The sequence below is a fragment of the Meles meles genome, chromosome 3 (assembly GCF_922984935.1).
Source record: "Meles meles chromosome 3, mMelMel3.1 paternal haplotype, whole genome shotgun sequence".
Classification (NCBI taxonomy): domain Eukaryota; kingdom Metazoa; phylum Chordata; class Mammalia; order Carnivora; family Mustelidae; genus Meles; species Meles meles.
The window spans coordinates 32,400,024-32,472,112 of NC_060068.1; the positions used below are offsets into that span (position 1 = coordinate 32,400,024).

Genomic DNA, 72,089 nt, shown 5'->3' on the forward strand with positions numbered 1-72,089 from the left:
GCAATATAGACCTATGTCAAGAACCACAACAACAACAAATCTCACGAAAGCAAGCTAATCCTACATCGAAAGGAGCTAGAAACACAAGAAACAAAACACAGCACTAGACAGGGAAGGGCATAATGAAGACTACGAATGGAATAAACACAATTGAAACCAATAAATAAATCCTCCAACAATCGAAAAGATCAATGAAACAAGGAGCTAGTTCTCTGAAAATATCAACAAGAATGATAAATGTTTAGCCAAGCTCATCAGAGAGAGAGAGAGAGAGAGAGAGACATAGACACAAGAGGATTTAAATAATCAAAATCAGAAGATAAGGAAAAGTAACTACTGACACCACAGAAAGTTAAAGGACTATAAGAGAACACATTGGACAGCCTAGGAAAAGAAGGCTAAATTGTTAGAAACATACACCCTTCCAAACCTCATGCAAGAAGGAATAGAAAATGTGAACGGATTGTTACCTAGCAATGAAATGGGATTATAATTCAAAACACTCCAAGCAAAGTCCAGGACTGCATAGCTTCAAAGATGAATTCTATTAAACAGTTAAGAAGAGTTAATAACCTATTCCTCTGAAACAACTCCAAAAAACAGAAGAGGAAGGAAAACTTCCAAATTCATTCTGAGAGGCCAGCATTACCCTGAGAACAAAAATAGATAAAGACATTATAAAACAAGGAAACAACAGGGCACTAGCTCTGATGAATACAGATGCAAAATGCTCAAAAAGCTTAAATAAACTTAACCAAGGAGGCAAAAGACCTGTACTCGGAAAACTATAACACACTGATGAAGGACATCGGAGATGACACAGACATATGGAAATATATACCACACTCATGGACTGGAAAACTCAATAAATGTTAATGTCTATAGTATGCAACACAATGTGCAGATTCAATGCAAGCCCTATCAAAATACAAATAAACAGACCTAAAAAAAAAAACCCTTAAAAGAGTCCTCAAATCCTAAAATTGGAATCACAAAATATTTTGAATATTCAAAGCAAACTTGAAAAAAAAAAGAACAAAGCTGGAGATATCATAATTCCAGATTTCAAGATATACTACAAAGTGTCATAATCAAAACAACATGGTATGGGTATAGAAATAGACACAATATCACTGGAACAGAATAGAGGACCCAGAAATAAACTCACAATTATATGCTCTATGAATCTATGCAATGGGAAAAAATCATTCTCTTCAACAAATGGAGTTGGGAAAACTGGAAAACTACATGCAAAACAATGAAACTGGACCAGTTTCTGACATCATATGTAAAAGTAAACTCAAATGCATTGAAGACCTAAATGTGAGACCTAAAACCATAAAAATCCTAGGAGAGAACACAAGAAGTGTCCAACTTTAGTTATAGCAACATTCTTCTAGGCAGGGGAAACAAAACTGAAAATAAACTATTGGGACCACATTAAAAAAAAAAAAGGTTTGTACAGTGAAGGAAACCATCAACTAATCAAAAAGACAATCTACTGAATAGACGATATTTGGTAATGATCTATCCAATGAGGGGTTAATATTCTAACTGATGAAACTCAACACCAAAAAACCCCAAATAATCCAATTTCAAAAATAAGCAGAAGAAATGAACAGCCGTTTCTCCAAAGAAGATGTACAGATGGCCAACAGACACATGAAAAGATGCTCAACACCACTGACCATCAGGAAATGCAAACTAAAGCCCAATGAGATATCACCTCACACTTTTCAGAGGGACTGAAATACACACACACACACACGAAACAGGTGCTGCTGAGGATGTGGAGGAAAGGAACCCTCCCACGTTGTTGATGGGAATGCAAACTGGTGCAGCCAATCTGGAAAACGGTATGGAGGTTCCTCAAAACATTAAACACAGAGTAGCCCTGGGATCCAGCAATTGCACTACTAGGTAATTACACAGAGGATACAAATATACAGTTTTGAAGGGGTACCTGCACTCTGATGTTTACAGGAGCATTATCTACAATAGCCAAGTTATGGAAAGAGCCCAAATGTCCATCCACGGATGAATGGATAAGGAAGTATGTGATCTATACCAGAATATTACTCAGCCATGAAAAAGAATGAAAGCTTGCCATTTGCCATGGAACTAGAGAGCATTGTGCTAAGCAAAATTAGTGAGTCAGAGTAAGAAAAACGCCATAGAATCTCACTCATATGTGGAACTTAAGAAACCAAACAAATGATCCTAGGGGGATAAAAAAAGGGAGACAAGCCAAGAAATAGACTGTTAACTACAGAGAAGAAACTGATGGTTCCCAGAGCGGAGGTAGGTGGGAGGCTATGTGAAATAGATGTTGGGGAATGAGTGCACTCCTCATGATGAGCACTGAGTCATGGTTAGACCTGTTGAATCACTGTTTGTACCCTTAAACTAATATAACACTGCATGTTAACTATACTGCAATTTTAAAAATTAAAAATAAATAAGTGCAAATAAATAAATAGAATCTTGAAATAATTTTTATTTTGTTAAGCCAATAATAACCTCAATTTGTTTTATGCTCTGTATTTCTATAAATGTTGGGTCTTTTTGTTTAATTACACAGTTATCTAGCTTTTTAAAACTGTGGTGTGTTCCAACGTAAAACAAGTTTCACTGAGTAAAATCCAGCCCTTATACTGTCTCTGCACATGGTACCACTAATTCCTCTATAAGGGAATTTTATTACTGAAGTTGTCTTTTGTTAAATTGAAGAACACAGCAAATATTTATTAATATTTTGCACTGTCTTAGATCATCACTAACATAATATATGGACTTACTTTTTGCACTGAACAGTATATCCTGGAGATGAGAGCATAGCCGTGTACAGGGTGTTACTCCTTTGTACAGTTGTCCAGTCATCTATTTTGTGGCTGTAATATTTCCTGCTAAAGAACGTTGGATTTTTGTGTTTTACCATTTCAGTGCTGCGATTAATAGTTTTAAGCAGACATATTTTGTATTTTTTTCCAGTTGTTTTGTTCCTTTCCCCACGTTTATTTAGGTAAAACTGACAAACAAAATCATATATATTTTAAATGTACAAGGTGATGATTTGATATATGATTACTGCAATGAAGTTAATTAACACATCCATTAACTGACATATGTACCAAATTAATTAGTACATCCATCACCTCACATGTTTATCCTTTGTGTGTGTGTGGTGAGCAGGTGGAGGAACTACTCTCTTGCAAATTTCACGTATTATTGTTGCACTATTGCACAGTGTTACTAAGTATAGTCACCATGCCACACATTCACCTTGTAACTGAAAGAGGTGCTCTTTCAGCAGCACTACGTAACTCCCCCACTTTCCAACCCCCTGCCAGCCATTAATCTACTCTCAATTTCTATGGCCCAGGTTCTTCAATGTGAGATTACACTTTAGACTGGGGCAAAGTGTAAATGAGTGTGTAACTTTTATGGAGATGGCCTAATTCACCACATTACAGGCAGATCATTTTGTGCAAACACCAGCATTGCATGACAACAACTATTTCTCTACCGTTTCACCCACAGAATGTCAAACTATGCAATCTCCTCCAGTGTAATGATATGATAAACGATATGTTAGTGATACGACGTTTCTAATTTGCATTCCTCTTATTAGATGAGAGATCAGATATGATTAAGAAAAACTTTTGTCATTTTAAAAAATTTCCACTTAGATTTGCCACAATCCTCTTGTCTCTTATTCCCTAACCTCTCAAGTTCAGACACAAAATACGCTGAGAGAAATCAAGGGCTGTTGATTGCAATATGCAAACTTGGACTATGTCCCCGTCTTATGCACTTGTCCCTCTCACAACGTACGTACCCCAGATAACGGTTTTCCTTAGCTGATGTTTCTCTTTCATTTCTGGTGACACATGTCCAGCTCACAATCTGTTATGTTCTTAAATAAAATGATAAGTCTAGAGAGGACAAGGAGGATATCAGTCACCTTAATTGAGAATCTATTAATGAACAGAATGTATGCATTCACAACATAATGTCAGGAACACCAAAGATGCACTATGTATGCATTCATTTAAAAATCACTTTTGAGGACCTACTGTGTGCACAGCCATTTTTTACTAGATGTCAGTAGAAAGACCAGTGCTGGCTATGGAGTAACCATCATACAAGGACTAAGATCATCTCAAGGAAGGATTCTTTAGAGCTGATTGCTCTCACTATCAAATAATAGTCACTAAGTGGGTAGTTCGTTCAAGAGTATATTACGGAAATGTTTGTGATACACCTTAACGGCAGTGGGACAGGACTGCTTCAAGGGAGCCCGAAGTCAACGTTTCAGGCACCAGGCACCATGACAACACTGAGAAGAATCAGAAGCTGGGTGCCTCACTTTTCCCATTATCATTCCTGACATGCTGAAGTAGAGAATTTGGTCCAGAGCCCACAGCATCCTTAAAATTCTCTTTTCTAAGAAGAACTTTAGCATCCTTTGCCACACACTCAAGGAAATAATTTTGCAAACAGAAAATCATCTCAACGTAAAAAACAGTGGCACTAACAGGGAAGAATTTTTCCACATATCTCAACAGTTTTTCATCTAATGACTCATCATCCTTCTCAACTGATAGCAAATGGGGAGACATGAGGTTTGCCTTGAGTTTCTGTACTGACACGTTAAAGTGCTTGGCTATGGTTTCCAGGGATGCATCATCCAGATTAAAATGAGACCTGTATAAGGATAAACTCTCCTCCAGTTTCTCTATATCATTATCACTGAACAAACCCATGAAAAGGCTGGTGGCCAAAGTTCCAGCTTTCAGGGCCTCCAACCAGACCTTCTTTCTCAGGGAATCCCTCCTCTCATCAATGGAAACCTCAGCAACAGTTGACAGGTATTGCATGAAGATGTGGTGCTTTTGGTGCTTGTGGATTGGGAGCTCCCTCAGAAGCGTGGTCTCTAGGCGTTGGAAATCATAGTCAGACAATTCAAGGCTGGAGACTAAGAAGATCTTAGTGTCACCCATATTGGCTTTCTCCAACTGAGTCACATAGTAATTGCGGATCCTTTGCAGGACTTCATCCTTATTGAATGTGCTGGGTTTAAACGTTCTTAGATTATTTAAATCAAGGTCCACTTTAGTTCGGACAAAATAGAAATGCTTCTTCATTTTCCTAATTGCCATAGTCAGATACAAATCATTCTCTTTGAAGCGTGTAGCAGAGATGACAATAAAGAAATCATATTCCCCAAATTTCATTTTCTGCAGATACTCATATAGTGGAAGTTGAGTGGTTCCCAGGCTAGGCAGGTCCCATAACATCACATTGGGAAATTTTTTGTATTCGTATTTCATTCTCTCCAAGTTTATCTCCACTGGCCCAGTGTGGGCATCGTTTTCTTTGTCTTGCCCGACTCCCAGCAGAGCATTGATGAAGCTGGACTTCCCTGCCCCAGACTCCCCGATCACAGCAATGTTCAGAGGGGCATTATCAATGTCTCTCAGTGTATCACTAATCGCAGAAATTGCTCTCTGAAGGTCCCCCTTCTCCAGGTGTGATTGAATTAATGTGATGGCTTCCGGAGAGACCATTTCACTTTCCAGTTTGAAGTCCTTCAAAAGCTTGTCAAGGTTGGAGACCAAATCACCACCCTCTGCAGGAGAGGGTGTGGAAGAGGAAGAGGAGGACTGACTCATGGCTGGAGGAGTAGAAGGCTCTATGGGGAGGATCCAAGAGGGAAGGAAAAAGAGTTAGTACAACAAGTGGTGGCTTGGGCTGTGGTGTTAAGGACAGGTATAACATCAGTCCTGGATACAACATTGTATCCAGAAGCCTTCTTTTTCTGTCTAGGCATTGTGTGGACTTCTGACCTGGATGTAAAATTTGCCCTTGCTCAGGCTCTTCCCTTATCTTGGAAAGCTCTTTTTCTTTAAGATACTCTTCAGTCTTGCAGACTAATGTTTCTATCCAAACTTTGTTGTCCACATTATCCTTTATTTATCTTGCTTCACTTGTCTTTATACGTAATGTTATGAAAATAGTAATTCTTCATGTTGCAAATCTGAGAAGACAACACCAGCACTTACCTTCCCACCCCCTCCCTTCTCACCGGTGGTGCGAGACCCTCCAGAAAGTCCACTTCTGATCACCTCCTACTTCATGTCATAGACTTTGGTTCTCATATGGGGCAGCTAAATAAGGATGAGTGGCTCCTTTCTTTCTCAGAAAAGATACTGTATATCTTCATTAGGAGATAGAAATTTTAATAGTTGCAAATGTGGTTTCTTTTATCTAGACAGTATGTTGGCTCATGGAACTAGGTGTTGAAAGGACTCTGTGTTTTTCCTGGAGCAGAAACAGCAGGTGGTATGGATTCTCATGTTCTAAAAAGTCATGCTGGACTATCCACGTGGGACTTGTTATGGACCAGCCCAGCTGTCCCTAGATCCCACCCATCCCTTGCTTCCTGCTGTGTATTAAAGGGGACAGAACAGAAGTCAGGTAGATAATTCAACTAGTGGACTCCATAAATATAGAAAGTGGCCTGAATAAAGAGCTGTATAACATGTCACTGATGTAACAAATGATGTAATAAAGACTGAAACTGATTGGAATGTAAGGCCGCCATGATAAGGAGTCTCTCTGTCCCCTTCTCTGAGGTCAATGAAACTGAACTTGTTCTGGAATTTTGGAACTATCTGATCACTGGAGGCTTATATCTTGAGAGGAGGGACCAGAAAAAAATCATACACCCAGCACTAAAAGTAATGTGAAAGATTTGTATACTGTTCCCTATAGCAATTGAGAATAGAGTATTAATTTATTTTAAATTTTTAAATTTTTAAAATTTCATTTTTTCAGGTTCCAAGAAAGAACAGAGTTTTTAGACTAGGAAGCAAGTCACTTCACGTCACCACTGATGTCTGGGCAGGATGCAGGTTGGAGAGGTGTCTTTGTCTAAAAGTGGGGGATCAGACACATTTTCCAGGGGCTTCCTGGCAGCCAGAACTGCAGCCCAGAAGAGAGGATGGTGAAAGCAAATTGGAGAAGAAGTTTTTCAGACCAAGTGTACATTGTTTGGAGTTTCACACATAGGAATGGGGTATGCGAACATTCTCCTTAGAAGAGTAAATTGTGGATATTTAGCTCATTATGGGTGAAAGGGGCACTAAAATTTGTACTGATGGATCCTATTCTCTCCCCTTAGGAGGACAACCTTGCCTACAACCATGGATCCTTTGCCAATCATTGTTTTTCTGCTTTCTCTCTTCACTTAAAAACCTTTCTACTTCTACTTCTACAGCTCACTGGAGCTCCTTTCTGTTCCCAAGATGGGACACTACCCAAATCAAAAACTATTTAATAATACCAATTAGGTCTTTAGAATTTACGTGGTTGAATTTGCTTTCTAGATTTGTTGGTAATGTTTAGATCCAAAGCAAACTTCTGACAATATTTGGGGACAACAAGAAAACAGGTGTGGTTTCCCACAAATCCTTTGGAGTTCATGTTCTCTCTCAACATTTCCATGGGCCATTGAAAGGCCATCTTGTTTTGAGCTCTGCTCTGTTTTGCCTGAGAGCTTCTCATTGAATTGCCAGTCCTGGGTTAATGAATCACTCTGTCACAGACACAGAAGGCAGTGACAGTGCACTAGGCATTAGCCCATGTTTGAGTCCAGAAGTCCACATTGGAATCCCTTCCCCAGTTCCAGTCCACAGACTATATTTACTGCTTTTGCTGGCTTAGGCTGTTCCCTGTTTCTTGTCTGCAGCCTTTATTAATGGAACCTGCTGGCTTGGCTCATGATGGACATTGGTCGTGATATGTAGAAGGCACTCTATGGAACAGTCCAGAGTAACTTCTAAACCTAGCCCCTGGCTATGAACTCAGATTCCAAGTTGGCAACTGTTGGTGGCAGCTACAGTTCTCTGTGTGTGTGGAATCAGGTGGCGGTCCCTATTCTCCCTATTCTTGGAGGTGTGCTGGTTAAGTCCTTGCCCTGGTCCCTAGTTCTTTCGTTACTGCTGTGCCCATAGTTCCACTACCTAAGTACTTTGGATTCTCTTAATAGTCCATGAGATAAAGGCTTAGCTTAAAGATAAACAATAGATAAACAAGTGAATAAATAACCAAGTGAAACAGAAATGGGAAACTTAAAAATCCAAAGAGGTATGTGCTCCACCCTGGGCACATTGTTTATTTTACACCTAAGAATGAAGGTTCTGACTCTTACCGTGTTGGTGAGAGTGCCAACTGGGGCAGCCACTCTGGAAAACAGTGTGGAGTTTCCTCAAAAAGTTACAAATAGGACTGCGCTATGACCCAGTAATTGCACTAGCAGGTATTCACTAAATGTTACAAAATTACTGATCCAAGGGTTATATACACCATGAAGATTATAGCAGTCTTAGCTACAGTACCCAAATTATGGAAAGAGCTCAAATGTCCAATAACTGATGAATGGATAAAGAAGATGGGGCACACATATATACTACATACACATCCACAATGGAATATTATTCAGCCATAAGAAATATTGAAATCTTGCCTTTTGCAATGCCATGTACAGAAGTAGAGTGTATTTTACTAAGTAAAAAAGTCAGTGATGAAAGAAAAAATATCACATTATTTCACTCATATGTGGAATTTAAGAAAAAAAATGATCATAGTGGGCAAAAAAGTGAGGTGAACCAAGAAAGAGACTCTTAACTATAGAGAAGAAAGTGCTGGTTACCAGAGTAGGGGGTTGGGTGAAATATGTGATAGATATAAAGAGGGCATGTATTGTGATGAGCACCAGATGTTGCAAGTAAGTGTGGAATCACTACATTATTCACCTGAACCTGATATTACACTTTATGTTAATTATCCTGAATTTAAGCAAAAACTTAAAAAACAACAACAACAAAAAAGAACTATGGTACTGGAAGCCATATAGGTCTACAAGCCTGTTTTGTGTCCCAAATAACTTGCCTTGGTACCCTTCAGGTTGGGAGCCACAAAATAAGGCCAGACAAACATGTATCAGTTGCCCCTCTTTGCTATTGGATATAGGTGGACAGAAATGTATTAACCTCCATTTAAGGCTAGCTTCCTAACAAACTGCTGTCAGCGCTCAGAGCTAGTACAATGGTCATTATGAGGACTGTAAAGCACAGAGGAAAGAAAATCAAAACAACACAAAGAAGTGGAAAGACTTTTCATGTTCATGGGTTGGAAGAATAGATGTTAAAATGTCTCTACAACCCACAAAGTCTACAGATTCCATGTAAAGTCTACAAATATACCAAGAGCATTTTTCACAGAGATGGGATGAATACTCCTAAAATTGGTAAGGAACCACAAAAGACCCCACAACGCCAAATCACCTTGAGAAGGAACACAAAACTGGAGGGATCACAACTCCAGACTTCAGGTTATTTACAACCCCACAGCAATCAACACAGTACGGTACTGGCCTAAAAATAGACACAGAGATCTGTGAGACACAGTCTCACAGAGTAAGACACCCAGGAATAGCCCCACAATTATATATTCAATTACTCTTTGACAACACAGGAAAGAATATACAATGGGCAACAGAGAGATGCTGTTGGGAAATCTGGACAGCTAGCTACATGCCAAAGAATGAATCTGGACCCCTGCCTTATCCCACCTACAAACACAAACTCAAAATGGATTAAAGATGTAAAGTGAGACCTGAAACCACAGAAGAGTGCACATGCAGTGTTGTCTCAGACAGAAGCCACTGTAACAGTTTATAGGTAGGTCTTCTAAGGCGAGGGAAACTAAAGCAGAAATAAACGATGAGGACCACATCAAAATAAAAAGCTTGTGCACGATGAAGTAAATTCTCAGCAAAATTAAAAGACAACCTACTGAATGGAAACAGATATTTGTAAATGACATAGGCTATGAAGAGTTAGTTTCCAAAATATATAAGGAACTAATGCAAGAAAAACCATAAAAAAAATCCAATTACTAAAATGGGCAGAGGACCTAAATAGCAATTTCTCCAAAGCAGATATCCAGACGGCTGACAGATAGAAAAAAGATGCTCAACAACACTTATCCTGAGGGAAATACAGATCAAAAACCACAGTGAGACATCACCTCATGCCTGTGAAAGGCTAACATTAAAAACACAAGGAACAAAAGTGTTAGTGAGGATATGGAGGAAAATGAATCCTTTTGCACTATTGGTAGGAAAGCACATGAGTACAGTGAATGTGGAAAATAGCTTTGAAGTTTCTCAATAAGTGAAAAATAGAACTACCATAGAGTCCAGTAATCATGCTACTACTTATTTACCCAAAACACAAAAACACCAGTTCAAGGGGATGCACTATCTCTTATGTTTACTGCAGCATTACTTCCAAAAGCCAAATTAGAGAAGCTGCCCAATTGTGCATCAATGGATAAAGAAGATGCAGTATATATACTCAAAGGAATATTACTCAGCCATTAAAAAGAATGAAATCTTGCCTTCTGCAAAGTCATGAGTGGGGCTACAGTGTATAACAGTAAGCCACTTGTTCCAGCCATAGAAAGACAAATACCATAGGATTTCATTCATTTGTGGAATTCCAGAAACAGAACAAATGAGCAATGCGGGGAAAAAAGAAGAGGAAGACACAAAGTCAAAAATAGACTCTCCAGTAAAGAGAACAAACTGATGGTTACCAGAGGGGACAGTGGTAGGGGATGGGTGAAACAGATGATGGGGTTTGAGAGTACATTTATCATGAAGAGTACTGAGCATTGTATAGAACTGTTGTATCACTATATTGTATGCCTCTAATAATATAACAGTGTCTGTTGATTATGCTGGAATTAAAATAAAAAACTTTAAAAATAATAAAAATAAAAATGCTGTACTGTGACTAACATAATATAGTAAAAAAATAAAATAAATAAAAATACCTTGGGAGAATAATTGACTAATTTTTCATGGTGTCTGATGATTCCTTTTAGTGGTAATCTAAGGATAATTGTTAAAAACAAGTATAGTGAGTAAATGTTTAAGTAAAATTTTTAAAAATTTAGGTATACTTTAAAGTAATATTCAAAATCTTTTTGATAACCTAATACCTTAAAGTTTTGTTCAAAGTAATGATTTAACTTAAGGTCATTAAATACCTAGATCATTTCCAATTAAGATAAAAAATGAAACATTAATTACTACATACTGGTTTCTTTAATTTTGGGTTTTTTTTTTTTTACATGGAAACTAAAGATAAATATAGGTCTATTAGTAAACGTTTTGGCATGTTAATTTGAAAGATTGTACTACAAAAGAGCATATAGAAGTTTAAAACTTAAAAATTTTAAACCCGCCCAAACTACTGGGTTTCCCTGCCCTAAGGGATTGCCTTTGGACATAAGGTCACTCAGCAAGCCACTTGTCTTTATTTTCTTAATTTTTAAATTATTTTATTTTTTTTTAATTATTTCTTATATTTTATAAACATATAATGTATTTTTATCCCCAGGGTACAGGTCTGTGAATCGCCAGGTTTACAGACTTCACAGCACTCATCATAGCACATACTCTCCCCAATGTCCATAACTCCACTCCCCCTCTCCCAACCCCCCTCCCCCCAGCAACCCTCAGTTTGTTTTGTGAGATTAAGAGTCACTTATGGTTTGTCTCCCTCCCAATCCCATCTTTTTCATTTATTCTTCTCCTATCCCCCTAACCCCCCATGTTGCATCTCCATGTCCTCATATCAGGGAGATCATATGATAGTTGTCTTTCTTCGATTGACTTATTTCACTAAGCATGATACCCTCTAGTTCCATCCACGTCATCACAAATGGCAAGATTTCATTTCTTTTGATGACTGTATAGTATTCCACTGTGTATATATACCACCTCTTCTTTATCCATTCATCTGTTGATGGACATCTAGGTTCTTTCCATAGTTTGGCTATTGTAGACATTGCTGCTATAAACATGCGGGTGCATGTGCCCCTTTGGATCACTATGTTTGTATCTTTAGGGTAAATACCCAGTAGTGCAATTGCTGGGTCATAGGGTAGTTCTATTTTCAACATTTTGAGGAACCTCCATGCTGTTTCCCAGAGTGGTTGCACCAGCTTGCATTCCCACCAACAGTGTAGGAGGGTTCCCCTTTCTCCGCATCCTCGCCAGCAACTGTCATTTCCTGACTTGTTCATTTTAGCCATTCTGACTGGTGTGAGGTGGTATCTCATTGTGGTTTTGATTTGTATTTTCCTGATAGCAAGCCACTTGTCTTAAAAGAGATAATTCCTTCAGCAGGGTCTTTCGTTGACATATTTAATTTTGATTCCTTAGTCTTGGATACCATGGCTTCAAAATGACCTCTAACCATTATCCTATAATTAGCAACCTTAGGCCGCTTAGAAAAACCACAATAATCTGAGAGGTACATTATCTTCTCTCCACGTTTTCAATGCATGTTCAGGGATACTAACCACAAAGCCAATAATCTCCCTGAGGCTGAAACATCAGAGAAGGAATGAAGAGCATGGATGATCCAAAAATTGTGAACCTGAAATCATCATCTGTGAGCATCATAGAGGGTAAGCAAAAACATGATGACATATGACTACCACGCAGGGATCAACAAAGGCTGCGAGAAGCACTGAACAGTAGCTGGAAGTGGCCCCAGTTCCTCACACTCCGATCACATCTCTAAGTTCAGCTGAGAGCTGATCAAGAGGGGGGAACTGTGAGACAGGGTCACAGGGTCACAGGGCCATAGGAGGCCTCTTAAGTTAAAGCTTTGACTCCTCAAACCAAGACCTACTACGGAACCTAACTACAGTTTAATCTCCAGGAATATATCCTGTAACCGTTAACCATTGGAACGGCCTGATCAGCATGAAGAAATCAGCTGATAGACCCTTTCCTTTCCCTTTGGCAGAGTGATTTTGACAGAGACAGTGTATTCTTTACTGATGATTTCTTTCTCTCTTCGTCTGAAAACATGTCCATTCCTACAGCTCAGTGGAGCTCCTGACTATTCTCTAGATAAGATGCTGCCTAACTCAGGAGTGATTTAATAAAAACCAACCAGTTCTTTATAATTTTCAGTTGAATTTTGTTTTTTAACTGACAATATGCATTGTCTTTGCAGTGAAAGGTATTTAGGCATGAGATGAGGGTTTTCTGATTCAGAAGTTCTTGGGGAAAGCCCTGATGCACTGACATCCCTGACGTTCACATAATCCTTCCATGCTCACAGGAAATAAGTCTGTTCTCCAACTTCCTCTGAAAATGTCCCAAATGGTTAGATTCTCCAACTGGCTCACAGCCATCCATAGCCAGCTGCCCCTCAGCCTTTCAAGTCCACATCACCCAAAATCAATCATCTCGTCTCTCCCAGCCTTAGACATACAAATCTGAAATTCTATTTTTAGATCTGCACTCAAGCCACAGTGGTGTCTTGCTTACCAGCTCCTGGAGGAAAAGAGACTCCTGGTGTCAGAGTTGAGCTCTGAAGGTGTCCCTGGGCAGCTCAGGAAATTCTGGGACCAGCTGAAGTGCTCCTGGGAGCACTGCTCTGCTCAGACTGGCCTGGCACTGGAACAGGTCCTGTGTGCTGGTGTGGTCACCGCAGAGAAAAAGAGCTGATGGTCACCCCAAATGTCTAAACTGTGGGTGAGGAGCAGGCAGGATTTAAGTAGCCTCTGGCCTCTGCTCCACCCTCACTGGAATCCGGCCACTGTAAAGAAGCAGGCAGCAGATGTGGAGCTCTGCATCTGCAGGAACAGAAAGTGAAACAAAGAGCGGCAGGGCTCCTTTTCTGAGAAACACAGCCATTGTTGGGAAGGGATAGTGAAAGGCACCACGGCCATTGATTTTGTGTGTTTTTGGCATCATGAGTGAGAGGAGAGAATAGGACCCCAGGTTGGAGACCCTTCAGTAACCCCCAAAGGACACCGTAACCAGGCCCTGGGCTCCAGGCCAGGTAGAATTTGAATCCACAGTCAGAGAACAGAGGCCTGAATCCTGGGAAAATGAACCTTGTGCTTTCCCTGTTAACCTTGGACAGCCCACACTGTATGTGGAGGGAAGCCTAATAAATAAATATCTAGCCTTGTCTTTGGCTCCTGCCACAGAGGGTCAAAGACCCTGGGAATTTCCTGGGTGACAGGAGCTGACTTTGTTATGCTAATGAAGTGATTCCAGGCAGGATCCTAGATAGTTTCAGGTCAATGGCTGGTCACCAGGAAGACCAACCATGGGAATAGTGGGTGGAGACTTTGGGCCAGCTGAACCTCTGGGAAGGAGAAGGGAGGTGAGAAGGGAGTACTCAGTCAAGTAGGCCATGATTTGATTAATCATTTCTACGTACTGAAACCCCAATCAAAACTCTGCTAGGGTCAGTGGACTTCTTGGTTGTTGTTTGCTTTGATGTTCTGGGAAGGTGATGTGTCCTATACGATGAGGAGAGGCACTTGCTCCCAGACCTCACCCTGTGTATTTCCTTTTAGATAAAGCTCTACTCCGATGTGTAAAGCTTTCCTGACCCATATGAATCATTGCCATCTATTAGCAAGCCTGAGAGCCTTATGAGAACTCTCAGATTTGTAGACTGTGGGTTCGAGATCCTAGTGACCTAGTGAATTCAGCCAAATACAGCTAGTGTCTGATGTAAGAGAAGCCTTTTGAAGGACTGAGCCCTGAAACCTGGCGGGTTTTGCTAACTCTGGTTGATTAGTGCAGGAAGGAGTAGGCGGTATACCCAGTTGGGCTGGAAATGAATAGGGAGTAACCTTGTGTCCCGGGGAGCCATATTCTGGCTTTAGCTTTCATTTCTTTTGTTTTCCTTTAGTTTTTGAATAGAAGTCCACTATATAGTTTGATAGTTTACAACTCAAGAGTTCTAAGGTTTATGCAATGCTATGTCGCCCCCACACAATGGCCCTTTGTCATGTTTCTGTACCAGAGGAGACCGTGTCATTCTTATGAGTGTATTGAGCAAATATGTACTATCTATAGTCTGCTTTTTCCAAAAATGACAGCATTCCTTACACAATGTCCCGTACCCTGGATTCCTTATCTGCTATTTGGTAATTGTTCTAGATGTCCCATTTGTGCTGGAGTCCCACCAAAGCATCTCCAGAAAGATCTCATCCTTCATGTAGCCCCAGTAGGCATCAGAGCACAGGATCTACCTTAACACCACGCACCTCACTTCCATGTATTCCAGGGGACTTACCTCAGTCAACCCACCCCAGCCTTCAGGAATCCCTCCAAAGCAGTTCCTGATGAATCTCATCCTGCAAACAGCCCCGACCGTGCACCAGTCCACTCCAGAGTAACTCTTACTCCATGGGGAAGGGACAATAACCACACATACAAGTTCATATATAGCCCTAGCAGTCGGCTGGGGACAGTTGTCTGATCTGCATTCCAGTCCAGCCCACTAAGGAAAACATCACTGTGGGTAGCATAAGGGCAAAGCCCTGTATTGGGAGGCTATCTCAACCCCAAGACCGTCTAGTCTGACTGCAGGCCAGGCACAATAACTACAGCCTCAGGGGACCACATAGGGAGAGTACCCTGCTTTTTGGTGTGACAATAGTCCTGCCAAGTGAACTGTAAACAGGCATCTGCTCTGACTCAAATACAAACCCAGTCAGTCCCAGAAGGCCCCCTTAACAGCACAGGGGCCATACAAAAAGCAAAGGGGGCGCTGTAGCCAACTGGAATGAGGGCCAATGCATTTTGATCATAAAAGTCCTCGGAGAGAACACAAGAAGTGTCTGACTTTAGTTATAGCAATATTTTTCAAGGCAGGGGAGACAAAACTGAAAATAAACTATTGGGACCACATTAAAAAAAAAAAGGTTTGTACAGTGAAGGAAACCATCAACCAATCAAAAAGACAATCTACTGAATAGGCGATATTTGGTAATGATCTATCCAATGAGGGATTAATATTCTAACTGATGAAACTCAACACCAAAAAACCCCAAATAATCCAATTTCAAAAATAAGCAGAAGACATGAACAGCCATTTCTCCAAAGAAGACGTACAGATGGCCAACAGACACATGAAAAGATGCTCAACATCACTGACCATCAGGAAATGCAAACTAAAGTCCAATGAGATATCACCTCACACTTTTCAGAGGGACTGAAATACACACACACACACACACACATACACACACACACACACACACGAAACAGGTGCTGCTGAGGATGTGGAGGAAAGGAACCCTCCCACATTGTTGATGGGAATGCAAACTGGTGCAGCCAATCTGGAAAACGGTATGGAGGTTCCTCAAAACATTAAACACAGAGTAGCCCTGGGATCCAGCAATTGCACTACTAGGTAATAACACAAAGGATACAAATGTACAGTTTTGAAGGGGGTACTTGCACCTTGATATTTATAGGAGCATTATCTACAATAGCCAAATTGTGGAAAGAGCCCAAATGTCCATCTACGGATGAATGGATAAGGAAGTATGTGATCTATACCAGAATATTCCTCAGCCATGAAAGAGAATGAAAGCTTGCCATGTGCAACAACTTGTATGGAGCTAGAGAGCACTGTGCTAAGCAAAATTAGTGAGTCAGAGTAAGAAAAATGCCATAGAATCTCACTCATATGTGGAACTTAAGAAACCAAACAAATGATCCTAGGGGGATAAAAAAAGGGAGACAAGCCAAGAAATAGACTGTTAACTACAGAGAAGAAACTGATGGTTCCCAGAGCGGAGGTAGGTGGGAGGCTATGTGAAATAGATGTTGGGGAATGAGTGCACTCCTCATGATGAGCACTGAGTCATGGTTAGACCTGAAACTAATATAACACTGCATGTTAACTATACTGCAATTTTAAAAATTAAAAATAAATAAATGAGTGCAGATAAATAAATAAAATCTTGAAATAATTTCTATTTTGTTATGCCAATAATAACCTTAGCTTAATTTGTTTTATGCTGTCTATCTATATAAATGTTGGGTCTTTTTGTTTAATTACACAGTTATCTAGCTTTATAAAACTGGCATGTTCCAATGTAAAAGAAGTTTCACTGGGTAAAATCTAGCCCTTACATTGTCTCTACATAGGGTACCACTAATTCTCTATAGATAAAGGAATTTTATTACTGAAGTTGTCTTTTGTTTAACTGAAGAACATAGCAAATATTTATTCGTATTTTGCACTGTCTTAGATCATCACTAACATGACTTACTTCTTGCACTGAACAATATATCCTGGAGATGAGAGCATAGCCGTGTACAGGGTGTTACTCCTTTGTACAGTTGTTCAGTCATCTATTTTGTGGCTGTAACATTTCCTTCTGAAGAACATTGGATTTTTGTGTTTTACCATTTCAGTTAGTGCTGCGATTAATAGTTTTAAGCAGACATATTTTGTATTTTTTTGAATCTGTATAGTTTTTTGTTCTTTTCCCCCAGCTTTATTTAGGTAAAACTGACAAACAAAATCATATATACTTCAAATGTACAAGGTGATGATTTGAAATATATATATACATAAGGTGGAATGATTACTGCAATGAAATTTTAACATATCCATCAACTCACATATGTACCAAATTAATTAACACATCCATGAACTCACATATCCTTTGTGTGTGTGCGGTGAGCAGGTGGAGGAACTACTCTCTAACAAATTTCAAGTATTGTGTTGTATTATTGCACAGTGTTACTAAGTATAGTCACCATGCCACACATTCACCTTGTAACTGAAAGAGGTGCTCTTTCAGCAGCACTACGTAACTCCTCCACTTTCCAACTCCCTGCCAGCCATTAATCTACTCTCAATTTCTATGGCCCAGGTTCTTCAATGTGAGATTACACTTTAGACTGGGGCAAAGTGTAAATGAGTGTGTAACTTTTATGGAGATGGCCTAATTCACCATATTACAGGCAGATCATTTTGTGCAAACACAAACATTGCATGACAACAACTATTTCTCTACCGTTTCACCCACGGAATGTCAAACTATGCAATCTCCTCCAGTGTAATGATATGATAAGTGATATGTTAGTGATATGACATTTCTAACGTGCACTCCTCTTATTAGATGAGGGATCGGATATGATTAAGAAAAACTTTTGTCATTTTTTAAAATTTCCACTTAGATTTGTCACAACCCTCTTGTCTCTTATTCCCTAACCTCTCAAGTTCAGACACAAAATACGCTAAGAGAAACCAAGGGTTGTTGATTGCAATATGCAAACTTGGATTATGTCCCCGTCTTATGCACTTGTCCCTCTCACAACGTACCCCAGATAATGGTTTCCTTAGCTGACATTTCTCTTTCATTTCCGGTGACACATGTTCAGCTCACAATCTGTTATGTTCTTAAATAAAATGATAAGTCTAGAGAGGACAAGGAGGATATCAGTCACCTTAATTGAGAATCTATTAATGAACAGAACGTATGCATTCACAACATAATGTCAGGAACACCAAAGATGCACTATGTATGCATTCATTTAAAAATCACTTTTGAGGACCTACTGTGTGCACAGCCATTTTTTTTTTTTTTTTTTTGGCTTAAAAAATACAATTTATTATTTCTCATGGCTCTGGGGGTTGACAGGACTCAGTTGGGTGGTTCTTGCTTCGAGTCTCCCCATGGCTGCAGTTGGATGGTCGCCAGACTGGAGTCCTTGAGGCTCAGGGGGGCTCACTGAGCAGGAAGACTCCCTTACACGGCTGACTGGGACTGTGGACTGGGGTGCCCCCACGTGGATTCACCACCTGGGTTGGGCTTCTTGTAGCGTGGCAGGTGGGTGGCAAGAGGGAGTGTCTCAAGACCAAGTATTTCAAGAGTCCTTTGTGGAAGCTACACAGCTTCTGATGACCTGGTCTCCCAAGTCTCAGAACATCCCTTCTTTTGCCATTTTTTACTAGATGTCAGTAGAAAGACCAGTGCTGGCTATGGAGTAACCATCATACAAGGACTAAGATCATCTCAAGGAAGGATTCTTTAGAGCTGATTGCTCTCACTATCAAATAATAGTCACTAAGTGGGTAGTTCGTTCAAGAGTATATTACGGAAATGTTTGTGATACACCTTAACGGCAGTGGGACAGGACTGCTTCAAGGGAGCCCGAAGTCAACGTTTCAGGCACCAGGCACCATGACAACACTGAGAAGAATCAGGAGCTGGGTGCCTCACTTTTCCCATTATCATTCCTGACATGCTGAAGTAGAGAATTTGGTCCAGAGCCCACAGCATCCTTAAAATTCTCTTTTCTAAGAAGAACTTTAGCATCCTTTGCCACACACTCAAGGAAATACATTTTCAAATAGAAAATATTCTGAACATACATAGTAGTGGCAATGAGTCCTCCACTAAATTCTGCTCTGGATTTTTCCACATATGTCAACAGTTTTTTCTCTAATGACTCCTCATCCTTCTCAACTGAGAGCAAATGGGGAGACCTGAGGTTCGTCTTGAGTTTTTCTATTGACACGTTAAAGTGCTTGGCTATGGTTTCCAGGGATGCATCATCCAGACCAAAGTGAGACCTATAGAAGGTTAAAGTCTCCCCCAGCTTCACCACATCATCATCAATGATCGAACTCATGAAAGGGATGGTCGCCAAAACTCCAGCCTTCAGGGCGTCCAACCAGACCTTCTGTCTCAGGGAATCCCTTCTCTGGTCAATGGCAGCCTCAGCCACAGTTGACAGGTATTGCATGAAGATGTGCTGCTTTTGGTGCTTGTGCATTGGGAGCTCCCTCAGAAGCGTGGTCTCTAGGCGTTGGAAATCATAGTCAGATAATTCAAGGTTGGAGACTAAGAACAACTGAGTGTCATCGATATTGGCTCTCTCCAACTGAGTCACATAGTAATTGCGGATCCTTTGCAGGATTTCATCCTTATTGAATGTGCTGGGTTTAAACTTTCTTAGATTATTTAAATCAAGGTCCACTTTAGTTCGAACAAAATAGAAATTCTTCTTCATTTTTCTAATTGCTATAGCCAGATCCAAATCATTCATTTTGAGGCGTTTAGCAGAGACGATAATAAAGATATCATACTCCCAAAATTTAATTTTCTGCAGGTAGTTGTATAGTGGAGGTGGAGTGGTTTCCAGGCCAGGCAGGTCCCATAACATCACATTGGGAAATTTTTTATATTCGTATTTGGTTCTATGCAAGGTTATCTCCACTGGCCCAGTGTGGGCAGCATTTTCTTCATCTTGCCTGACTCCCAGCAGAGCATTGATGAAGCTGGACTTCCCTGCCCCAGACTCCCCGATCACAGCAATGTTCAGAGGGGCATTGTCAATGTCTCTCAATGTATCATTAATTGCAGAAACTGCTCTGTGAAGTTGCCCCTTCTCCAGGTGTGATTGAATCAATGTGATGGCTTCCGGAGAGACCATTTCACTTTCCAGTTTAAAGTCCTTAAAAACCTTGTCAAGGTTGGAGACCAAATCACCACCCTCTGTAGCAAAGGGTGTGGAAGAGGAAGAGGAAGACTGACCCATGGCTGGAGCAATAAAGGCACTATGGGGCGGAGACAAGAGGAAGGAAAAAGAGTTAGTGCAGCAAGGGATGGCTTGGGCTATGTTCTTAGGGACAGGTATAACATCAGTCCTGGACACAACATTGTATCCAGAAGCCCTTCTTTTTCTGTCTAGGCATTGTGTGGACTTCTGACCTGGATGTAAAGTTTGCCCTTGCTCAGGCTCTTCCCTTATCTTGGAAAGCTCTTTTTCTTTAAGGTACTCTTCAGTCTTGCAGACTAATGTTTCTATCCAAACTTTCTTGCCCACATTATCCTTTATTTATCTTGCTTCACTTGTCTTTAATGTAATGTAATGTTATGAAATTAGTATTTCTTCATGTGGCAAATCTTAGAAGACAGCACCAGCATTTACCCTCACACCCCTTCCCACCTGTGGTGTGAGTCCCTCCAGAAAGTCCTCTTCTGATCACCTCCCACTTCATGTCATAGACTTTGGTTCTCACATGGGGCAGCTAAATAAGGATGAGTGGCTCCTGTCTTTCTCAGAAAAGATAGTGTATATCTTCATTAGGAGATAGAAACTTTTAATGGTTGCAAATGTGGTTTCTTTTATCTAGAAAGTATGTTGGCTTATGGAACAAGGTGTTGAAAGGACTCTTTCTGTTTTTCCTGGAGCAGAAACAGCAGGTGGTATGGATTCTCATGTTCTAAGAAGTAATGCTGGACTATCCACTTGGGACTTGCTATGGATCATCCCAACAGTCCCGAGATCCCACACATCCCCTGTTTCTTGCCTGTGTATTAAAGGGGACAGAACAGAAGTCAGGGAGATAATTCACCTAGTGGACTGTATGATGTATAGAAAGTGGACTGCATAATGTGCTGTATAACGTGTCACTGATGTAACAAATGATATTAACAAAGACTGAAGCTGTTTGGAATGTTAGGCAGCCATGGTAAAGAGGTCCTTCTGTCCCCTTTTCTGAGGTCAGTGAAACCAAGCTTGTTCTGGAATTTTGGACCTATCCTATCACTGGAGGCTTATATCTTCAGAGAGGGCACCAAAAGAAATCATACACCCCGCACTAAAGGTAATGTGAAAGATTTGTATAATATCTCCTATAGAGATGGAGAACAAAGATTTTAGAGCAGGAAGCAAGTGACTTCAAGTCACCACTGATGTCTGGGCAGGATGCAGGCTGGAGAGGTGTCTTTGGCTAAAAGTGAGGGATCAGACACATTACCCAGGGGCTTCCTGCCACCGGAACTGCAGTCCAGAAGAGAGGATGAATTTGTGAAAACAAATTGGAGAAGTTTTTCAGTCCAAGTGTACATTGTTTGGAGTTCTACACATATGAAATGGGCATACAAACATTCTCCTTAGAAGAGTATAGTGTGGCTTTTCAGAGTCCATAGTCTCTTATGGTTCGCCTCCCCTCCCCAGTGGGTTTTGAAGGGTCAGGGGTGGGAGGTTGGGGCAACCTGAGGGTTTTGAAGGGTCAGGGGTGGGAGGTTGGGGGAACAGGTGGTGGGTAATGGGGAGGGCACGTTTTGCATGGAGCACTGGGTGTTGTGCAAAAAGAATGAATACTGTTACACTGAAAAAATAAATAAAATGGAAAAAAAAAGAAGGGGAGAGAGAAGCAGGCTGCCTGCTGAGCAGACAGCCCGATGCAGGGGAAAAAAAAAAAAAAGAAGAGTATAGTGTGGCAATTTAGCTTGTCAAGGGTGGAAGGGGCACTAGAAAGTGTACTGGTAGATCCTCTTCTCTCTGCTTAGGAGGACAGGAGGACAACCTTGCCTACAACCATGGATCCTTTGCCAATCATTGTTTTTCTGCTTTCTCTCTTCACTTAAAAACCTTTCTACTTCTACAGCTCATCGGAGCTCATTTCTACTCCCTAGATGGGACACTACCCAAATCAAAAACTATTTAATAGTTGGGTGGCTCAGTGGGTTAAAGCCTCTGCCTTCGGCTCAGGTCATGATCCCAGGGTCCTGGGATTGAGCCCCGCATCGGGCTCTCTGCTCTGCAGGGAACCTGCTTCCTCCTCTCTCCCTGCCTGTCTCTCTGCCTACTTGTGATTTCTCTCTGTCAGATAAATAAAATATTAAAAAAAAAAAAAAAAAAGAAAAAGAAAAAAATAATTCCAATTAAGTCTTTAGAATTTACTTGGTTGAATTTGCTTACTAGATTTGTTGGTAATGTTTAGATCCAAAGCAAACTTCTGACAATATTTGGGGACAACAAGAAAACAGGTGTGGTTTCCCACAAATCCTTTGGAGTTCATGTTCTCTCTCAACATTTCCATGGGCCATTGAAAGGCCATCTTGTTTTGAGCTCTGCTCTGTTTTGCCTGAGAGCTTCTCATTGAATTGCCAGTCCTGGGTTAATGAATCACTCTGTCACAGACACAGAAGGCAGTGACAGTGCACTAGGCATTAGCCCATGTTTGAGTCCAGAAGTCCACATTGGAATCCCTTCCCCAGTTCCAGTCCACAGACTATATTTACTGCTTTTGCTGGCTTAGGCTGTTCCCTGTTTCTTGTCTGCAGCCTTTATTAATGGAACCTGCTGGCTTGGCTCATGATGGACATTGGTCGTGATATGTAGAAGGCACTCTATGGAACAGTCCAGAGTAACTTCTAAACCTAGCCCCTGGCTATGAACTCAGATTCCAAGTTGGCAACTGTTGGTGGCAGCTACAGTTCTCTGTGTGTGTGGAATCAGGTGGCGGTCCCTATTCTCCCTATTCTTGGAGGTGTGCTGGTTAAGTCCTTGCCCTGGTCCCTAGTTCTTTCGTTACTGCTGTGCCCATAGTTCCACTACCTAAGTACTTTGGATTCTCTTAATAGTCCATGAGATAAAGGCTTAGCTTAAAGATAAACAATAGATAAACAAGTGAATAAATAACCAAGTGAAACAGAAACGGGAAACTTAAAAATCCAAAGAGGTATGTGCTCCACCCTGGGCACATTGTTTATTTTACACCTAAGAATGAAGGTTCTGACTCTTACCGTGTTGGTGAGAGTGCCAACTGGGGCAGCCACTCTGGAAAACAGTGTGGAGTTTCCTCAAAAAGTTACAAATAGGACTGCGCTATGACCCAGCAATTACACTAGCAGGTATTCACTAAATGTTACAAAATTACTTATCCAATGGGTTATATGCACCCTGAAGATTATAGCAGTCTTATCTGCAATAGCCAAAGTACGGAAAGAGCTCAAATGTCCATCAACTGATGAATGCATAATGAAGTTGGAGTGTGCATATATACCACATCCACATCCACAATGGAATATTATGCAGCCATAAAAATATGAACTCTTGACATTTTGAATGCCATGTACAGAGGTAGAGTGTATTATACTACGTAAAATAAGTCAGTGAGTGAAAGAAAAAATACACATTATTTCACTCATATAAGAAAAAAAATAGATCATGGGGGCAAAAGAGGGAGGTGAACCAAGAAAGAGACTCTCAATAATAGAGAAGAAACTGATGGTTACCAGAGTAAGGGGTTGGCTGAAATATGTGATAGGTATTAAGAGGGCTCATATTGTGATGAGCATAAGATGTTGCAAGTAACTATGGAATCACTATATTATTCACCTGAAGCTGATATTACACTTTATGTTAATTATCCTGAATTTAAACAAAAACTTAAAAAAAAAAAAACCCAAAGAACTATGGTACTGGAAGCCATAAAGGCCTACAAGCCTGTTTTGTGTCCCAAATTACTTGGCTTGGTACCTTCCAGGTTGGGAGCCACAAAATAAGGCCAGACAAAAATGTGTGAGTCGTCCCTTTTTTACTACTGGGTATAGCTGGGCAGAAATGTGTGTTGACCTCCATGTAAGGCTAGCTTCCTAACAAACTGCTGTCAGCACTCAGAGCTAGTACAATGGCCCTTATGAGGACTGTTAGATATAGAAGAAAGAAAACCAAAGTGATGCAAAGAAATGGAAAGACTTTTCATGTTCATGGGTTGGAAGAACAAATGTTGTTAAAATGTCTTTACAACCCGCAATGTCTACAGATTCCATGTAAGGTCTACAAACATACGAACAACATTTTCACAGAAATGGAATGAATACTCCTGCAATTAATAGGGAACCACCAAAGAGCCCAAAGAGTCAAAGCTGCCTTGAGAAGAAACACAAACCTGGAGGTATCACAACTCCAGACTTCAAGTTAGATTAAAACCCCGCAGCAATCAACACAGTACAGTACTGGCCTAAAAATAGACATAGAGCTCAATGGAACAGGATAAGACACCCAGGAATAGTCCCACAATTATATATTCAATTAATCTTTGATAATGCAGGAAAGAATATGCAATGGGCTACAGACAGATACTGTTGGGAAATCTGGACAGCTACATACCAAAGAATGAAACTGGACCACTGTCTTATCCTATCGACAAACACAAACTCAGAATGCATTAAAGATGTAAAGTGAGACCTGAAACCACAGAAGAGTGCACATGCAGTGATATCTCAGACAGAAACCACTGTGACAGTTTATAGGTAGGTCTTCTGAGGCTAGGGAAACTAAAGCAGAAATAAAATAAAATATGAAGACCACATCAAAATAAAAAGCTTGTTCATGGTGAAGTAAATTCTCAGCAAAAGTACAAGACAACCTATTGAATGGAAACAGATATTTGTAAATGACATAGGCTATGAAGAGTTAGTATCCAAGAGTTAGTATCCAAAATATATACGGAACTAAAACAAGTAAAGCCATAAAAAAATCCAATTATTAAAGTGGGCAGAAGACCTAAATAGCAATTTCTCCAAAGCAGATATCCAGATGGCCGACAGACACAAAAAAGATGCTCAACAACACAGGGAAATGAAGATCAAAACCACAGTGAGACATGACCTCATGCCTGTGAAAGGCTAACATTAAAAACACAAGGAACAAAAGTGTTAGCGAGGATATGGAGGAAAATGAATCCTCTTGCACTGTTGGTAGGAATGCACACTAGTACAGTGAATGTGGAAAATAGCTTTGAAGTTTCTCAATAAGTGAAAAATAGAACTACCATAGAGTCCAGTAATCATGCTACTACTTATTTACCCAACAAACACAAAAACACTGGTTCAAGGGGATGCATTATCTCTATGTTTACTGCAGCATTACTTCCAAAAGCCAAATTAGAGGAGCTACCCAAGTGTGCATCAATGTATAAAGAAGATGCAGTATATATACTCAAAGGAATATTACTCAGCCATTAAAAAGAATGAAATCTTGCCTTCTGCAAAGTAAGCCACTTGTGCCAGTCAGAGAAAAACAAATACCATAGGATTTCACTCTTTTGTGGAATTCCAGAAATAGAACAAATGAGCAATGGGGGGAAAAAAAAGAAGAGGAAGACACAATGTCAAAAACAGACTCTCCACTAAAGAGAACAAACTGATGGTTACCAGAGCAGATGGTGGTAGAGGATGGGGGAAACAGACGGTGGGGATTGAGAGTACATTTATCATGAAGAGTACTGAGCATTGCATGGAACTGTTGAATCACTATATTGTATGCCTCTAACTAATATAAATTCTCTGTTGACTCTACAGGAATTAAAATAAAACACTTAAAATATAATAAAAATAAAAACACTGTATTGTGACTAACATAACATAGTAAAAAAAATAAAATAAAAAAAATAAAAATACCTTGGGAACTTTTGTAGAAACATGGACGGTACTGGAAATAAGTCAAGCAGAGAGTCAAGTATCATATGGTCTCATTTATTTGTGGAGCATAACAAAGAACATGGAGGACATGGGGAGATGGAGAAAGAGGGAGTTGAGGGAAACTGGAAGGGGAGATGAACCATGAGAGACTATGGACTCTGGAAAACAACCAGAGGGTTTTGAAGGGGCGGGGGGGGGGGTTGGGAGGTTGAGGAACCAGGTGGTGGGTAATAGGGAGGGCACATACTGCATAGAACACTGGGTGTGGTGCAAAAACAATGAACACTGTTACGCTGAAAATAAATAAACAAACAAACAAACAAATACCTTGGGAGAATAATCGACTAATTACTCATACGTCTGATGTCTCATTTTAGGAGTAATCTAAGGGTAATTATTAAGAACAAGTATAGTGAGTAAATGTTTAAGTAAAATCTTAAAAATTTTTGGTAAACCTTAAAGTAGTTTTCAAAGTCTCTTTGATAACCTAAAAGCTTGAAGTTTTGCTTAAAGTAATGATTTAACTGCACCCATAAACGACACAGCATTGCAGGTTGGATAAAACGACAGGACTCATCCATATATTCTCTACAAGAGATCATTTTGAACCTAAGGATACACCCAGACTAAAAGTGAAGGGATGGAGAAGCATCTTTCATGCCAGTGGGCCTCAAAAGAAGGCTGGGGTAGCGATTCTCATATCAGATAAATTAGATTTTAAACTAAAAACTGTAGTCAGAGATACAGAAGGACACTACATCATTCTTAAAGGGATTATCCACCAAGATGATCTAACAACTGTAAATATCTATGCCCTCAATATGGGGGCAGCCAATTATATAAGAAAACTATTAATCAAGATAAAGAGTCATATTGATATGAATACATTAATAGTAGGAGATCTTTATATATAAAAAAATAGTAGGAGATCTTAATACGCCTCTCTCAGTAAAAGACAGATCATTGAAGCAGAAAATCCCTAAAGAAATAAGAGCATTGAATGGCACATTGGACCACATGGGCCTCATAGACATATACAGAATATTCCACCCTAAAACAACAGAATACTCATTCTTCTCAAGTGCACATGGAACCTTCTCCAGAAGAGACCACATACTGGGTCACAAAGCAGGACTCAACCAATACCAAAAGACTGACATTATTCCCTGCATATTCTCAGATCACAATGCTTTGAAACTGGAGCTCAATCACAAGGAAAAGTTTGGAAGGAACTCAAACACCTGGAAGCTAAAGACCACCTTGCTTAAGAATGCTTCAATCAGAAATTAAGAATAGAGCTTCCCTATGACCCTGCAATTGCACTGCTGGGTATTTACCCCAATGATACAGATGTAGTGAAAAGAAGGGCCATCTGTACCCTAATGTTTATTGCAGCAATGGCTACGGTCGCCAAACTGTGGAAAGAACCAAGATGCCCTTCAACGGATGAATGGATAAGGAAGATGTGGTCCATATACACAATGGAGTATTATGCCTCCATCAGAAAGGATGAATACCCTACTTTTGTAGCAACATGGATGGGACTGGAAGAGATTATGCTGAGCGAAATAAGTCAAGCAGAGAGAGTCAAGTATCATATGGTCTCACTTATTTGTGGAGCATAACAAATAACATGGAGGGCATGGGGAGATGGAGAGGAGAGGGAGTTGAGGGAAACTGGAAGGGGAGATGAACCATGAGAGACTATGGACTCTGAAAAACAACCAGAGGGTTTTGAAGGGGCGGGGGGGTAGGGTGGGAGGTTGAGGAACCAGGTGGTGGGTAATAGGGAGGGCACGTACTGCATGGAGCACTGGGTGTGATGCCAAAACAATGAACACTGTTATGCTGTAAATAAACAAATAAATGAATAAAAAAAAAGAAGAAGAAGAAGAAGAAAAAAAAAAAGAATGCTTGGATCAACCAGGAGATCAAAGAAGAACTTAGCAATTCATGGAAACCAATGAGGAATGAAGACACTTTGGTCCAAAACCTATGGGATATAGCAAAGGCGGTTCTAAGGGGAAATACGTAGCCATCCAAGCCTCCCTCAAAAAAACTGAAAAATCCAGAATGCACCAGCTGTCTCTACACCTTAAAAAACTGGAGAATCAACAACACATCAAACCAACTCCACACGCAAGAAGGGAAATAATCAAGATTAGAGCAGAGATCAATGAGGTAGAAACGAGAGATACAGTAGAATGTATCAATGAACGAGAAGCTGGTTTTTTCAAAGAATCAATAAGATCAATAAACCATTGTCCACACTAATCCAAAGGAAAAGAGAGAAAGCCCAAATTAATAAAATTAAGAATGAAAAGGGAGAGATCACAATGAACACCAAGGAAACAGAAACAATCATCAGAAATTATTACCAACAGTTATATGCCAATAAGCTAAGCAACCAAGATGAAATGGATGCATTCCTGGAAAACTATAAACTCCCAAAATTGAACCAGGAAGAAACTGACAACCTGAATAGACCGATATCTAGTAACAAGATTGAAACAGTGATCAAAAACCTCCAAAAAAACAAGAGCCCAGGACCTGACGGATTCCCTGGGGAATTCTACCAAACTTTCAAAGAAGAAATAATACCAATTCTCCTGAAGTTGTTTCAAAAAATTGAAGCAGAAGGAAAACTTCTAGACTCTTTTTATGAAGCCAGCATTACTCTGATCCCCAAACCAGGCAAAGACCCTACCATAAAGGAGAATTTCAGACCAATATCACTGATGAATATGGATGCTAAGGTTCTCAACAAGATCCTAGCAAACAGGATCCAGCAGCACATTTAAAAGATTATCCACCATGACCAGGTGGGATTCATCCCTGGATTGCAAGGTTGGTTCAACATTCGCAAATCAATGTGATAGAACAAATCAATAAGAGAAGAGGGAAGAACCACATGGTCCTCTCAATTGATGCAGAAAAAGCATTTGACAGAATCCAGCATCTGTTCCTGATGAAAACGCTTCAAAGTATAGGGATAGAGGGAACATTCTTGAACTTCATAAAATCTATCTATGAAAGACCCACAGCAAATATCATCCTCAATGGGAAAAAGCTTGCAGCCTTCCCGTTGAGATCAGGAACATGACAAGGATGCCCACTCTCACCACTCTTGTTCAACATAGTATTAGAAGTCCTAGCAATGGCAATCACACAACAAAGAGAAATAAAAGGTATCCAAATTGGCAAGGAAGAAGTCAAACTCTCTCTCTTTGCAGATGATATGATTCTTTATATGGAAAACCCCAAAGACTCCACCTCCAAACTACTAGAACTCATATAACAATTCAGTAGCGTGGCAGGATACAAAGTCAATGTACAGAAATCAGTGGCTTTCTTATACACTAACAATGAAAATACAGAAAGGGAAATTAGAGAATCGATTCCATTTACTAGAGCACCAAGAACCATAAGATACCTGGGAATAAACCTAACCAAAGAGGTAAAGGATCTGTACTCGAGGAACTACAGAACACTCATGAAAGAAGTTGAAGAAGACACAAAAAGATGGAAGACCATTCCATGCTCTTGGATTAGAAGAATAAACATTGTTAAAATGTCTATACTGCCTAGAGCAATCTATACTTTTAATGCCATTCCGATCAAAATTCCACCAGTATTTTTTCAAAGAGCTGGAGCAAAGAATCCTAAAATTTGTATGGAATCAGAAGAGACCCCGAATTGCTAAGGAAATGTTGAAAAACAAAAACAAAATTGGCGGCATGACGTTACCTGATTTCAAGCTTCACTACAAAGCTGTGATCACCAAGACAGCGTGGTACTGGCATAAAAACAGACACATAGACCAGTGGAACAGAGTGGAGAGCCCAGATATGAACCCTCAACTCTATGGTCAAATAATCTTTGAAAAACAGAAAAAAATATACAGTGGAAAAAAGGCAGTCTCTTCAATAAATGGTGCTGGGAAAACTGGACAGCGATATGTAGAGGAATGAAACTCAACCATTCTCTTACACTGTACACAAAGATAAACTCGAAATGGGTAAAAGACCTCAACGTGAGACAGGAATCCATCAGAATCCTAGAGGAGAACATAACCTCTTTGATATCAGCCACAGCAACTTCTTTCAAGTTCTTTCAAGATATGTCTCCAAAGGCCAAGGAAACAAAAGCGAAAATGAACTTTTGGGACTTCATCAACATCAAACGCCTCTGCACAGCAAAGGAAATAGTCAACAAAACAAAGAGGCAGCCCACGGAATGGGAGAAGATATTTGCAAATGACAGTACAGACAAAAGGTTGATATCCAGGATCTATAAAGAACTCCTCAAACTCAACACACACAAAACACATAATCATATCAAGAAATGGCAGGGCCACCTGGGTGGCTCAGTGGGTTAAAGCCTCTGCCTTTGCCTCAGGTCATGATCTCTGGGTCCTGGGATTGAGCCCCGCATCAGGCTCTCTGGTCAGCAGGGAGCCTGGTTCTTCCCTCTCTCTCTGCCTGCCTCTCTGCCTACTTGTGATCTCTCTCTCTATCAAATAAATAAATAAAATATTTTTAAAAATGGGCAGAAGATATTAACAGACACTTCTCCAATGAAGACATACAAATGGCTATCAGACACATGAAAATATGTTCATCATCACTAGCCATCAGGGAGATTCAAATTAAAACCACATTGAGATATCACCTGACACCAGTTAGAATGGCCAAAATTAGCAAGACAGGAAACAACGTGTGTTGGAGAGGATGTGGAGAAAGGTGAACCCTCTTACACTGTTGGTGGGAATGCAAGTTGGTGCAGCCAATTTGGAGAGCAGTTTGGAGATTCCTCAAGAAATTAAAAATAGAGCTTCCCTATGACCCTGCGATTGCACTGCTGGGTATTTACCCCAAAGATACAGATGTAGTGAAAAGAAGAGCCTTCTGTATCCCAATGTTTATAGCAGCAATGGCCATGGTTGCCAAACTGTGGAAAGAAACAAGATGCCTTTCAATGGATGAACGGATAAGGAAGATGTGGTCCATATACACAATGGAGTATTATGCCTCCATCAGAAAGGATGCATACCCAACTTTTGTAGCAACATGGATGGGACTGGAAGAGATTATGCTGAGTGAAATAAGTCAAGCAGAGAGAGTCAAGTATCATATGGTTTCACTTATTTGTGGAGCATAACAAATAACATGGGGGACATGAGGAGATGGAGAGAAGGGAGTTGAGGGAAATTGGAAGGGGAGATGAACCGTGAGAGACTATGGACTCTGAAAAACAACCTGAGGGTTTTGAAGGGGTGGGGGGTGGGAGGTTGGGGAGCCAGGTGGTGGGTAATAGGGAGGGCACATATTGCATGGAGCACTGAGTGTGGTGCTAAAACAATGAATACTGTTACGCTGAAAATAAATTAAAAAAAAAAAAGAACAAGTATAGTGAATAAATGTTTAAGTAAAATCTTAAAAACTTTTAGGTAAACTTTAAAGTAGTTTTCAAAGTCTCGTTGATAACCAAAAGCTGCAAGTTTTGCTTAAAGTAATGATGTAACTTAAGGTCATTAAATATTTAGATCATTTCCAAGTCAGATAAAAAATGAAACATTAATTACTAAATACTGGTTTCTTTAATTTTGTTTTTTTTTATTACATGGAAACTAAAGATAAATATAGGTCTATTGGTAAATGTTTTGGCGTGTTTATTTGAAAGATTGTACTACAAAAGAGCAGATGTTCCCAGAAATTATTAAGTGTATTTATAAATTTGCAATCTAAAGAACTCTGACGTAACATACATTTAATCAGGGCTTACTCTTTATTTTCCTAGAAACTGAGGTTTTTAAGGGTGAAGAACTCTAATTAATGTGTGTTGTTAAGGTACAAAAATAAAAAAGGAAACATATCTGAATGAAACAGTAGTAGGACATGTGCTTTTGGTAAAACAAAAGAAAAATAAAGAGTATGAGGGCTGGAGATGCACTTTCTTTCTTTCTTTTTAAAGGCAAAAGAAGTTGTAGAAAGATTGAAAAATGAGTCTCTGGAAAGGAATTGTGTGCACTGTTAGGACTAACATTGGAATGAATCCATTCTAATACAAAAGTATGCTGATGCAAAATTAGCATTTGATTTCGTATCTGTTAAAAAGACAAAGTTTCTGTGGCTTTTTAACATGTGGTATACTTTTGGGAATAGCTTCTGAAAGCTTCCTTATCGTTTAAGTGATCTTCCTAGAATTCAAAGAGCCTATATTTTACCGTGTAGTGGTATAGGTATGTAAGTGTTATAGAAATGATGTGAAATTCCTGGAAATAAGCTCTGTCCTAGTATAACTTTATCACTTGTAATTACTGTCTTACCTTCTGACATTGTTGTTGTCAAAACAGGCTCACTCTAAAAGGACTTGAACCAGAGTGCCAGGAAAATGCCCCAGCTGACTCTCACGCAAAGGCAGCCAGCAAAAGAATATATAAAGAATGCGGCACATGTGGGTAACATCCATTCTGCCTCTGCAAAAATGCCCCTCATTGTGAGGTTTCTGCCATTTTGATGTCAGGGTAACATGGCAACCCTCTGCTTCTGAGTCAGAGAAAAGGAGATGCATAAACCATAGCTGTTAGTTGAACAGTCAGGGCTTTGGGAAACCCAAGACATCTGCTTGATACTTCCTGGATTACTGGTAAAGTCCCCCTTTTGTTTTTTTGGTTTTTTTGTTTGTTTGTTTGTTTTTTCATTCTTTCACCCATTATAGTGCATTTAAGTTTGAGATGATTCCAACTATGACTAGCTATTAGTGAGGACACTCATATAAAATGGTGGAAATAGTCTACCAGCCATGCGTGACTTCTCAGGTCCATTATCCTGGAAAAATTATTTGTGCCCCCAGAGTTCTCACACATATTCCCTCTGGACTTTGAACACCTGTGGATGGTTTTTATCCAGTTGCTACCTAGTATGGGTTATCAATATGTTCCTGTTACTATATGAATATGTTTGTAATAGGTTGAAGATTTTCTTTGCTGCAAGGCTGATGCCCTCATGGTGGCAAAGCAACTATTAGAAAATGTGTTTGCTACTTGCAATATAGCTTCCACAATTTCTGGTGATTGAGACAGCTACTTCCCTGGATCAATGATATTAGCTTTAACAAAACCTTGCAAACTTCTTGGAATCATCACTGGTCCTATCATCCACAAATATGATGCAAGTTTCAGAGATCTAAGGAAGGGTCAAACTTAAAAATTTTAAACACGCCCAAACTACTGGGTTTCAATGTCCCAAGAGATTTCCTTTGGACATAAGATCACTCAGCAAGCCAATTGTCTTAAAAGAGATAACTCCTTCAGTAGGGTCTTTCATTGACATATTTAATTTTGATTCCTTAGTCTTGGATACCATGGCTTCAAAATGACCTCTAACCATTATCCTATAATTAGAACCTTATGCTGCTTAGAAAAAACACAATCATCTGAGAGTTACATTGTCTTCTCTCCACGTTTTCAATGCATGTTCAGGGATACTAACCACAAAGCCAATAATCTCCCTGAGGCTGAAACATCAGAGAAGGAATGAAGAGCATGGATGATCCAAAAATTGTGAACCTGAAATCATCATCTGTGAGCATCATAGAGGGTAAGCAAAAACATGATGACATATGACTACCACGCAGGGATCAACAAAAGCTGCGAGAAGCACTGAACAGTAGCTGGAAGTGGCCCCAGTTCCTCACACTTCGATCACATCTCTAAGTTCAGCTGAGAGTTGATCAAGAGCGGGGAACTGTGAGACAGGGCCACAGGGTCACAGGGCCATAGGAGGCCTCTTAAGTTAAAGCTTTGACTCCTCAAACCAAGACCTACTACGGAACCTAACTACAGTTTAATCTCCAGGAATATATCCTGTAACCGTTAACCATTGGAACGGCCTGATCAGCATGAAGAAATCAGCTGATAGACCCTTTCCTTTCCCTTTGGCAGAGCGATTTTGACAGAGACAGTGTATTCTTTACTGATGATTTCTTTCTCTCTTCGTCTGAAAACATGTCCATTCCTACAGCTCAGTGGAGCTCCTGACTATTCTCTAGATAAGATGCTGCCTAACTCAGGAGTGATTTAATAAAAACCAACCAGTTCTTTATAATTTTCAGTTGAATTTTGTTTTTTAACTGACAATATGCATTGTCTTTGCAGTGAAAGGTATTTAGGCATGAGATGAGGGTTTTCTGATTCAGAAGTTCTTGGGGAAAGCCCTGATGCACTGACATCCCTGACGTTCATATAATCCTTCCATGCTCACAGGAAATAAGTCTGTTCTCCAACTTCCTCTGAAAATGTCCCAAATGGTTAGATTCTCCAACTGGCTCACAGCCATCCATAGCCAGCTGCCCCTCAGCCTTTCAAGTCCACATCACCCAAAATCAATCATCTCGTCTCTCCCAGCCTTAGACATACAAATCTGAAATTCTATTTTTAGATCTGCACTCAAGCCACAGTGGTGTCTTGCTTACCAGCTCCTGGAGGAAAAGAGACTCCTGGTGTCAGAGTTGAGCTCTGAAGGTGTCCCTGGGCAGCTCAGGAAATTCTGGGACCAGCTGAAGTGCTCCCTGCAGCCCACAGCAGGAGCACTGCTCTGCTCAGACTGGCCTGGCACTGGAACAGGTCCTGTGTGCTGGTGTGGTCACCGCAGAGAAAAAGAGCTGATGGTCACCCCAAATGTCTAAACTGTGGGTGAGGAGCAGGCAGGATTTAAGTAGCCTCTGGCCTCTGCTCCACCCTCACTGGAATCCGGCCACTGTAAAGAAGCAGGCAGCAGATGTGGAGCTCTGCATCTGCAGGAACAGAAAGTGAAACAAAGAGCGGCAGGGCTCCTTTTCTGAGAAACACAGCCATTGTTGGGAAGGGATAGTGAAAGGCACCACGGCCATTGATTTTGTGTGTTTTTGGCATCATGAGTGAGAGGAGAGAATAGGACCCCAGGTTGGAGACCCTTCAGTAACCCCCAAAGGACACCGTAACCAGGCCCTGGGCTCCAGGCCAGGTAGAATTTGAATCCACAGTCAGAGAACAGAGGCCTGAATCCTGGGAAAATGAACCTTGTGCTTTCCCTGTTAACCTTGGACAGCCCACACTGTATGTGGAGGGAAGCCTAATAAATAAATATCTAGCCTTGTCTTTGGCTCCTGCCACAGAGGGTCAAAGACCCTGGGAATTTCCTGGGTGACAGGAGCTGACTTTGTTATGCTAATGAAGTGATTCCAGGCAGGATCCTAGATAGTTTCAGGTCAATGGCTGGTCACCAGGAAGACCAACCATGGGAATAGTGGGTGGAGACTTTGGGCCAGCTGAACCTCTGGGAAGGAGAAGGGAGGTGAGAAGGGAGTACTCAGTCAAGTAGGCCATGATTTGATTAATCATTTCTACGTACTGAAACCCCAATCAAAACTCTGCTAGGGTCAGTGGACTTCTTGGTTGTTGTTTGCTTTGATGTTCTGGGAAGGTGATGTGTCCTATACGATGAGGAGAGGCACTTGCTCCCAGACCTCACCCTGTGTATTTCCTTTTAGATAAAGCTCTACTCCGATGTGTAAAGCTTTCCTGACCCATATGAATCATTGCCATCTATTAGCAAGCCTGAGAGCCTTATGAGAACTCTCAGATTTGTAGACTGTGGGTTCGAGATCCTAGTGACCTAGTGAATTCAGCCAAATACAGCTAGTGTCTGATGTAAGAGAAGCCTTTTGAAGGACTGAGCCCTGAAACCTGGCGGGTTTTGCTAACTCTGGTTGATTAGTGCAGGAAGGAGTAGGCGGTATACCCAGTTGGGCTGGAAATGAATAGGGAGTAACCTTGTGTCCCGGGGAGCCATATTCTGGCTTTAGCTTTCATTTCTTTTGTTTTCCTTTAGTTTTTGAATAGAAGTCCACTATATAGTTTGATAGTTTACAACTCAAGAGTTCTAAGGTTTATGCAATGCTATGTCGCCCCCACACAATGGCCCTTTGTCATGTTTCTGTACCAGAGGAGACCGTGTCATTCTTATGAGTGTATTGAGCAAATATGTACTATCTATAGTCTGCTTTTTCCAAAAATGACAGCATTCCTTACACAATGTCCCGTACCCTGGATTCCTTATCTGCTATTTGGTAATTGTTCTAGATGTCCCATTTGTGCTGGAGTCCCACCAAAGCATCTCCAGAAAGATCTCATCCTTCATGTAGCCCCAGTAGGCATCAGAGCACAGGATCTACCTTAACACCACGCACCTCACTTCCATGTATTCCAGGGGACTTACCTCAGTCAACCCACCCCAGCCTTCAGGAATCCCTCCAAAGCAGTTCCTGATGAATCTCATCCTGCAAACAGCCCCGACCGTGCACCAGTCCACTCCAGAGTAACTCTTACTCCATGGGGAAGGGACAATAACCACACATACAAGTTCATATATAGCCCTAGCAGTCGGCTGGGGACAGTTGTCTGATCTGCATTCCAGTCCAGCCCACTAAGGAAAACATCACTGTGGGTAGCATAAGGGCAAAGCCCTGTATTGGGAGGCTATCTCAACCCCAAGACCGTCTAGTCTGACTGCAGGCCAGGCACAATAACTACAGCCTCAGGGGACCACATAGGGAGAGTACCCTGCTTTTTGGTGTGACAATAGTCCTGCCAAGTGAACTGTAAACAGGCATCTGCTCTGACTCAAATACAAACCCAGTCAGTCCCAGAAGGCCCCCTTAACAGCACAGGGGCCATACAAAAAGCAAAGGGGGCGCTGTAGCCAACTGGAATGAGGGCCAATGCATTTTGATCATAAAAGTCCTCGGAGAGAACACAAGAAGTGTCTGACTTTAGTTATAGCAATATTTTTCAAGGCAGGGGAGACAAAACTGAAAATAAACTATTGGGACCACATTAAAAAAAAAAAGGTTTGTACAGTGAAGGAAACCATCAACCAATCAAAAAGACAATCTACTGAATAGGCGATATTTGGTAATGATCTATCCAATGAGGGATTAATATTCTAACTGATGAAACTCAACACCAAAAAACCCCAAATAATCCAATTTCAAAAATAAGCAGAAGACATGAACAGCCATTTCTCCAAAGAAGACGTACAGATGGCCAACAGACACATGAAAAGATGCTCAACATCACTGACCATCAGGAAATGCAAACTAAAGTCCAATGAGATATCACCTCACACTTTTCAGAGGGACTGAAATACACACACACACACACACACACATACACACACACACACACACACGAAACAGGTGCTGCTGAGGATGTGGAGGAAAGGAACCCTCCCACATTGTTGATGGGAATGCAAACTGGTGCAGCCAATCTGGAAAACGGTATGGAGGTTCCTCAAAACATTAAACACAGAGTAGCCCTGGGATCCAGCAATTGCACTACTAGGTAATAACACAAAGGATACAAATGTACAGTTTTGAAGGGGGTACTTGCACCTTGATATTTATAGGAGCATTATCTACAATAGCCAAATTGTGGAAAGAGCCCAAATGTCCATCTACGGATGAATGGATAAGGAAGTATGTGATCTATACCAGAATATTCCTCAGCCATGAAAGAGAATGAAAGCTTGCCATGTGCAACAACTTGTATGGAGCTAGAGAGCACTGTGCTAAGCAAAATTAGTGAGTCAGAGTAAGAAAAATGCCATAGAATCTCACTCATATGTGGAACTTAAGAAACCAAACAAATGATCCTAGGGGGATAAAAAAAGGGAGACAAGCCAAGAAATAGACTGTTAACTACAGAGAAGAAACTGATGGTTCCCAGAGCGGAGGTAGGTGGGAGGCTATGTGAAATAGATGTTGGGGAATGAGTGCACTCCTCATGATGAGCACTGAGTCATGGTTAGACCTGAAACTAATATAACACTGCATGTTAACTATACTGCAATTTTAAAAATTAAAAATAAATAAATGAGTGCAGATAAATAAATAAAATCTTGAAATAATTTCTATTTTGTTATGCCAATAATAACCTTAGCTTAATTTGTTTTATGCTGTCTATCTATATAAATGTTGGGTCTTTTTGTTTAATTACACAGTTATCTAGCTTTATAAAACTGGCATGTTCCAATGTAAAAGAAGTTTCACTGGGTAAAATCTAGCCCTTACATTGTCTCTACATAGGGTACCACTAATTCTCTATAGATAAAGGAATTTTATTACTGAAGTTGTCTTTTGTTTAACTGAAGAACATAGCAAATATTTATTCGTATTTTGCACTGTCTTAGATCATCACTAACATGACTTACTTCTTGCACTGAACAATATATCCTGGAGATGAGAGCATAGCCGTGTACAGGGTGTTACTCCTTTGTACAGTTGTTCAGTCATCTATTTTGTGGCTGTAACATTTCCTTCTGAAGAACATTGGATTTTTGTGTTTTACCATTTCAGTTAGTGCTGCGATTAATAGTTTTAAGCAGACATATTTTGTATTTTTTTGAATCTGTATAGTTTTTTGTTCTTTTCCCCCAGCTTTATTTAGGTAAAACTGACAAACAAAATCATATATACTTCAAATGTACAAGGTGATGATTTGAAATATATATATACATAAGGTGGAATGATTACTGCAATGAAATTTTAACATATCCATCAACTCACATATGTACCAAATTAATTAACACATCCATGAACTCACATATCCTTTGTGTGTGTGCGGTGAGCAGGTGGAGGAACTACTCTCTAACAAATTTCAAGTATTGTGTTGTATTATTGCACAGTGTTACTAAGTATAGTCACCATGCCACACATTCACCTTGTAACTGAAAGAGGTGCTCTTTCAGCAGCACTACGTAACTCCTCCACTTTCCAACTCCCTGCCAGCCATTAATCTACTCTCAATTTCTATGGCCCAGGTTCTTCAATGTGAGATTACACTTTAGACTGGGGCAAAGTGTAAATGAGTGTGTAACTTTTATGGAGATGGCCTAATTCACCATATTACAGGCAGATCATTTTGTGCAAACACAAACATTGCATGACAACAACTATTTCTCTACCGTTTCACCCACGGAATGTCAAACTATGCAATCTCCTCCAGTGTAATGATATGATAAGTGATATGTTAGTGATATGACATTTCTAACGTGCACTCCTCTTATTAGATGAGGGATCGGATATGATTAAGAAAAACTTTTGTCATTTTTTAAAATTTCCACTTAGATTTGTCACAACCCTCTTGTCTCTTATTCCCTAACCTCTCAAGTTCAGACACAAAATACGCTAAGAGAAACCAAGGGTTGTTGATTGCAATATGCAAACTTGGATTATGTCCCCGTCTTATGCACTTGTCCCTCTCACAACGTACCCCAGATAATGGTTTCCTTAGCTGACATTTCTCTTTCATTTCCGGTGACACATGTTCAGCTCACAATCTGTTATGTTCTTAAATAAAATGATAAGTCTAGAGAGGACAAGGAGGATATCAGTCACCTTAATTGAGAATCTATTAATGAACAGAACGTATGCATTCACAACATAATGTCAGGAACACCAAAGATGCACTATGTATGCATTCATTTAAAAATCACTTTTGAGGACCTACTGTGTGCACAGCCATTTTTTTTTTTTTTTTTTTGGCTTAAAAAATACAATTTATTATTTCTCATGGCTCTGGGGGTTGACAGGACTCAGTTGGGTGGTTCTTGCTTCGAGTCTCCCCATGGCTGCAGTTGGATGGTCGCCAGACTGGAGTCCTTGAGGCTCAGGGGGGCTCACTGAGCAGGAAGACTCCCTTACACGGCTGACTGGGACTGTGGACTGGGGTGCCCCCACGTGGATTCACCACCTGGGTTGGGCTTCTTGTAGCGTGGCAGGTGGGTGGCAAGAGGGAGTGTCTCAAGACCAAGTATTTCAAGAGTCCTTTGTGGAAGCTACACAGCTTCTGATGACCTGGTCTCCCAAGTCTCAGAACATCCCTTCTTTTGCCATTTTTTACTAGATGTCAGTAGAAAGACCAGTGCTGGCTATGGAGTAACCATCATACAAGGACTAAGATCATCTCAAGGAAGGATTCTTTAGAGCTGATTGCTCTCACTATCAAATAATAGTCACTAAGTGGGTAGTTCGTTCAAGAGTATATTACGGAAATGTTTGTGATACACCTTAACGGCAGTGGGACAGGACTGCTTCAAGGGAGCCCGAAGTCAACGTTTCAGGCACCAGGCACCATGACAACACTGAGAAGAATCAGGAGCTGGGTGCCTCACTTTTCCCATTATCATTCCTGACATGCTGAAGTAGAGAATTTGGTCCAGAGCCCACAGCATCCTTAAAATTCTCTTTTCTAAGAAGAACTTTAGCATCCTTTGCCACACACTCAAGGAAATACATTTTCAAATAGAAAATATTCTGAACATACATAGTAGTGGCAATGAGTCCTCCACTAAATTCTGCTCTGGATTTTTCCACATATGTCAACAGTTTTTTCTCTAATGACTCCTCATCCTTCTCAACTGAGAGCAAATGGGGAGACCTGAGGTTCGTCTTGAGTTTTTCTATTGACACGTTAAAGTGCTTGGCTATGGTTTCCAGGGATGCATCATCCAGACCAAAGTGAGACCTATAGAAGGTTAAAGTCTCCCCCAGCTTCACCACATCATCATCAATGATCGAACTCATGAAAGGGATGGTCGCCAAAACTCCAGCCTTCAGGGCGTCCAACCAGACCTTCTGTCTCAGGGAATCCCTTCTCTGGTCAATGGCAGCCTCAGCCACAGTTGACAGGTATTGCATGAAGATGTGCTGCTTTTGGTGCTTGTGCATTGGGAGCTCCCTCAGAAGCGTGGTCTCTAGGCGTTGGAAATCATAGTCAGATAATTCAAGGTTGGAGACTAAGAACAACTGAGTGTCATCGATATTGGCTCTCTCCAACTGAGTCACATAGTAATTGCGGATCCTTTGCAGGATTTCATCCTTATTGAATGTGCTGGGTTTAAACTTTCTTAGATTATTTAAATCAAGGTCCACTTTAGTTCGAACAAAATAGAAATTCTTCTTCATTTTTCTAATTGCTATAGCCAGATCCAAATCATTCATTTTGAGGCGTTTAGCAGAGACGATAATAAAGATATCATACTCCCAAAATTTAATTTTCTGCAGGTAGTTGTATAGTGGAGGTGGAGTGGTTTCCAGGCCAGGCAGGTCCCATAACATCACATTGGGAAATTTTTTATATTCGTATTTGGTTCTATGCAAGGTTATCTCCACTGGCCCAGTGTGGGCAGCATTTTCTTCATCTTGCCTGACTCCCAGCAGAGCATTGATGAAGCTGGACTTCCCTGCCCCAGACTCCCCGATCACAGCAATGTTCAGAGGGGCATTGTCAATGTCTCTCAATGTATCATTAATTGCAGAAACTGCTCTGTGAAGTTGCCCCTTCTCCAGGTGTGATTGAATCATTGTGATGGCTTCCGGAGAGACCATTTCACTTTCCAGTTTAAAGTCCTTAAAAACCTTGTCAAGGTTGGAGACCAAATCACCACCCTCTGTAGCAAAGGGTGTGGAAGAGGAAGAGGAAGACTGACCCATGGCTGGAGCAATAAAGGCACTATGGGGCGGAGACAAGAGGAAGGAAAAAGAGTTAGTGCAGCAAGGGATGGCTTGGGCTATGTTCTTAGGGACAGGTATAACATCAGTCCTGGACACAACATTGTATCCAGAAGCCCTTCTTTTTCTGTCTAGGCATTGTGTGGACTTCTGACCTGGATGTAAAGTTTGCCCTTGCTCAGGCTCTTCCCTTATCTTGGAAAGCTCTTTTTCTTTAAGGTACTCTTCAGTCTTGCAGACTAATGTTTCTATCCAAACTTTCTTGCCCACATTATCCTTTATTTATCTTGCTTCACTTGTCTTTAATGTAATGTAATGTTATGAAATTAGTATTTCTTCATGTGGCAAATCTTAGAAGACAGCACCAGCATTTACCCTCACACCCCTTCCCACCTGTGGTGTGAGTCCCTCCAGAAAGTCCTCTTCTGATCACCTCCCACTTCATGTCATAGACTTTGGTTCTCACATGGGGCAGCTAAATAAGGATGAGTGGCTCCTGTCTTTCTCAGAAAAGATAGTGTATATCTTCATTAGGAGATAGAAACTTTTAATGGTTGCAAATGTGGTTTCTTTTATCTAGAAAGTATGTTGGCTTATGGAACAAGGTGTTGAAAGGACTCTTTCTGTTTTTCCTGGAGCAGAAACAGCAGGTGGTATGGATTCTCATGTTCTAAGAAGTAATGCTGGACTATCCACTTGGGACTTGCTATGGATCATCCCAACAGTCCCGAGATCCCACACATCCCCTGTTTCTTGCCTGTGTATTAAAGGGGACAGAACAGAAGTCAGGGAGATAATTCACCTAGTGGACTGTATGATGTATAGAAAGTGGACTGCATAATGTGCTGTATAACGTGTCACTGATGTAACAAATGATATTAACAAAGACTGAAGCTGTTTGGAATGTTAGGCAGCCATGGTAAAGAGGTCCTTCTGTCCCCTTTTCTGAGGTCAGTGAAACCAAGCTTGTTCTGGAATTTTGGACCTATCCTATCACTGGAGGCTTATATCTTCAGAGAGGGCACCAAAAGAAATCATACACCCCGCACTAAAGGTAATGTGAAAGATTTGTATAATATCTCCTATAGAGATGGAGAACAAAGATTTTAGAGCAGGAAGCAAGTGACTTCAAGTCACCACTGATGTCTGGGCAGGATGCAGGCTGGAGAGGTGTCTTTGGCTAAAAGTGAGGGATCAGACACATTACCCAGGGGCTTCCTGCCACCGGAACTGCAGTCCAGAAGAGAGGATGAATTTGTGAAAACAAATTGGAGAAGTTTTTCAGTCCAAGTGTACATTGTTTGGAGTTCTACACATATGAAATGGGCATACAAACATTCTCCTTAGAAGAGTATAGTGTGGCTTTTCAGAGTCCATAGTCTCTTATGGTTCGCCTCCCCTCCCCAGTGGGTTTTGAAGGGTCAGGGGTGGGAGGTTGGGGCAACCTGAGGGTTTTGAAGGGTCAGGGGTGGGAGGTTGGGGGAACAGGTGGTGGGTAATGGGGAGGGCACGTTTTGCATGGAGCACTGGGTGTTGTGCAAAAAGAATGAATACTGTTACACTGAAAAAATAAATAAAATGGAAAAAAAAAGAAGGGGAGAGAGAAGCAGGCTGCCTGCTGAGCAGACAGCCCGATGCAGGGAAAAAAAAAAAAAAGAAGAGTATGGTGTGGCAATTTAGCTTGTCAAGGGTGGAAGGGGCACTAGAAAGTGTACTGGTAGATCCTCTTCTCTCTGCTTAGGAGGACAGGAGGACAACCTTGCCTACAACCATGGATCCTTTGCCAATCATTGTTTTTCTGCTTTCTCTCTTCACTTAAAAACCTTTCTACTTCTACAGCTCATCGGAGCTCATTTCTACTCCCTAGATGGGACACTACCCAAATCAAAAACTATTTAATAGTTGGGTGGCTCAGTGGGTTAAAGCCTCTGCCTTCGGCTCAGGTCATGATCCCAGGGTCCTGGGATTGAGCCCCGCATCGGGCTCTCTGCTCTGCAGGGAACCTGCTTCCTCCTCTCTCCCTGCCTGTCTCTCTGCCTACTTGTGATTTCTCTCTGTCAGATAAATAAAATATTAAAAAAAAAAAAAAAAAAAGAAAAAGAAAAAAATAATTCCAATTAAGTCTTTAGAATTTACTTGGTTGAATTTGCTTACTAGATTTGTTGGTAATGTTTAGATCCAAAGCAAACTTCTGACAATATTTGGGGACAACAAGAAAACAGGTGTGGTTTCCCACAAATCCTTTGGAGTTCATGTTCTCTCTCAACATTTCCATGGGCCATTGAAAGGCCATCTTGTTTTGAGCTCTGCTCTGTTTTGCCTGAGAGCTTCTCATTGAATTGCCAGTCCTGGGTTAATGAATCACTCTGTCACAGACACAGAAGGCAGTGACAGTGCACTAGGCATTAGCCCATGTTTGAGTCCAGAAGTCCACATTGGAATCCCTTCCCCAGTTCCAGTCCACAGACTATATTTACTGCTTTTGCTGGCTTAGGCTGTTCCCTGTTTCTTGTCTGCAGCCTTTATTAATGGAACCTGCTGGCTTGGCTCATGATGGACATTGGTCGTGATATGTAGAAGGCACTCTATGGAACAGTCCAGAGTAACTTCTAAACCTAGCCCCTGGCTATGAACTCAGATTCCAAGTTGGCAACTGTTGGTGGCAGCTACAGTTCTCTGTGTGTGTGGAATCAGGTGGCGGTCCCTATTCTCCCTATTCTTGGAGGTGTGCTGGTTAAGTCCTTGCCCTGGTCCCTAGTTCTTTCGTTACTGCTGTGCCCATAGTTCCACTACCTAAGTACTTTGGATTCTCTTAATAGTCCATGAGATAAAGGCTTAGCTTAAAGATAAACAATAGATAAACAAGTGAATAAATAACCAAGTGAAACAGAAACGGGAAACTTAAAAATCCAAAGAGGTATGTGCTCCACCCTGGGCACATTGTTTATTTTACACCTAAGAATGAAGGTTCTGACTCTTACCGTGTTGGTGAGAGTGCCAACTGGGGCAGCCACTCTGGAAAACAGTGTGGAGTTTCCTCAAAAAGTTACAAATAGGACTGCGCTATGACCCAGCAATTACACTAGCAGGTATTCACTAAATGTTACAAAATTACTTATCCAATGGGTTATATGCACCCTGAAGATTATAGCAGTCTTATCTGCAATAGCCAAAGTACGGAAAGAGCTCAAATGTCCATCAACTGATGAATGCATAATGAAGTTGGAGTGTGCATATATACCACATCCACATCCACAATGGAATATTATGCAGCCATAAAAATATGAACTCTTGACATTTTGAATGCCATGTACAGAGGTAGAGTGTATTATACTACGTAAAATAAGTCAGTGAGTGAAAGAAAAAATACACATTATTTCACTCATATAAGAAAAAAAATAGATCATGGGGGCAAAAGAGGGAGGTGAACCAAGAAAGAGACTCTCAATAATAGAGAAGAAACTGATGGTTACCAGAGTAAGGGGTTGGCTGAAATATGTGATAGGTATTAAGAGGGCTCATATTGTGATGAGCATAAGATGTTGCAAGTAACTATGGAATCACTATATTATTCACCTGAAGCTGATATTACACTTTATGTTAATTATCCTGAATTTAAACAAAAACTTAAAAAAAAAAAAACCCAAAGAACTATGGTACTGGAAGCCATAAAGGCCTACAAGCCTGTTTTGTGTCCCAAATTACTTGGCTTGGTACCTTCCAGGTTGGGAGCCACAAAATAAGGCCAGACAAAAATGTGTGAGTCGTCCCTTTTTTACTACTGGGTATAGCTGGGCAGAAATGTGTGTTGACCTCCATGTAAGGCTAGCTTCCTAACAAACTGCTGTCAGCACTCAGAGCTAGTACAATGGCCCTTATGAGGACTGTTAGATATAGAAGAAAGAAAACCAAAGTGATGCAAAGAAATGGAAAGACTTTTCATGTTCATGGGTTGGAAGAACAAATGTTGTTAAAATGTCTTTACAACCCGCAATGTCTACAGATTCCATGTAAGGTCTACAAACATACGAACAACATTTTCACAGAAATGGAATGAATACTCCTGCAATTAATAGGGAACCACCAAAGAGCCCAAAGAGTCAAAGCTGCCTTGAGAAGAAACACAAACCTGGAGGTATCACAACTCCAGACTTCAAGTTAGATTAAAACCCCGCAGCAATCAACACAGTACAGTACTGGCCTAAAAATAGACATAGAGCTCAATGGAACAGGATAAGACACCCAGGAATAGTCCCACAATTATATATTCAATTAATCTTTGATAATGCAGGAAAGAATATGCAATGGGCTACAGACAGATACTGTTGGGAAATCTGGACAGCTACATACCAAAGAATGAAACTGGACCACTGTCTTATCCTATCGACAAACACAAACTCAGAATGCATTAAAGATGTAAAGTGAGACCTGAAACCACAGAAGAGTGCACATGCAGTGATATCTCAGACAGAAACCACTGTGACAGTTTATAGGTAGGTCTTCTGAGGCTAGGGAAACTAAAGCAGAAATAAAATAAAATATGAAGACCACATCAAAATAAAAAGCTTGTTCATGGTGAAGTAAATTCTCAGCAAAAGTACAAGACAACCTATTGAATGGAAACAGATATTTGTAAATGACATAGGCTATGAAGAGTTAGTATCCAAGAGTTAGTATCCAAAATATATACGGAACTAAAACAAGTAAAGCCATAAAAAAATCCAATTATTAAAGTGGGCAGAAGACCTAAATAGCAATTTCTCCAAAGCAGATATCCAGATGGCCGACAGACACAAAAAAGATGCTCAACAACACAGGGAAATGAAGATCAAAACCACAGTGAGACATGACCTCATGCCTGTGAAAGGCTAACATTAAAAACACAAGGAACAAAAGTGTTAGCGAGGATATGGAGGAAAATGAATCCTCTTGCACTGTTGGTAGGAATGCACACTAGTACAGTGAATGTGGAAAATAGCTTTGAAGTTTCTCAATAAGTGAAAAATAGAACTACCATAGAGTCCAGTAATCATGCTACTACTTATTTACCCAACAAACACAAAAACACTGGTTCAAGGGGATGCATTATCTCTATGTTTACTGCAGCATTACTTCCAAAAGCCAAATTAGAGGAGCTACCCAAGTGTGCATCAATGTATAAAGAAGATGCAGTATATATACTCAAAGGAATATTACTCAGCCATTAAAAAGAATGAAATCTTGCCTTCTGCAAAGTAAGCCACTTGTGCCAGTCAGAGAAAAACAAATACCATAGGATTTCACTCTTTTGTGGAATTCCAGAAATAGAACAAATGAGCAATGGGGGGAAAAAAAAGAAGAGGAAGACACAATGTCAAAAACAGACTCTCCACTAAAGAGAACAAACTGATGGTTACCAGAGCAGATGGTGGTAGAGGATGGGGGAAACAGACGGTGGGGATTGAGAGTACATTTATCATGAAGAGTACTGAGCATTGCATGGAACTGTTGAATCACTATATTGTATGCCTCTAACTAATATAAATTCTCTGTTGACTCTACAGGAATTAAAATAAAACACTTAAAATATAATAAAAATAAAAACACTGTATTGTGACTAACATAACATAGTAAAAAAAATAAAATAAAAAAAATAAAAATACCTTGGGAACTTTTGTAGAAACATGGACGGTACTGGAAATAAGTCAAGCAGAGAGTCAAGTATCATATGGTCTCATTTATTTGTGGAGCATAACAAAGAACATGGAGGACATGGGGAGATGGAGAAAGAGGGAGTTGAGGGAAACTGGAAGGGGAGATGAACCATGAGAGACTATGGACTCTGGAAAACAACCAGAGGGTTTTGAAGGGGCGGGGGGGGGGGGTTGGGAGGTTGAGGAACCAGGTGGTGGGTAATAGGGAGGGCACATACTGCATAGAACACTGGGTGTGGTGCAAAAACAATGAACACTGTTACGCTGAAAATAAATAAACAAACAAACAAACAAATACCTTGGGAGAATAATCGACTAATTACTCATACGTCTGATGTCTCATTTTAGGAGTAATCTAAGGGTAATTATTAAGAACAAGTATAGTGAGTAAATGTTTAAGTAAAATCTTAAAAATTTTTGGTAAACCTTAAAGTAGTTTTCAAAGTCTCTTTGATAACCTAAAAGCTTGAAGTTTTGCTTAAAGTAATGATTTAACTGCACCCATAAACGACACAGCATTGCAGGTTGGATAAAACGACAGGACTCATCCATATATTCTCTACAAGAGATCATTTTGAACCTAAGGATACACCCAGACTAAAAGTGAAGGGATGGAGAAGCATCTTTCATGCCAGTGGGCCTCAAAAGAAGGCTGGGGTAGCGATTCTCATATCAGATAAATTAGATTTTAAACTAAAAACTGTAGTCAGAGATACAGAAGGACACTACATCATTCTTAAAGGGATTATCCACCAAGATGATCTAACAACTGTAAATATCTATGCCCTCAATATGGGGGCAGCCAATTATATAAGAAAACTATTAATCAAGATAAAGAGTCATATTGATATGAATACATTAATAGTAGGAGATCTTTATATATAAAAAAATAGTAGGAGATCTTAATACGCCTCTCTCAGTAAAAGACAGATCATTGAAGCAGAAAATCCCTAAAGAAATAAGAGCATTGAATGGCACATTGGACCACATGGGCCTCATAGACATATACAGAATATTCCACCCTAAAACAACAGAATACTCATTCTTCTCAAGTGCACATGGAACCTTCTCCAGAAGAGACCACATACTGGGTCACAAAGCAGGACTCAACCAATACCAAAAGACTGACATTATTCCCTGCATATTCTCAGATCACAATGCTTTGAAACTGGAGCTCAATCACAAGGAAAAGTTTGGAAGGAACTCAAACACCTGGAAGCTAAAGACCACCTTGCTTAAGAATGCTTCAATCAGAAATTAAGAATAGAGCTTCCCTATGACCCTGCAATTGCACTGCTGGGTATTTACCCCAATGATACAGATGTAGTGAAAAGAAGGGCCATCTGTACCCTAATGTTTATTGCAGCAATGGCTACGGTCGCCAAACTGTGGAAAGAACCAAGATGCCCTTCAACGGATGAATGGATAAGGAAGATGTGGTCCATATACACAATGGAGTATTATGCCTCCATCAGAAAGGATGAATACCCTACTTTTGTAGCAACATGGATGGGACTGGAAGAGATTATGCTGAGCGAAATAAGTCAAGCAGAGAGAGTCAAGTATCATATGGTCTCACTTATTTGTGGAGCATAACAAATAACATGGAGGGCATGGGGAGATGGAGAGGAGAGGGAGTTGAGGGAAACTGGAAGGGGAGATGAACCATGAGAGACTATGGACTCTGAAAAACAACCAGAGGGTTTTGAAGGGGCGGGGGGGTAGGGTGGGAGGTTGAGGAACCAGGTGGTGGGTAATAGGGAGGGCACGTACTGCATGGAGCACTGGGTGTGATGCCAAAACAATGAACACTGTTATGCTGTAAATAAACAAATAAATGAATAAAAAAAAAAGAAGAAGAAGAAGAAGAAAAAAAAAAGAATGCTTGGATCAACCAGGAGATCAAAGAAGAACTTAGCAATTCATGGAAACCAATGAGGAATGAAGACACTTTGGTCCAAAACCTATGGGATATAGCAAAGGCGGTTCTAAGGGGAAATACGTAGCCATCCAAGCCTCCCTCAAAAAAACTGAAAAATCCAGAATGCACCAGCTGTCTCTACACCTTAAAAAACTGGAGAATCAACAACACATCAAACCAACTCCACACGCAAGAAGGGAAATAATCAAGATTAGAGCAGAGATCAATGAGGTAGAAACGAGAGATACAGTAGAATGTATCAATGAACGAGAAGCTGGTTTTTTCAAAGAATCAATAAGATCAATAAACCATTGTCCACACTAATCCAAAGGAAAAGAGAGAAAGCCCAAATTAATAAAATTAAGAATGAAAAGGGAGAGATCACAATGAACACCAAGGAAACAGAAACAATCATCAGAAATTATTACCAACAGTTATATGCCAATAAGCTAAGCAACCAAGATGAAATGGATGCATTCCTGGAAAACTATAAACTCCCAAAATTGAACCAGGAAGAAACTGACAACCTGAATAGACCGATATCTAGTAACAAGATTGAAACAGTGATCAAAAACCTCCAAAAAAACAAGAGCCCAGGACCTGACGGATTCCCTGGGGAATTCTACCAAACTTTCAAAGAAGAAATAATACCAATTCTCCTGAAGTTGTTTCAAAAAATTGAAGCAGAAGGAAAACTTCTAGACTCTTTTTATGAAGCCAGCATTACTCTGATCCCCAAACCAGGCAAAGACCCTACCATAAAGGAGAATTTCAGACCAATATCACTGATGAATATGGATGCTAAGGTTCTCAACAAGATCCTAGCAAACAGGATCCAGCAGCACATTTAAAAGATTATCCACCATGACCAGGTGGGATTCATCCCTGGATTGCAAGGTTGGTTCAACATTCGCAAATCAATGTGATAGAACAAATCAATAAGAGAAGAGGGAAGAACCACATGGTCCTCTCAATTGATGCAGAAAAAGCATTTGACAGAATCCAGCATCTGTTCCTGATGAAAACGCTTCAAAGTATAGGGATAGAGGGAACATTCTTGAACTTCATAAAATCTATCTATGAAAGACCCACAGCAAATATCATCCTCAATGGGAAAAAGCTTGCAGCCTTCCCGTTGAGATCAGGAACATGACAAGGATGCCCACTCTCACCACTCTTGTTCAACATAGTATTAGAAGTCCTAGCAATGGCAATCACACAACAAAGAGAAATAAAAGGTATCCAAATTGGCAAGGAAGAAGTCAAACTCTCTCTCTTTGCAGATGATATGATTCTTTATATGGAAAACCCCAAAGACTCCACCTCCAAACTACTAGAACTCATATAACAATTCAGTAGCGTGGCAGGATACAAAGTCAATGTACAGAAATCAGTGGCTTTCTTATACACTAACAATGAAAATACAGAAAGGGAAATTAGAGAATCGATTCCATTTACTAGAGCACCAAGAACCATAAGATACCTGGGAATAAACCTAACCAAAGAGGTAAAGGATCTGTACTCGAGGAACTACAGAACACTCATGAAAGAAGTTGAAGAAGACACAAAAAGATGGAAGACCATTCCATGCTCTTGGATTAGAAGAATAAACATTGTTAAAATGTCTATACTGCCTAGAGCAATCTATACTTTTAATGCCATTCCGATCAAAATTCCACCAGTATTTTTTCAAAGAGCTGGAGCAAAGAATCCTAAAATTTGTATGGAATCAGAAGAGACCCCGAATTGCTAAGGAAATGTTGAAAAACAAAAACAAAATTGGCGGCATGACGTTACCTGATTTCAAGCTTCACTACAAAGCTGTGATCACCAAGACAGCGTGGTACTGGCATAAAAACAGACACATAGACCAGTGGAACAGAGTGGAGAGCCCAGATATGAACCCTCAACTCTATGGTCAAATAATCTTTGAAAAACAGAAAAAAATATACAGTGGAAAAAAGGCAGTCTCTTCAATAAATGGTGCTGGGAAAACTGGACAGCGATATGTAGAGGAATGAAACTCAACCATTCTCTTACACTGTACACAAAGATAAACTCGAAATGGGTAAAAGACCTCAACGTGAGACAGGAATCCATCAGAATCCTAGAGGAGAACATAACCTCTTTGATATCAGCCACAGCAACTTCTTTCAAGTTCTTTCAAGATATGTCTCCAAAGGCCAAGGAAACAAAAGCGAAAATGAACTTTTGGGACTTCATCAACATCAAACGCCTCTGCACAGCAAAGGAAATAGTCAACAAAACAAAGAGGCAGCCCACGGAATGGGAGAAGATATTTGCAAATGACAGTACAGACAAAAGGTTGATATCCAGGATCTATAAAGAACTCCTCAAACTCAACACACACAAAACACATAATCATATCAAGAAATGGCAGGGCCACCTGGGTGGCTCAGTGGGTTAAAGCCTCTGCCTTTGCCTCAGGTCATGATCTCTGGGTCCTGGGATTGAGCCCCGCATCAGGCTCTCTGGTCAGCAGGGAGCCTGGTTCTTCCCTCTCTCTCTGCCTGCCTCTCTGCCTACTTGTGATCTCTCTCTCTATCAAATAAATAAATAAAATATTTTTAAAAATGGGCAGAAGATATTAACAGACACTTCTCCAATGAAGACATACAAATGGCTATCAGACACATGAAAATATGTTCATCATCACTAGCCATCAGGGAGATTCAAATTAAAACCACATTGAGATATCACCTGACACCAGTTAGAATGGCCAAAATTAGCAAGACAGGAAACAACGTGTGTTGGAGAGGATGTGGAGAAAGGTGAACCCTCTTACACTGTTGGTGGGAATGCAAGTTGGTGCAGCCAATTTGGAGAGCAGTTTGGAGATTCCTCAAGAAATTAAAAATAGAGCTTCCCTATGACCCTGCGATTGCACTGCTGGGTATTTACCCCAAAGATACAGATGTAGTGAAAAGAAGAGCCTTCTGTATCCCAATGTTTATAGCAGCAATGGCCATGGTTGCCAAACTGTGGAAAGAAACAAGATGCCTTTCAATGGATGAACGGATAAGGAAGATGTGGTCCATATACACAATGGAGTATTATGCCTCCATCAGAAAGGATGCATACCCAACTTTTGTAGCAACATGGATGGGACTGGAAGAGATTATGCTGAGTGAAATAAGTCAAGCAGAGAGAGTCAAGTATCATATGGTTTCACTTATTTGTGGAGCATAACAAATAACATGGGGGACATGAGGAGATGGAGAGAAGGGAGTTGAGGGAAATTGGAAGGGGAGATGAACCGTGAGAGACTATGGACTCTGAAAAACAACCTGAGGGTTTTGAAGGGGTGGGGGGTGGGAGGTTGGGGAGCCAGGTGGTGGGTAATAGGGAGGGCACATATTGCATGGAGCACTGAGTGTGGTGCTAAAACAATGAATACTGTTACGCTGAAAATAAATTAAAAAAAAAAAAGAACAAGTATAGTGAATAAATGTTTAAGTAAAATCTTAAAAACTTTTAGGTAAACTTTAAAGTAGTTTTCAAAGTCTCGTTGATAACCAAAAGCTGCAAGTTTTGCTTAAAGTAATGATGTAACTTAAGGTCATTAAATATTTAGATCATTTCCAAGTCAGATAAAAAATGAAACATTAATTACTAAATACTGGTTTCTTTAATTTTGTTTTTTTTTATTACATGGAAACTAAAGATAAATATAGGTCTATTGGTAAATGTTTTGGCGTGTTTATTTGAAAGATTGTACTACAAAAGAGCAGATGTTCCCAGAAATTATTAAGTGTATTTATAAATTTGCAATCTAAAGAACTCTGACGTAACATACATTTAATCAGGGCTTACTCTTTATTTTCCTAGAAACTGAGGTTTTTAAGGGTGAAGAACTCTAATTAATGTGTGTTGTTAAGGTACAAAAATAAAAAAGGAAACATATCTGAATGAAACAGTAGTAGGACATGTGCTTTTGGTAAAACAAAAGAAAAATAAAGAGTATGAGGGCTGGAGATGCACTTTCTTTCTTTCTTTTTAAAGGCAAAAGAAGTTGTAGAAAGATTGAAAAATGAGTCTCTGGAAAGGAATTGTGTGCACTGTTAGGACTAACATTGGAATGAATCCATTCTAATACAAAAGTATGCTGATGCAAAATTAGCATTTGATTTCGTATCTGTTAAAAAGACAAAGTTTCTGTGGCTTTTTAACATGTGGTATACTTTTGGGAATAGCTTCTGAAAGCTTCCTTATCGTTTAAGTGATCTTCCTAGAATTCAAAGAGCCTATATTTTACCGTGTAGTGGTATAGGTATGTAAGTGTTATAGAAATGATGTGAAATTCCTGGAAATAAGCTCTGTCCTAGTATAACTTTATCACTTGTAATTACTGTCTTACCTTCTGACATTGTTGTTGTCAAAACAGGCTCACTCTAAAAGGACTTGAACCAGAGTGCCAGGAAAATGCCCCAGCTGACTCTCACGCAAAGGCAGCCAGCAAAAGAATATATAAAGAATGCGGCACATGTGGGTAACATCCATTCTGCCTCTGCAAAAATGCCCCTCATTGTGAGGTTTCTGCCATTTTGATGTCAGGGTAACATGGCAACCCTCTGCTTCTGAGTCAGAGAAAAGGAGATGCATAAACCATAGCTGTTAGTTGAACAGTCAGGGCTTTGGGAAACCCAAGACATCTGCTTGATACTTCCTGGATTACTGGTAAAGTCCCCCTTTTGTTTTTTTGGTTTTTTTGTTTGTTTGTTTGTTTTTTCATTCTTTCACCCATTATAGTGCATTTAAGTTTGAGATGATTCCAACTATGACTAGCTATTAGTGAGGACACTCATATAAAATGGTGGAAATAGTCTACCAGCCATGCGTGACTTCTCAGGTCCATTATCCTGGAAAAATTATTTGTGCCCCCAGAGTTCTCACACATATTCCCTCTGGACTTTGAACACCTGTGGATGGTTTTTATCCAGTTGCTACCTAGTATGGGTTATCAATATGTTCCTGTTACTATATGAATATGTTTGTAATAGGTTGAAGATTTTCTTTGCTGCAAGGCTGATGCCCTCATGGTGGCAAAGCAACTATTAGAAAATGTGTTTGCTACTTGCAATATAGCTTCCACAATTTCTGGTGATTGAGACAGCTACTTCCCTGGATCAATGATATTAGCTTTAACAAAACCTTGCAAACTTCTTGGAATCATCACTGGTCCTATCATCCACAAATATGATGCAAGTTTCAGAGATCTAAGGAAGGGTCAAACTTAAAAATTTTAAACACGCCCAAACTACTGGGTTTCAATGTCCCAAGAGATTTCCTTTGGACATAAGATCACTCAGCAAGCCAATTGTCTTAAAAGAGATAACTCCTTCAGTAGGGTCTTTCATTGACATATTTAATTTTGATTCCTTAGTCTTGGATACCATGGCTTCAAAATGACCTCTAACCATTATCCTATAATTAGAACCTTATGCTGCTTAGAAAAAACACAATCATCTGAGAGTTACATTGTCTTCTCTCCACGTTTTCAATGCATGTTCAGGGATACTAACCACAAAGCCAATAATCTCCCTGAGGCTGAAACATCAGAGAAGGAATGAAGAGCATGGATGATCCAAAAATTGTGAACCTGAAATCATCATCTGTGAGCATCATAGAGGGTAAGCAAAAACATGATGACATATGACTACCACGCAGGGATCAACAAAAGCTGCGAGAAGCACTGAACAGTAGCTGGAAGTGGCCCCAGTTCCTCACACTTCGATCACATCTCTAAGTTCAGCTGAGAGTTGATCAAGAGCGGGGAACTGTGAGACAGGGCCACAGGGTCACAGGGCCATAGGAGGCCTCTTAAGTTAAAGCTTTGACTCCTCAAACCAAGACCTACTACGGAACCTAACTACAGTTTAATCTCCAGGAATATATCCTGTAACCGTTAACCATTGGAACGGCCTGATCAGCATGAAGAAATCAGCTGATAGACCCTTTCCTTTCCCTTTGGCAGAGCGATTTTGACAGAGACAGTGTATTCTTTACTGATGATTTCTTTCTCTCTTCGTCTGAAAACATGTCCATTCCTACAGCTCAGTGGAGCTCCTGACTATTCTCTAGATAAGATGCTGCCTAACTCAGGAGTGATTTAATAAAAACCAACCAGTTCTTTATAATTTTCAGTTGAATTTTGTTTTTTAACTGACAATATGCATTGTCTTTGCAGTGAAAGGTATTTAGGCATGAGATGAGGGTTTTCTGATTCAGAAGTTCTTGGGGAAAGCCCTGATGCACTGACATCCCTGACGTTCATATAATCCTTCCATGCTCACAGGAAATAAGTCTGTTCTCCAACTTCCTCTGAAAATGTCCCAAATGGTTAGATTCTCCAACTGGCTCACAGCCATCCATAGCCAGCTGCCCCTCAGCCTTTCAAGTCCACATCACCCAAAATCAATCATCTCGTCTCTCCCAGCCTTAGACATACAAATCTGAAATTCTATTTTTAGATCTGCACTCAAGCCACAGTGGTGTCTTGCTTACCAGCTCCTGGAGGAAAAGAGACTCCTGGTGTCAGAGTTGAGCTCTGAAGGTGTCCCTGGGCAGCTCAGGAAATTCTGGGACCAGCTGAAGTGCTCCCTGCAGCCCACAGCAGGAGCACTGCTCTGCTCAGACTGGCCTGGCACTGGAACAGGTCCTGTGTGCTGGTGTGGTCACCGCAGAGAAAAAGAGCTGATGGTCACCCCAAATGTCTAAACTGTGGGTGAGGAGCAGGCAGGATTTAAGTAGCCTCTGGCCTCTGCTCCACCCTCACTGGAATCCGGCCACTGTAAAGAAGCAGGCAGCAGATGTGGAGCTCTGCATCTGCAGGAACAGAAAGTGAAACAAAGAGCGGCAGGGCTCCTTTTCTGAGAAACACAGCCATTGTTGGGAAGGGATAGTGAAAGGCACCACGGCCATTGATTTTGTGTGTTTTTGGCATCATGAGTGAGAGGAGAGAATAGGACCCCAGGTTGGAGACCCTTCAGTAACCCCCAAAGGACACCGTAACCAGGCCCTGGGCTCCAGGCCAGGTAGAATTTGAATCCACAGTCAGAGAACAGAGGCCTGAATCCTGGGAAAATGAACCTTGTGCTTTCCCTGTTAACCTTGGACAGCCCACACTGTATGTGGAGGGAAGCCTAATAAATAAATATCTAGCCTTGTCTTTGGCTCCTGCCACAGAGGGTCAAAGACCCTGGGAATTTCCTGGGTGACAGGAGCTGACTTTGTTATGCTAATGAAGTGATTCCAGGCAGGATCCTAGATAGTTTCAGGTCAATGGCTGGTCACCAGGAAGACCAACCATGGGAATAGTGGGTGGAGACTTTGGGCCAGCTGAACCTCTGGGAAGGAGAAGGGAGGTGAGAAGGGAGTACTCAGTCAAGTAGGCCATGATTTGATTAATCATTTCTACGTACTGAAACCCCAATCAAAACTCTGCTAGGGTCAGTGGACTACTTGGTTGTTGTTTGCTTTGATGTTCTGGGAAGGTGATGTGTCCTATACGATGAGGAGAGGCACTTGCTCCCAGACCTCACCCTGTGTATTTCCTTTTAGATAAAGCTCTACTCCAATGTGTAAAGCTTTCCTGACCCATATGAATCATTGCCATCTATTAGCAAGCCTGAGAGCCTTATGAGAACCCTCAGATTTGTAGACTGTGGGTTCGAGATCCTAGTGACCTAGTGAATTTGGCCAAGTTCACCTGGTGTCTGAAGTGAGAGTAGTCTTCTGAAACCTGGCAGGTTTTTGCTAACTCTGGGTGATTAGTGCAGGAATGAGAAGGTGGTGTACCCATTTGGGTTGGAACATGAATAGGGAGTAACCTTGTATCCCGGGGAGCCATATTCTGGCTTTAGCTTTTATTTATTTCATTTACTTTTTGAATAAAAGACCACTATATAGTTTGATAGCTTAGAACTCAAGAGTTCTAAGGTTTATGCAGTGCTGTGTCCCCCCCCCACATACAATAGCCCTTTGTCATGTTTCTGTACCAGAGGAGACCGTGTCATTCTTATGAGTGTATTGAGCAAATATGTACTATCAAAATCTGCTTTTTCCAAAAATGACAGCATTGCCTGCACGATGTCCTCTACCCTCCACTCTTTATTTGCTATTTAGTAATTATTCTAGATGAGCACACTCAAAGCTCCTCCTGCCTCCTGGCAAAATATTTTTATTAATGAGTTTTCAAGCAACCATCTATTTTAGTAACAAGTAATTCAAGAAATAAGGCCTATGTGATCTACAGCTTGATAAAGCCTTCAATTTATAATATGAAAGCCTGGTAAGCTCTGGTGAGTTTATAGGAATCCCTCTCCCACATGGAGTTTATTCCCCTCCTCACACCATTTTTTTGGAAGTAAATTAACATAAAATATTCCATTAGTGTTAGGGGCACAACATCCTGATTTGCAATGATGTGGATGGAGCTAGAGTGTATTATGCTAAGGGAAATACATCAGTCAGAGGAAGTCAAATAGCATAAGATTTCACTTAGATGTGGAATTTAAGAAACAAAACAGAAGAACATGGGGAAGAGAAAAAAGAAAAAAAAGAAAGGGATGTGAACCATAAGTGACTCAATGATACAGAAGAAACTGAGCTTTGTTGGAGGGGAGTTGTGTGGGAGATGGGCTCAGTGGGTGCTGGGTATTAAAGAGGGCTCTTGTTATGATGAACACTGGTGTAGTATGCATTTAGATCCCTAAATTCTACACCTGAAACCAATATTATACTATATGTGAACAGAGTAGAATTTAAATAAAAACTTGAAACAAAAAGCCAAAACCATTTTATACATTACTCAATGCTCAACACATCACGTGCAGTCACCGTTCATCACCATACAACATTGTTCCAGTATCGTTGACCACGTTCTCTGTGTTGTACTATTCTCTCTACGACTGAATAGTCTTTATAACTAGAAGTTTGTACCTCTTAATTTCCTTTATTTATTTCACGTCTGCCCCCACCCACCTCCCCTGTTTCAACTACCAGTTTGTTCTCTGTATTTAACAGTCTGTTTTGTTGTTGTTGTTTGCTGTTCAGACGTCACATATGAGTCAATTTATGCAGTATTTGTCTTTCTCTTTCTGACTTATTTCCTTTCCTCTAAACCATCCATGTTGTCGCAAAAGCAAGCTGTCATTTTTTTATGCCTGAGAAACAATACATTGTGTATGTAAATATATATATATATATATATATATATATATCACATCTTGTGTATCATCTATCAATACATGTTTTGCTTCCATATCTTGACTATTGTAAATAATGCTGCAATAAACTTAGAGCTGCAGATACCTTTTTGAATTAGTGTTTTTGTTATCTTTCGGTAAATGCACAGTGGTGGAATTACTAGATTATATCATGTTTCTGTTCTTAATCTTTGAGGAATTTTCATACAGCTTTCCACAATGGCTAGATGAATTCAGTTCCCTTTGTTCCACATCTTCACTAGTTATTATTTTTTATCTTTTTAATACTCTCCATTTGGACTGGTGTGAAATATCTCACTGTGGATTTGATTTTCATTTCCTTAGTGATTAGGGATGTTGATCATCTTTTCATATCTGTTGATAATTTGTATGCTTATGGGTTTGTTATTCCTTTTGGACAGGAGTAATGTCTAATCAGGTCCCCTGTCCATTTTTAAATCAGATTTTTTTTCGGTGTTGAGTTGTGTAAGTTCTTCTTACATTTTCTACATTAACCCTTTATCAGATATTTTATTTACAAATACCTTCTCCCATTTACTGGGTTGTGTTATATTTTGTTTATAGTTTCTTTCTCTGTGTGAAAGCTTTTTATTTCATTATAGTGAAAATAGTTTACTTTTGCTTTTCTTTACTGACTGGAAAGACATATTCTCCAAGTATGTTGCTAAGGGAGATATCCAAGAGCTTATTGCATATATTCTTTTTAGGAGTTTTATGGTTTCAGAAATCACATTTTGGTCTCTAATCCATTTTTAGTTTATTTTTGTGTATGTTGTAAAAAGTGGTCCAGTTTCATTCTTTTGCCTGTAGCTGTCCAGTTTTCTTAATACAATTTAACAAAAAAAACTGCTTTTTCTCTTTGCACAGTCTTGCTTCCTTTGTTATACATTAATTGACCATATACATATGGGTTTATTTCTGGGCTTTCAATTCTGTTTCATTTATCTTGTTTCTATTCTTTGTGCCAATACCATATATTTTAATTACTACTGCTATAAAACTTGGCATCTGCAGTTGTGATGCCTCCAGCTTCATTTTTCTTTTTCAAGATTGCTTTGGCCATTGAAATCTTTGTGGTTCCATACAATTTTTTTTATTTGTTTATTTTCAGCGTAACAGTGTTCATTGTTTTTGCACCACACTCAGTGCTCCATGCAGTACGTGCCCTCCCTGTTACCCACCACCTAGTTCCTCAACCTCCCACCCCCAAGCCCCTTCAAAACCCTCTGGTTGTTTTTCAGAGTCCATAGTCTCTCATGGTTCATCTCCCCTTCCAGTTTCCCTCAACTCCCTCTCCTCTCCATCTCCCCATGTCCTCCATGTTATTTGTTATGCTCCACAAATAAGTGAGACCATATGATACTTGACTCTCTCTGCTTGACTTATTTCACTCAGCATAATCTCTTCCAGTCCCGTTCATGTTGCTACAAAAGTTGGGTATTCATTCTTTCTGATGGAGGCATAATATTCCATTGTGTATATGTACCACATCTTCCTTATCCGTTCATCCATTGAAGGGCATCTTGGTTCTTTCCACAGTTTGGCGACTGTGGCCATTGCTGCTATAAACATTGGGGTACAAATGGCCTTCTTTTCACTGCATCTGTGTCTTTGGGGTAAATACCCAGCAGTGCAATTGCAGGGTCATAGGGAAGCTCTATTCTTAATTTCTTCAGGAATCTCAACACTGTTCTCCAAAGTGGCTGCACTAACTTGCATTCCCACCAACAGTGTAAGAGGGTTCCCCTTTCTCCACATCCTCTCCAACACACGTTGCTTCCTGTCTTGCTAATTTTGGCCATTCTAACTGGTGTCAGGTGGTATCTCAATGTTGTTTTAATTTGAATCTCCCTGATGGCTAGTGATGATGAACATTTTTTCATTTGTCTGACAGCCATTTGTATGTCCTCATTGGAGAAGTGTCTGTTAATATCTTCTGCCCATTTTTTGATATAATTATCTGTTTTGTGTGTGTTGAGTTTGAGGAGTTCTTTATACATCCTGGATATCAACCTTTTGTCTGTACTGTCATTTGCAAATATCTTCTCCCATTCCGTGGGTTGCCTCTTTGTTTTGTTGACTGTTTCCTTTGCTGTGCAGAAGCTTTTGATCTTGATGAAGTCCCAAAAGTTCATTTTTGATTTTGTTTCCTTGGCCTTTGGAGACATATCTTGAAAGAAGTTGCTGTGGCTGATATCGAAGAGGTTACTGCCTATATTCTCCTCTAGGATTCTGATGGATTCCTGTCTCACATTGAGGTCTTTTATCCATTTCGAGTTTATCTTTGTGTACGGTGTAAGAGAATGGTCAAGTTTCATTCTTCTACATATCGCTGTCCAGTTTTCCCAGCACCATTTATTGAAGAGACTGTCTTTTTTCCATTGTATATTTTCTCCTGCTTGGTCGAAGATTATTTGACCATAGAGTTGAGGGTCCATATCTGGGCTCTCCACTCTGTTCCACTGGTCTATGTGTCTGTTTTTATGCCAGTACCACACTGTCTTGGTGATCACAGCTTTGTAGTGAAGCTTGAAATCAGGTAACGTCATGCCGCCAGTTTTGTTTTTGTTTTTCAACATTTCCTTAGCAATTCGGGGTCTCTTCTGATTCCATACAAATTTTAGGATTCTTTGCTCCAGCTCTTTGAAAAATACTGGTGGAATTTTGATCGGAATGGCATTAAAAGTATAGATAGCTCTAGGCAGTATAGACATTTTAACAATGTTTATTCTTCCAATCCAAGAGCATGGAATGGTCTTCCATCTTTCTGTGTCTTCTTCAATTTCTTTCATGAGTGTTCTGTAGTTCCTCGAGTACAGGTCCTTTACCTCTTTGGTTAGGTTTTTTCCCAGGTATCTTATGGTTCTTGGTGCTCTAGTAAATGGAATCGATTCTCTAATTTCCCTTTCTGTATTTTCATTGTTAGTGTATAAGAAAGCCACTGATTTCTGTACCTTAACTTTGTATCCTGCCACGTTACTGAATTGCTGTATGAGTTCTAGTAGTTTGGGGGTGGAGTCTTTGGGGTTTCCCATATAAAGAATCATGTCATCTGCGAAGAGAGAGAGTTTGACTTCTTCCTTGCCAATTTGGATACCTTTTCTTTCTCTTTGTTGTGTGATTGCCATTGCTAGGACTTCTAATACTATGTTGAACAAGAGTGGTGAGAGTGGGCATCCTTGTCATGTTCCTGATCTCAACGGGAAGGTTGCAAGCTTTTTCCCATTGAGGATGATATTTGCTGTGGGTCTTTCATAGATAGATTTTATGAAGTTCAGGAATGTTCCCTCTATCCCTATACTTTGAAGCGTTTTCATCAGGAATGGATGCTGGATTTTGTCAAATGCTTTTTCTGCATCAATTGAGAGGACCATGTGGTTCTTCCCTCTTCTCTTACTGATTTGTTCTATCACATTGATTGATTTGCGAATGTTGAACCAACCTTGCAATTCAGGGTGAATCCCACCTGGTCATGGTGGATAATCTTTTTAATGTGCTGCTGGATCCTGTTTGCTAGGATCTTGTTGAGAATCTTTGCATCCATATTCATCAGTGATATTGGTCTGAAATTCTCCTTTTTGGTAGGGTCTTTGCCTGGTTTGGGGATCAGGGTAATGCTGGCTTCATAAAAAGAGTCTGGAAGTTTTCCTTCTGCTTCAATTTTTTAGAACAGCTTCAGGAGATTTGGTGTTATTTCTTCTTTGAAAGTTTGGTAGAATTCCCCAGGGAATCCGTCTGGTCCTGGGCTCCTGCTTTTTGGGAGGTTTTTGATCACTGCTTCAATCTCATTACTAGATACCGGTCTATTCAGGTTGTCAATTTCTTCCTGGTTCAATTTTGGGAGTTTGTAGTTTTCCAGGAATGCATCCATTTCATCTAGGTTGCTTAGCTTATTGGCATATAACTGTTGGTAATAATTTCTGATGATTGTTTCTATTTCCTTAGTGTTTGTGATCTCTCCCTTTTCATTCATCATTTTATTAATTTGGGCTTTCTCTCTTTTCTTTTGGATTAGTGTGGCCAATGGTTTATTGATTTTATTGATTCTTTCAAAAAACCAGCTTCTAGTTTCATTGATACGTTCTACTGTATCTCTTGTTTCTACCTCATTGATCTCTGCTCTAATCTTGATTATTTCCCTTCTTGCGTGTGGAGTTGGTTTGATGTGTTGTTGATTCTCCAGTTCTTTAAGGTGTAGAGACAGCTGGTGTATTCTGGATTTTTCAATGTTTTTGAGGGAGGCTTGGATGGCTATGTATTTCCCCCTTAGAACCGCCTTTGCTGTATCCCATAGGTTTTGGACCAAAGTGTCTTCATTCTCATTGGTTTCCATGAATTGTTTAAGTTCATCTTTGATCTCCTGTTTGATCCAAGCTTTCTTAAGGAAGGTGGTCTTTAGCTTCCAGGTGTTTGAGTTCCTTCTGAACTTTTCCTTGTGATGGAGCTCCAGTTTCAAAGCATTGTGATCGGAGAATATGCAGGGAATAATGTCAGTCTTTTGGTATCGGTTGAGTCCTGCTTTGTGACCCAGTATGTGGTCTATTCTGGAGAAGGTTCCATGTGCACTTGAGAAGAATGAGTATTCTGTTGTTTTAGGGTGGAATGTTCTGTATATGTCGATGAGGTCCATCTGGTCCAATGTTTCATTCAATGCTCTTATTTCTTTATTAATTTTCTGCTTCGATGATCTGTCTATTTCTGAGAGAGGCGTATTAAGATCTCCTACTATTATTGTATTCATATCAATATGACTCTTTATCTTGATTAATAGCTTTCTTATGTAATTGGGTGCCATATTGGGGGCATAGATATTCAGAATTGTTAGATCGTCTTGGCGGATAGTCCCTTTAAGAATTATGTAGTGCCCTTCTGTATCTCTGACTACAGTCTTTAGTTTAAAATCTAATTTATCTGATATGAGAATCACTACCCCGGCTTTCTTCTGAGGCCCATTGGCATGAAAGATGCTTCTCCATCCCTTCACTTTCAGTCTGGGTGTATCCTTAGGTTCAAATGGGTCTCTTGTAGACAACATATGGATGGCTCCTGTCGTTTTATCCAATCTGCAACCCTGTGTCTTTTTATGGGCACATTTAGGCCATTCACATTGAGAGTGATTATTGAGAGATAGGTTTTTACTGACATCGTGTTGCCTTTGAAGTCTTTCTGTCTGTAGATTGTTTCTATATTTCTGCTCAATGATATTCTTGGGATTTTTTCTCTTTTATAGGACCCCCCTTAATATTTCCTGCAGTGTCGGCTTGGTGGTTGCATAGTCTTTTAAGCCTTGCCGGTCTTGGAAACTCTTTATCTCTCCATCCATTTTAAATGTCAGTCTTGCTGGATAGAGTATTCTTGGTTGCATGTTCTTCTCATTTAGTACTCTGAATATATTTTGACAGCCCTTCCTGGATTGCCAGGTCTCTGTGGAAAGGTCTGACGTTATTCTAACGGGCTTTCCTCTGTATGTAAGGAGCTTCTTTGTCCTAGCTGCTTTTAAGAGGGTCTCTCTTGAAACATAATTCCTCATTCTAACTATAAGGTGTCGTGAGGACTTTTGAGAATCTAAAATCTTGGGAGGAAATCTCTCTGCCTCTAGTACATGAACGTTGTTTCCATTTGTGAGATTGGGAAAATTTTCATAGACAACTTCTTCCACTATATCTTCTAGACTTCTTTCTTTTTCTTCCCCTTCAGGGATTCCAATAATTCTGACGTTGGAACGTTTCATGGCATCGTTTATTTCCCTGATTCTGTTTTCGTGGCTTCTGAGCTGTTTGTTCCAGGCTTCCTCCTGATCCTTTCTCTCTATCTGTTTGTCCTCCAGGTCACTAATTCTATCTTCTGTCTCAGTTACCCTAGCTTTTAGAGAATTTTGATTGTATTGGAACTCATTGAGAGTATTTTGAACATCATCCCTGGTGGCTTTCAGTTCTGCCTTAACATTGTGAACATCATCCCTGGTGGCTTTCAGTTCTGCCCTAATAAATTCTGTTTGTTCATCCATGGCTTTCTCCAACCTAGCTATTGCCTGGAAAATTGTTAGTCTGAATTCCTTTTCTGACATATTGTCTATGTCGATAGCCATTAGCTCTGTTGCAGAAGGCCCATCCTCTGTATTTTTCTTCTGTTGGGTATTCCTCCTCCTAGTCATTTTGGAAGGAGATGACTGAACAGATTAGTGAGAGTGGACAACCTTGTCTTTTTCCTGACCTTAGGGGAAATGTTCTCAGTTTTTCATGATTGAGAATTATGTTTGCTGTTTGGTTTTCCATATATGGGCTTTATGATGGTGATGTTTGCTCCCTCTAAGCCTACTTTGTCAATGATTTTAATATGAATTAGTATTGTACTTTGTCAGTGTTTTTTTTTTTTTTTGCATGTACTGAAAATGATCCTATGGTTTTTATTATTTCTCTTATTCCTGTGCCATATTACATTGATTGATTTACTTTGAATTATTTGAATGTATTGAACTCCACTTGCATCCGGGAATAGACCCCACTTGATCATGGTGAACGATTTTTGTAATGAACTGCTGCATTTGGCTTCCTAATATTTTGTGAGAGTTTTGCATGTAATTGTTCATCAGAGATATTGGCCTGCAGCTCTCTCTCTCTTTTATTTTTGTTTTTATTTTATCTGATTTTGGTGTCAGGCTAATGTGGGTTTTATAGTATGAATCTGGCAGTTTACCTTTTTCCATTTTTTTTGGAATTGTTTGATGAAAACAGGTATTAGCTCTTCTTTAAACACTTGCAAAACTTCACCTGTGAAACTGTCTTGTCCTGGCTTTGGTTTTTGGGAGTTTTTTGATAATTGATTCAATTTCATGGCTGGGAATTGGACTGTTCAAATTTTCCATTTTTTTTTTCCTGATTCAGTTTTAGGAGGTCAGATGTTTCTAGGTATTCATCCATTCCTTCTCTGTTATCCAATTTCTTGGTATAATTTTTCATAATATTCTCTTGCAATCCTTTGTATTTCTGTGGTGTCACCTGCTATTCCTCCTTTTTTAGTTCTGATTTTGTTTATGGGAGGCTCTCTCCTCTCTCCCTCTCTCCCACACCCCCTCTTTTTATGATTCTGGCTAGAGACTTATCAGTTTTGTTGATCTTTTCAGAGCAACTTGCTCTCCTGGTTTCATTGATCTTTTCTATTGACTTTGGAGTTGTAGTTCATAAATTCCTGTAATCTATATTATTTCCATCTTTCTGCTTTTTTCTGGGGTTTTGTTTGCTCTTCATTTTCTAACTCCTGTAGGTACAAGGTAAAGTTGTTTATTTGAGATTTTTCTTGCTTCTGGAGGTAGACCTGCATTGGTATAAACTTAAGTCTTAGAACTGCTTTCACTGTATCCCAAAGATTTGGGACCACTGTGTATTCATTTTCACGTCTCCATGTATTTTCTGATTTCTTCTTTGATTTCTAGGTTGACCCCTTCATTGTGTAGTACCATGTTATGTAACCCCCATATACTTGTGCTCCTTCCAAAGTTTTTTCTTTTGGTTGACTTCTAATTTCATAGCATTTTGTTCCAAAAAGGTGCACGATATGACTTTGGTCTTTTAAAATTGGCTGAGGTTTGTTTTGTGGCCTAAAATGTGATCCATTCTGGAAAATGTTCCATGTGCACCCAAAAGGAATGTGTATTCTTTTTTTTTTAATTTTATTTATTTATTTATTTTTTTTTGCATTTCAGCACTTTTTTTAATTTTTTTATTTTTTCCATTTTATTTATTTTTTCAGCGTAACAGTTTTCATTCTTTTTGCACAACACCCAGTGCTCCATGCAAAACGTGCCCTCCCCATTACCCACCACCTGTTCCCCCAACCTCCCACCCCTGACCCTTCAAAACCCTCAGGTTGCCCCAACCTCCCAACCCTGACCCTTCAAAACCCTCAGGTTGTTTTTCAGAGTCCATAGTCTCTTATGGTTCGCCTCCCCTCCCCAATGTCCATAGCCCGCTCCCCCTCTCCCAATCCCACCTCCCCCCCAGCAACCCCCAGTTTGTTTTGTGAGATTAAGAGTCATTTATGGTTTGTCTCCCTCCCAATTCCATCTTGTTTCATTTATTCTTCTCCTACCCCCCTAACCCCCCATGTTGCTTCTCCATGTCCTCATATCAGGGAGATCATATGATAGTTGTCTTTCTTTGATTGACTTATTTCACTAAGCACGATACGCTCAAGTTCCATCCACGTCGTCGCAAATGGCAAGATTTCATTTCTTTTGATGGCTGCATAGTATTCCATTGTGTATATATACCACCTCTTCTTTATCCATTCATCTGTTGATGGACATCTAGGTTCTTTCCATAGTTTGGCTATTGTAGACATTGCTGCTATAAACATTTGGGTACACGTGCCCCTTCGGATCACTCAATGAGAAAAACATGCAGCCAAGAATACTCTATCCAGCTAGGCTATCATTGAAAATAGAAGTAGAGATCAAAAGCTTCCAGGACAAACAAAAACTGAAAGAATTTGCAAACACCACACCAGCTCTACAGGAAATATTGAAAGGGGTCCTCTAAGCAAAGAGAGAGCCTAAAAGTAGTAGATCAGAAAGGTACAGAGACAATATACAGTAACAGTCACCTTACAGGCTAATAATGGCACTAAATTCATATCTCTCAATAGTTACCCTGAATGTTAATGGGCTAAATGCCCCAATCAAAAGACACAGGGTATCAGAATGGCTAAAAAAACAAAACCCATCAGTATGTTGCCTACAAGAAACTCATTTTAGACGCGAAGACACCTCCAGATTTAAAGTGAGGGGGTGGAAAACAATTTACCATGCTAATGGGCATCAAAAGAAAGCTGGGGTGGCAATCCTTCTATCAGATCAATTAGATTTTAAGCCAAAGACTATAATAAGAGATGAGGAAGGACACTATATCCTACTCAAAGGGTCTGTCCAACAAGAAGATCTAACAATTTTAAATATCTATGCCCCTAACGTGGGAGCAGCCAACTATATCAACCAATTAATAACAAAATCAAAGAAACACATCAATAATAATACAATAATAGTAGGGGACTTGAACACTCCCCTCACTGAAATGGACAGATCATCCAAGCAAAAGATCAACAAGGAAATAAAGGCCTTAAATGACACACTGGACCAGATGGACATCACAGATATATTCAGAACATTTCATCCCAAAGCAACAGAATACACATTCTTCTCTAGTGCACATGGAACATTCTCCAGAATAGATCACATCCTGGGTCACAAATCAGGTCTCAACCGGTATCAAAAGATTAGGATCATTCCCTGCGTATTTTCAGACCACAATGCTCTGAAGCTAGAACTCAATCACAAGAGGAAAGCTGGAAAGAACCCAAATACATGGAGACTAAACAGCATCCTTCTAAAGAATGAATGGGTTAACCAGGAAATTAAAGAAGAATTGAAAAAATTCATGGAAACAAATGATAATGAAAACACAACAGTTCAAAATCTGTGGGACACAGCAAAGGCAGTCCTGAGAGGAAAATATATAGCGGTACAAGCCTTTCTCAAGAAACAAGAAAAGTCTCAAGTACACAACCTAACCCTACGCGTAAAGGAGCTGGAGAAAGAACAAGAAAGAAACCCTAAACCCAGCAGGAGAAGAGAAATCATAAAGATCAGAGCAGAAATCAATGAAATAGAAACCAAAAAAACAATAGAAAAAATCAATGAAACTAGGAGCTGGTTCTTTGAAAGAATCAATAAGATTGATAAACCCCTGGCCAGACTCATCAAAAAGAAAAGAGAAAGGACCCAAATCAATAAAATCATGAATGAAAGAGGAGAGATCACAACTAACACCAAAGAAATACAGACAATTATAAGAACATACTATGAGCAACTTTACGCCAACAAATTTGACAATCAGGAATGTGTATTCTAATATTTTAAGATGAAATGTTGTGGATATATCAGTTAAATCCATTTGGTCCAGTGTGTCATTCAAAGCCATAATTTCCTTAGTGACATTCTGTTTTGATGATCCATCCATTGAGAAAGTAGGGTCTTACAGTCCCCCATTACCATTGTATTATTATCTATTACTTCCTTTATGTTTGTTTTTAGCTGCTCTATGTATTAGGGTGTTCTCCATGTTAAGTGCATAAATATTTACAATTTTTTATCACCTTGTTGAATTCTTTTGTTTATGACCATGGAGTGTTCTTTCTCTCTTGTTATAGTCTTTGTTTTAAAGTATCTTTTTTTTTAAAGATTTTATTTATTTATTTGACAGAGAGAAATCACAAGAGAGGCAGGCAGAGAGAGAGGAAGGGAAGCAGGCTCTCCACTGAGCAGAGAGCCCGATGTGGGACTCTATCCCAGGATCCTGAGATCACGACCTGAGCCGAAGGCAGCGGCCCAACCCACTGAGCCAATGTATTGATACAGCAGCTTTCTATTTGTATCAGTGTTCATGATAAATGCTCCTCCATCCCCCACTTTCTTTCTTTTTTAAATATTGTATTTATTTGTTTTAGAGAGAGAGTGTGCAAGCAGGAACAGAGGGGAGAGGTGGAGGGAGAGGGAGAGGGAGACTCCCCACTGAGCAGGGGGGCTGATATGGGGCTTGATCCCAGGATCTGGGATCATGATCTGAGATGAAATCAGATGTTTAACCAACTGAGCCACTCAGGCATCCTGCAATCCCTCACTTTCAATCTGCATATGTATTTAGGTATGTAATGAGTCTCTTAGGGCAGTGTATAGATGACTCTTTCATTTTTATCCATTCTGTCACCCTATGTCTATTGATGGGAACATTAGTCCATTTTATTCAAAGTAATTAATGAAACCAGGAGGAAAGCTTTTGAAAGGAAAATCAGAAATATATACATATTAAATGACTTGCTCCTAAACAACCAAGAGACCAAAAGGAAATTAAAAGGGAAATGAAAAATATCTTGCACAAACATAATGAACAAACAACTTGCCAAAATATATGTGTCACATAAAAAGCAGTTCAAAGAGGTTACAGTGATTATCCCTACATTAAGAAAAAGGAAAAAAAAATCTAAAAAGAAATCCACACTTTACATCTCAAAGAAATAGAAAAGAAAAAAAACTAAGCCACGTGCAAGCAGAAGAAAATAAACATTGAAACAGAAAGAAATAAAGACAAGAAAACAATAGAAAATATTGATGAAACTAAGAGCTACTTTTAAAGAAAGATATTAATAATTGACAAATTTTAATCTACACTGAGAAAAAAAGATAAGATACAAATAAATAAAATGGCAACAACTGGTAAAATAAAGGATTTTGTATTCCCCCAAATTGGATTTTCTAGAAGAAATGGATAAATTCTTGGAAACATACAACTATCAAGACTGACTCAGGGAGAAATTAAAAAAAATCTGAGTAGATAATGAAGAAAGACTGAATCAGTAATTAAGATTCTGAATAAAGAATAATTCTACCAAATATTTAAAGAAGAACTTATACAAATTTTCTCAAAATTTCTAAAAAAAATAAATAGCAAGAGACATGTTGACACCCATTCTACAAGTCCAGAATTACTTGTGGACTAAAGCCTGAGGGCACACTAGAAGAGAAAAAAACGTTATAGGCCAGTATCCTTAATGAGTATAGATACATTCCCCTGCCCCACCAAAATGCTAATAAACCAAATACAACAGCATATCAAAAGGATCATTCATCAGGATCAGGTGGATTTATCCCTAGGAAGCAAGCATAATTTCACATGTGTATAATATATCACATAAACAGAAAAAAGGATCAAAATCATACGGTCATCTCAGTTTTAAGCAGAAAAAGAATTTGACAACGTTAAATGAGTTTTCATGATAAAAGTGTTCAACACAGGGCACCTGGGTGGCTCAGTGGTTTAAGCCTCTGCCTTCAGCTGAGGTCATGGTCTCAGGCTCCTGGGATTGAGCCCCGCATTGGGCTCTCTGCTCAGAGAGCCTGCTTCCCTTCCTCTCTCTCTGCCTTCCTCTCTGCCTACTTGTGATCTCTCTGTCAAATAAATAAACAAAATATTAAAAAAAAATGTTAAACACATTGTGTATAGAAGGAAGGGAACTCAACAAGCTCTCCTGCCCTGGTGTCGGGCTCTGCCTTTCATGTCTTTACATTAGTAGAGTTATTAGCTAAGTTGGGTTGTAGGAGCTCTCTCAGACACCTGCTCCAGAAAACAGAAGGTAACCACGATCAGGCAGATATCAGTACTCTCCTGGTGAGTTGCCCCACCCCGGGGGAAGGGCCAGCAGAGACGTTTACCTCTGGGACCATCCTTAACTGGTTTCAGCCCAGGATGCTCCCAAAGGAAAGAAGCAAGATGTGTTGGGTTGTGGTTGTCCTAGGAATATCCTAAAGATAAGGCAGGAAGTGGTGCTGAGAAGGACAAGGAGATTTTTGAGGGTTTTCTTCTCCAGTGCTTTTCCTCTCAGACCTGTGTAACTTCTGGACAAAGGTGGTGGCAGGGCTGCAGCCCCAGCAGGGTAGTTACAGAGGACCACTTTCTGTTTGTATTCCTGTAAACGACTCCAGTTCTCAAAATGGGGATGAACCATCTTCAATTGCTTTGTTCTGATGGGCTCCTACAACATTTGCCTGAGGATTAGGCAGGATTATTTTGAGCACTTTCAGTACAGAGCCCCAGAAGTGGATGGGGGTGTTCTGAGACACACCCTGCTACATTCTACCTGAGATGCTTCCTCTGATGTCAGTGCCCAGACCAGTGAGAAGTCCACATTCAGCACCTGAGTCTGGTCCCTAAGATGGGTGCAGACACTGCCTTGGGGATGCCCAATGTGCCAAGCTCAGTGGCTAACTCACTTCCATCCATGGGGATCAGAGTGCAGATGCTCCATCCATGGTGGTGTTCTTGACCCAGCTGTGACCTTACCTGTGTCAATTTACGTGTCTCAGCCAGGTGAGGGTGTGAGACTCTGTATGTTCACTACAGTCTGGGTGATTTAGGGTAGCTGCTCAACTCTTTAGTGATTGTCATGTCCTCATTATCATGAAGGAATAGAAGGAAAAGCAACCCAAGGTGATTGTGGTTGGGAGTGAGGCACCAGGGAGGGCACTGTGTGACTGCCACAGAGTGATAAAGCAGGTCTGTTTTATAGTGATTCAAAGGGGGCAATGCCCCCCAATGTTTATATCAGCAATGTCCAAAATGCCCAAAATGTGGAATATATTTCAGCCAGCCCAAAATGGCAAACTCTTGCCATTTGCAATGATGTGCATGGAACTAGAAGGTATTAAATAAGTAGTTATAAAATATGATTTCACATATATGATTTCACTCATATGTGGAAATCAAGAAATAAAACAGAGGATCATAGGGGAAGGGAGGGAGAAATAAAATAAGACAAAATCAGAGAGGGAGACAAACCATAAAAGACTTAATATAGGAAACAAATTGAGGGTTGCTGGAATAGAGGTGGGTGGGGGGACGGAGTAACTGGGTGATAGGAATTAAGGAGGGCACTTGATGTAATGAGCAGAGGGTGTTAAGGCAAGTGATGCATCAGTAA

At 40.1% G+C, this 72,089-nt stretch overlaps 3 protein-coding genes across 4 annotated transcripts; all 3 read right to left on the reverse strand.

The window, feature by feature from the left end:
* Positions 1 to 2,479: 2,479 nt before the first annotated feature.
* Positions 2,480 to 17,729, reverse strand: LOC123938522 (T-cell-specific guanine nucleotide triphosphate-binding protein 2-like). 2 transcript variants are annotated; one of them, XM_045999979.1, is made up of 2 exons: positions 17,185 to 17,729; positions 2,480 to 5,695 (listed from the first exon to the last, which is right to left on the reverse strand). In XM_045999979.1, exons 1-2 carry the CDS (start codon positions 17,264 to 17,266, stop codon positions 4,350 to 4,352), a joined length of 1,428 nt encoding a protein of 475 aa, XP_045855935.1. In that variant the 5' UTR covers positions 17,267 to 17,729; the 3' UTR covers positions 2,480 to 4,349. The 2 variants fall into 2 exon arrangements, with proteins under 2 accessions (XP_045855935.1, XP_045855936.1); XM_045999980.1 differs by lacking the exon at positions 17,185 to 17,729 and adding an exon at positions 13,424 to 13,519.
* A 1,140-nt stretch (positions 17,730 to 18,869) lies between these two features.
* Positions 18,870 to 35,056, reverse strand: LOC123938523 (T-cell-specific guanine nucleotide triphosphate-binding protein 2-like). The gene is made up of 2 exons (XM_045999981.1): positions 34,624 to 35,056; positions 18,870 to 20,486 (listed from the first exon to the last, which is right to left on the reverse strand). Exon 2 carries the CDS (start codon positions 20,465 to 20,467, stop codon positions 19,127 to 19,129), a length of 1,341 nt encoding a protein of 446 aa, XP_045855937.1. The 5' UTR covers positions 20,468 to 20,486; positions 34,624 to 35,056; the 3' UTR covers positions 18,870 to 19,126.
* Positions 35,057 to 40,084: 5,028 nt separating this feature from the next.
* LOC123937927 (T-cell-specific guanine nucleotide triphosphate-binding protein 2-like) lies at positions 40,085 to 56,276 on the reverse strand. The gene is made up of 2 exons (XM_045998770.1): positions 55,840 to 56,276; positions 40,085 to 41,701 (listed from the first exon to the last, which is right to left on the reverse strand). Exon 2 carries the CDS (start codon positions 41,680 to 41,682, stop codon positions 40,342 to 40,344), a length of 1,341 nt encoding a protein of 446 aa, XP_045854726.1. The 5' UTR covers positions 41,683 to 41,701; positions 55,840 to 56,276; the 3' UTR covers positions 40,085 to 40,341.
* Between the last annotated feature and the right edge of the window lie 15,813 nt (positions 56,277 to 72,089).

What these genes read in the sequence shown, in the direction of transcription:
- LOC123937927 (XM_045998770.1), bottom strand. Translation starts at nt 41,682, where the DNA reads ATGGGTCAGTCTTCCTCTTCCTCTTCCACACCCTTTGCTACAGAGGGT.
- LOC123938522 (XM_045999979.1), bottom strand. Translation starts at nt 17,266, where the DNA reads ATGACTGAACAACTGTACAAAGGAGTAACACCCTGTACACGGCTATGC. An exon ending in TATATTGTTCAGTGCAAGAA is followed by an intron (nt 5,696 to 17,184) that starts GTAAGTCATGTT and finishes TCCTCCCCATAG; the next exon opens with AGCCTTCTACTCCTCCAGCC.
- LOC123938523 (XM_045999981.1), bottom strand. Translation starts at nt 20,467, where the DNA reads ATGGGTCAGTCTTCCTCTTCCTCTTCCACACCCTTTGCTACAGAGGGT.